The 72089-nt window shown below is 37.6% G+C and overlaps 1 protein-coding gene across 1 annotated transcript; it reads left to right on the top strand.

Moving 5' to 3' along the window:
• The first annotated feature begins 29966 nt into the window (after positions 1 to 29966).
• Positions 29967 to 31194, top strand: LOC149203408 (proton pump-interactor BIP103-like). The gene is made up of 5 exons (XM_089401860.1): positions 29967 to 30119; positions 30220 to 30408; positions 30492 to 30776; positions 30869 to 30973; positions 31063 to 31194. The coding sequence occupies exons 1-5, from the start codon at positions 29967 to 29969 to the stop codon at positions 31192 to 31194; spliced, it is 864 nt and encodes a 287-aa protein (XP_089257986.1).
• Positions 31195 to 72089: the final 40895 nt, after the last annotated feature.

Raw genomic sequence — 72089 nt, 5'->3', positions numbered from 1 at the left:
AGTATGCAGGTAATTTCTGTACAGGGTTAAAACCTACATTTGGTATCAGCGTTGTTTTGGCTTCAAGGGAACGCCCTTGTTGCTGACGGGTTTCACTCGGGCCTGTGGTAGATCTTGTTCAGTGGGAGATCTACGAAGAAGATGCCGAGCAGTGGAAAGATAGAGATTGAGAAATTTAATGGTCAGAGTTTTGAGTTGTGGAAACTCAATATGGAGGATTTGTTGGTGGATAAAGATCAGTGGATCGCGGTAGATCCAGGTACTAAACCAATGGGAGTGTCAGATGAAGAATGGAAGAATTTGGATCGGAAGGCAAAGAGCACAATATGATTGTGTGTCTCAGATTCAGTATTCTTGAATGTATCATGGGAAGCTATGACAAAGGCTTTGTGGAACAAGTTAGGGACTTTGTACTAATCTAAGTCTCTGGTGAATAAACTGTTCCTATGAAAAAAGTTGTATAACATGAGGATGAGAGATGGAGGCTCAGTGACAAAGCATCTGAATGCATTTAATACTGTGGTAAGTTAGTTATTATTTGTTGATTTAAAATTTTAGATGAAGATAAGTGCATCAGTTTGTTGTGTTCTCTACCAGATTTATGGAATAGTCTAGTTATTACAATAGGTAACAATGCAACCGCCTTGCAGTTTGATGAAATAGCCTCATCCTTGCTGACGGAGGATATGAGACAGAAAAATATGGAGAGCGAGAATGGTGATTCCTTGTCTGTATGAGGAGGGTCCTAGAATAGAAAAAAAAATAAGTCATAGAGTGGGAGATCTAAATCTAGAGGAAGATCTAAATCTCCAGGAAATCCTGTAAATTTGGTGTTCTGGAAATGCGGAAAGGAAGGAAACTACAAAAGGGAATGTAAATTTAAAGCTCCTAATAAAGGAAAGAGATCTGATGATGCTCCTTTTTTAGAGGTAAAAACCACGCCAGATGAAGGCGAGGATGTGTACTTGGCTTCTTCAAATTTACATGTAGATCATGAGGCATGGTTGATTGACTCAGGTGCATCCTTTCACTTCACTCCCTATAGAGAGTGGTTCTACGAGTATGAGAAATATGAAGGTGGTGATGTCTTCTTGGGGGATGACAGGAATTCTAGAATCGTTGTTCACAGAAAAATAAAGTTTAAGTTGCAAGGTGGAAGGGTTAGAACACTTCCAGGTGTTCTGCATATTCCTGCATTAGCCAGAAATCTGATTTCTGTAACCAAGTTGGATGATGCAGGTGTAAAAAGAATGTTCGAGAAGGATACCTACAAGATGGTTCGAGGGGCACTGGTATTGAGGCAAGGAGTTCGAATTGGAACTCTATACAAGCTACAAGGTAGCATTGTTGTTGATGGGTGCAACAGTTCTGTGGTTGCTGAAAGTGGAGCAGAAAATCTAGTGGTCTCTAGAGAGAAGACCATGTTGTGGCATCAAAGGCTTGGACATATTGGAGAGAAGGGCCTTCAAATACTTCATGGTAAAGGTATGGTAGAAGGTATGAGTAATAGATCTTTAGATTTTGATTTCTGTGAAAATTGTGTATATGAGAAGCAGAATCGGGTGAGTTTCCCCTCTGGTGGTAAGAGGGCGAAACATATACTAGAACTTGTGCACAGTGATGTGTTTGGACCTATGAAGGTTCCATCACTGTGTAAGTCTATGTACTATGTATCATTTATAGATGACTTCTCAAGGAATACATTGATATATTTCCTTCAGAAGAAATTTGAAGTCTTTGATAGGTTTAAAGAATTCAAGGCTCTAGTGGAAAACCAGACATAGAAGAAGATAAAGGTGTTGAGGACAGATAATGATGGAGGGTTTTGTAGCAAGGAATTTGAAGAATTATGTAAGAAGTGTGGTATAGCACGGTAGAATACTACTCCATACACACCTGAGTAAAATGGAGTTGCGGAAAGAATGAACAAGATGTTGATGGAAAAGGCAAGAAGCATGCTCAGTGGTGCTGGGTTAGGACAAGAATTCTGGGTAGAGGCAATGGAGACAGCATGTTACCTGGTCAACAGATCACCTTCATCAACGTTGGAGGATAAGACTCCATAAGAGATATGGACTGGTAAGAAACCCTCTCTTTCACATCTAAAGGTATTTGGATGTGATGCATATGTACATGTTCCAAAGGAGAAATCGAACCAAGTTGGATAGTAAATCTGAAAAGTGCATCTTTATTGAGTATAAGGATGGTTTAAAGGGTTATAAGCTTTAGAACCCAGTAACAAGGAAGGTTGTGTACAGCCGAGATGTAGTGCTTAGAGAGGTAAAAGATGTTATTTAACATGAAGTCCAACCAAAGGGACCTGAGAAGATAGAGTTTGAGCTTAAGGAGGAAGAATGAGACTCTACAACAGAGGAGGAATCAGAAGATGAAGAGCCAAAAACTCCGGGTGTGAGAAGATCAGTTCGAGAAAGAAGGCAGCCAAAAAGGTATATTCCTTCTGCTTTCTATTCAAATTTTTCTTTATCTATTACTGACGATGATCCCAAAATTGTGAAGGAAGCAGTAGATTCAGAGGATGGAAAACTTTAGAAAGAGGCCATAGTTGATGAAATGGCATCTTTGCACAAAAATGAGGCTTGGGATCTGGTGGAGTTGCCGGCTGGAAGGAAACCCATTGGTAGAAAATGGGTGTTCAAGAAGAAGACAAAATGCAGAAGAAAAGGTGGAGAAACACAAAGCTCGGTTGGTAGAAAAAGGTTATTCCCAAGTGCCAGGAATTGATTTTGGTGATATTTTTTCTCCTGTTGCCAAGGTAACTTCTATTAGATTACTTTTATCTGTTGCTACTACTTTTGATTTTGAGGTAGAACAAATGGATGTGAAGACATCATTCTTCGGGGATCTGGAAGAGGAAATCTACATGAAGCAACCTGAAGGCTTTGTGGTGAAGGGTAAGAAAGAACTAGTATGCAAGTTAAAGAAGTCTCTGTATGGGTTAAAATAGTCACCAAGGATGTGGTATAAGAAATTTGATACATTTATACGAGGACTTGGATTCACCAGAAGCAAAGAAGATCACTGTGTGTATTTTAAATTAATTGGTGACCATGTTATTTATCTGGTCTTGTATGTGGATGATATATTGCTGGTTGGAAATGACAAAGAAATTATCCAGGATTTGAAGACCCAATTGTCCTCCAAATTCGACATGAAATATCTTGGTGCTGCAAATTACGTTTTGGGCATGGAAATTAAAAGAGATCGAACAAAGAGGAAGCTCTGGTTAAACCAGAGGAAGTATGTCTAGACAATTTTGCAGAGGTTTAATATGCAGGATAGTAAACTGGTGAAGGTTCCTATTCATGTAGGTATGTGGTTATTTGTTGAATAGTGTCCCAAGACACAAGAAGAGGAAGAGGATATGTCCCATGTTCCATATGCAAGTGCAGTCAGTAGCCTAATGTATGCAATGATCTGTACTAGACTAGAAATTTCACATGCAATGGGAGTGTTGAGTAGGTTTATGTCAAACCCAAGGAAGGAGCACTGGACAACAATGAAGCGGGTTTTCAGGTATTTGTGTGGCACTAGTGGTTATGGTTTGTGCTACCAAGGAAGACCAGGATTGGACAGAGTGTTGGATATTCGTGGCTTTTTTGATGCAGACTAGGCTGGAGATCTGGATCAGAGAAGATCTACAAGTGGGTATGTGTTTAACCTATTTGGAGGTGCAGTCAGTTGGATGAGTAAGAAACAATTTGTAGTGGCACTATCAACTACAGAGGCAGAATACATGGCAGCCACTCATGCAAGCAAGGAAGCAGTTTGGTTGCAGAGATTGTGTTCAAGTATGGGGTTAGTACAGGGAGCTATAATGATAGACTATGACAGCCAAAGTGTAATTTTCTTGGCAAGGAACCCTGCATATCATTCAAAGACAAAGCACATTGATTTTCAGTATCACTTTGTGAGGGATATGATAGAAGACAAAAAGATGTTGCTGGTAAAGGTGGACACTTTGAAGAATATTGCAGATGCATTGACAAAATTTGTGAACTCTGAGAAGTTCTTTTGGTGTAGAGAAGCAATGGGCATTGCAGGGCTGGATAAATGACTAAGCTCTCTTGTGGCCCCCTATGGAAAGAAAACGATAAGTGGGAGAATGTTGTGTTGTGTTATATTCTTTCCATGACTAGCCCACGTAGTTAACATGGGGGGGTTAGAGGGGGGCTAGATCCTCCCCTTCGTTGCACTGATTGCGTAGTGGGGTGGTCATAGTGGGTTTGAGGGGTGCAGGTAACCCCACTCTATGGAGTCCGAGGCAGTGCCCCGAAAATTTTTGTTTTTGGACCCTATATTAGGTTGGGCAGACCTACCTATGGTTTTGTACATGATTTTTCACACATGGTTTTGGACACGATGGTTTTCGATCCATGGTTTTGGACACGATGGTTTTCGGTCCATGGTATTGGATGCTTCGACATGTATAAATATGTATTGTAACATTGAAAGGAACGTAATGAAAAATCAAGCTGGTAGTACTGGTTTGGGGATCCAGGGGAAAATCCCTGTGTATATGTGTTTTATGTGTTATGCTCTCGCATTGTTTATGTTATGTGTTTTAGAATTCATATGCAGGTAATTTTTGTACAGGGTTAAAACCTACACTGTGGGGGATTTATCTTTTTAAATTCCCCCTGCAATTTTATGTTTGGCCTCTTAGCCGCCCTGTCACCAGCGCTGTTACCATACTCTTCCCCATTACCCATTCGAGCTCCTTCACTTTCTACATGTTCTCTCTGTTGTCGCTATGCCTCTTCCCTATTTCCATTATCTATACTAGGATCTATCTTCCTCTGATTTTGTCTATTCGAGAGACTTTTCATGATCCTTTCTTGTTCCAAACTTAATCTCTCATTATCGCCTTAAATTCGTCATCTTAGCTTGAAACTACTGGACGGTATCTAACAACATACCATTTACATTTGTAGTGCCTTCCCCTAATTGGACCCACATCTCTGGATTGGTCCGAGCTCTTGTTGCAAGTCCCCTATGTCGGGTAGCTCCAAATCCCCTCCTCATTTTGCTTCAGCTACTCCTCACTTCATCTTTGTGAATTATGAACACTTTGGTTATTTTCAATTTCCCACAAGGTCATAGTGCTGCAACCTGTGGCTCTGATACCACTTTAAAGGGAATTCCAAGCGCTCTATGACAAAATTGTCACATACATTAACCAAGCATAAAAAAAATTCTATTAATGTGAACAAGATCAACCCCATGTATATGAAAAGAATATGTGTTAACAAAAATCACACATTGGTGATACCCATTCAGATATTTTCAAAGGTGTAAGTCATGTTTTAATTAATTACACAGTTTATATTTACAAAGATTATTAAGTTCATCGGTGACCGCATTTTTTTAGTCCTCCAACCTTAACCCATCATTATATCTATAGACAATTACACAGTGGAAGATTCTGGAAAGGTTTCCTACCAGAAACTTCTAGTATATGATGGCACGGGTGGATTATTCTTAGTCGTTGATGGTTTTCCTCGATATGATGATTGAGGTTTGTCAGGAAGGGTTAGGGTAACTAACTCCTACCCTGACTACCTTCTGTATGCACCATTTCTCACCTACAAGTTGGGCAGAGTGACCCAATGATTCTGGGCATACCCAACCAGATGTTCACTAAATTTACCCAACCTCCACAGGTAATCACTCGACAAAGACTTTGGGTACTTACATTCTTTTCCGAGAAGGAGTTCATTTAAATCCATTTAAATCTTGACTAAACTCTGCAACTCTTTTACCTTTCAAGGTTACACCAACCTGGCTTGAACCGGATTGCAACCCTTCGGTGTTTTGGTAGGTTTCAGAGAAGGGTCCTTCTCAGCATAAGATCGTTGAACGTTGGTCCTAAGGTAATACCTTTGTTGCAAGGAAACCCATAGTTTGATTATTTTCCTTGAATGTTTTCAGGTTTTTGTTCTAATATTACTAGTAAAATTGAATAGGTTGAACTCCATCGCCCATAATGTTTTTTGGCTTCACAAACCAAGTTTTCAGGCTCACCCATGAACCCAACAAAATTTTTCAGGTATGCCTTTGGTTAACTTCATGGTTTCTGTCATGTGCCTTCTCTTCGGCCTTCGAGACCAAGCCCCAAATTTTGTCTCTTTGCAGGTACCCACGACGGATTCCATGCAATGAATATTTCCTAATAGAGTCTGAGAGACCATATCCCGTGGATTTTCTATTAGGGTTTTTACTGTTTCTCCATTTTTGGTCGGTTCTAAATTAATTATGAATTAGGGAGACCCATGTGAGGATTCCCATTTCTTTTCAAACTTATACAGTCTTTAAAGCTATTGTTGATGGACTTAATACTGTTATATGTATATATTGTCATTTTTATGATTATAACTAAATCTTGTTGCCCAAACTCTAGTTTCGAGGGTCTCAGCGAGCTAGACTAGTGCTCGAGCATGATGTAGTTTGTCTTTCACTATGAAATTTCTGAAACAATGAACCTCAGTTTTTAGGAAATTGTAAATATTATTTACCAAATAGCTTTCGGCCGATTGCACGTTTTATTATGGATTTATGTATTTCATCTCCAATTCGAATACTTGTATTTTTTAAATGTTATGTATTATGTTTCTTTTGTTTGTTACATACACAGTGTTAAAGGTATTTTTCCACCTGATTTTATTGTCAAGTCTGGTTAATAGTTTTCACTGCTTGCTTCTAGAGGGGTACTAGAATTGGTTGTCGGTTCCTTTACCATGGTCGGGTATCAAACCTCTCTAGGACCACCAACAACCCTTTATCAGTATTCCTTATAATCAAATTATTATAAGAAATCTAACACATAGATTATGTATGTGGTTATTCCTTAGGAAAATTAGTAATAATGGTTTCTTTTTCTTTATTTATCACTGTCTTGGTCATGTCCTATTAAATTTTCAGCCTTCTTTAAGGTTAGTCATAAAAATGAGGCTAATCTTGATTACCTCTTAGGCCCCCACTCCTGTTGTCCGGTTATGGCTTAGTCTCAAGGATAACATACAATCACATATATGCTCATTCTATTCATTAAATATAAACAAAAGAAAATTGTGCACGCATGCAATATTTTACGTAACTTTCACTATGTTCACTAAATATAAACAAAATAGCACTGTGTGTGCATGCAATATTTTCGATAACTTTCCAAGGACTCCTTCACTTAATATTTTTACAATTTGCAAACCAATCATATTAACATAAAGGGGTAAAGTTTACATAAATCCCTGTGTGTGCATGCAATATTTTCGATAACTTTCCAAGGACTCCTTCACTTAATATTTTTACAATTTGCAAACCAATCATATTAACATAAAGGGGTAAAGTTTACATAAATCCACTATTGTGCAATTACAGGTTTCTTTTCTTTCCACATATTCATTTTTGACATTGTAATGAAAATAATAAGATTAATTAAACCAACTACTTGTCATTGACATAATACAGATAAGTATACACATTTACTAGTAATCATTTATCTGATTCATAGCCTTCCAATAATTCAATCGGGCTGAGTTGATCCACCCAACCATGAAAAGGGAAATTACGTCCACTTCTACACCCCGAGCTTCCACTTTAGAGCAGTATGCATAGCCTTATAAGAATCCAACAATAGACATAAGGACCATTGTCTAGTCTAATACCATCTGATTCTCTGTCTGTTCAAGGTTTTCGCCTAGCCCAAGTCTAGCTCAAAGTTCCCTCTAAGAAGCGTCATGCCAACACAAGAAACTAGTTATTTCTTTTCTGTCCCCCAAAACTCCAAGAAAGAAAAACCCCTCTCTTTTGAGAAATTTCTCTTTTATCCAAAAAAGAAAAATAAAAAATAAAAATAACGACTCTCTCTAATATTTTGAATTCATTACAGGTCAACGCTCTTGAACTCCAACCTTTTTTATTTTATTCACATAACATTTATGTAAAATTAAGTAATTCACAAGGCCCACTAAGCTTCCGGAGCCGACTTACTCATTGTCTCATGTAATTAATAAAAATAAAGAAAAACTAATACGAAGGGGTGTTACATTGAAATTTTTGCTATATTCATTATATGCCACCATAAAAAATTTCTCAATAAAAAAATAAATCTTTATTATATTTTTTATTTACATAATATATGGGATTTCTTAACAACGTAGTGATGTTAATAATGTTGACTTTTTACTTTGTTAGTTGTATATCACCATTAATTTTGAACATCACCATTGAAATAATTTAAAGAAACGGTTCCAAAATTTCAAAATAAAAAAAAATTGTATTTGTATGTGAAACGGTGCTAAGAAAACATAATTTTTTATTATGTTTTTTTATTTACGTAAATAAAAATTAATATTCTTCATTATTATTTTTTTCATAAAAACTTTTTATTTAAATATTTTCTTTCTAAAACAAAATATAATATATGTAAATTTATTCGTTAAGTAATCAATTTTGCTATTTGTTATTTTGTTATACTCGTTATATGTTATTTTTTTCCGGTAAAAAATATCCTCCAAAACATCTAGATAGTTAAAAGAAATAGTTTAAAATTTTTATTATAAAAAATTATACAATAAAAATTATAATATCTTTCCAATCATGGATAATCAAAAGAGTAAAAATTTTATTTAAATAAAAATTATAATTATAATTTTTAGGATAAGAATGAAAAATTAGATTTATCATTAGTTATAAATAGCCGAGATGCATCATGTCCCAAAAATATCCGTTGAAAAAAAATCATAACAATTAAAAAAAGAACATAAAATGTCTAACCAAATAGATAAAAAAATAACTAAATCACATATTTCTATTAACAAATCACAATAATAAAATATAAATAAAAAATAAAATTGAAACATCACAAAGACCAAGATAAGTAAAAAGGATAAAGATATTAGCAAATGATTAAAACAAGACCTCATCAAAAATGAATAAATAAAAGAAATAAAACAAAAATAGAAATATAAAAGGTTTAAAAATGAAAAAATATAAATTGAGATATCAAGAAGAAAGGGCTGGAACCCAACTCTTACGCAATTTCCAATCATCATTCCTATTGAGATTCGTCGCATGCTTTTCAATTTTAATGGCCTCACGTAACTTCCTATGATGGATGTGATTTATTCTAGCGATGACGTGAGACTCCTCAATGTAGACATGGTGCATGGTTTTCTCCGCATGCTCAGTTATAGCTGAGGAGTAGGAATGATTGTGTCTAATGTCTGCAACATGCTCTTAAGTATGAAGCTTAATGGAACGGCCAGTTTCCCCAATGTAGGGAATCCAACAAGAGCACGAGATTAAATAAACTCGTTTCATCTATTTAGGGTCAACTAGGTCCTTAAGGGACTTGAGAGATATTTTGATGGTACTAAGGGGGTTAAAAGGGGTTAGCTCTACCTGTGACTTGCTCCATGCCCAAATCCGGTCATAACTCTACTAGAACCTCATGTGCTGGATCCCCCTATTATGGTGATTAGTTGGGTAGCTAATCCAACCATAGAATATCCTGCACAAGAACACATGCATCTCATATTGTCATGACTATAATCACATCCCATTGTCAATCACATCTATCTCCCCTCAAGTATCTATCCATTATCTAAAAGAGGACTCATTGACATGAGCAGAAGACAATGAGCCTCGTCCCCATGCTAAGTCTAGAAAGAGGGAGGGGATGGGAAGGTTGAAGGCCTTCCATCCTCCTTCTCCAACACCTCAATCCATCTATTAGGATACGCCTCTTCCAGTCTCTACATGTATGCTTCCCGACTCTCCTACTAATGAGTTTTCGGATTCACATCCATGTTGTCCTCCACTGCCTCTAGTCTACCTGTCAAGTCCAAAACACTATCAGAAAATGATCTCATAATCTCTTCCTTCTCTATGAGTTTTTCCTCCACACGTTTCAACCTCTCATAGACCTCTTCATCTTGCTTGATGTCCTCCACATTTATCCTTGTCAATTTACATCCTCTTGTCATAACAACCATAGTAGGTACCCCCAATGGTTCATCCTCCCGTCCATCATAAATATATAGCTTCTTCATATGTGGCACCATCACAACTTCATATTGCTTCATAAATTCTATCCCCAGAACTTCCTCATGGTCATCCATCCATACCACAGTGAAGTCGATCTTCCTAGACCACTCACCAATGCGTACCACCATATTCTCTGCAATGCTAATAACTTTGTATGGTGGAGAGTTCACTGCCTCAAGAAGATCTTAGGTTGGCACAAATTTCAACCCAAATTTCCTTGCAGCCTCCTCTCTAATGAAGTTATGGGTTTCACCGTTGTCCATGATAGTGAGCAATGTGCCTTGCCCAACCCTCATGTCCACATACTGCAACGTTCTACATGTATGCTGCCCTCGTACAACGTTGTCCACGACCTATGTCCACCCTGTTGGAACTTTCCACAAATTGTGTGCCATCCGCACACTTGACTATTGTCGTGCTACCACTACCCATGACCCATCGACTCCTTACAGGTCCCACGATCCTTGGATTCACCCAGTGGTCTACTCATTCATCATAACTTGGCCTCGGGCATAGTCGTGTCTCCTGAATGCATTTTCTAGTAGCAGTCTATCTGACCATTCTGCCTACTGTATTATTCTAAATGCACCTGTCCTGACCGCTCGCTCGCATATTCATGCAATGGCCTCTACGACGTTCCACCAAAACAGTCTGCCCATGGTCTGCCTAATCTGCAACTCACCCGACCTGACCTTCACCGAACCTACGGAACCCCAAAACAGACCCGTTCGGAAATACTGAGTCCTGCGGTCATGCCACACTGCTGCATGTACACCTCGTATCCCTTGCACTTTCTTGCACTATTTTTTGTGTTTGTTTGTGTGATGGTTCGATGATGATACCACTCAAGCATCCACGCCATACTTATACGATTATCTCCCAAATGTTTTTCCAAGAGACTCGTCGGTTCATGTCCACCTATGAGTCGGCCCTCCCATGCATTGCCCGCTTGACTTGTCCACTCCACATGACACACCCATTCATAAAATATTCTGCCCAAGCCGACCATACATCTGCTACACATCTTTGTCTAGTAGACCAGTTTCACCGCCGGCGGCGACTCGGCCACCCAGGTGCTTGCCCACCCTAGGCATCCGACTCATGTCACCCATGTCGCCTCCTTACTTTGGTTGAAAGTCTAGTCAAGTGGGTGCCCTCCCATCATGGTGTGCTCGATACATGCATTTTCCCATCCATTGTGCTTAACTGATCACTACACCCATGTGTGCCTTTAACTGGCCATGAGGTTGCACATAACCGAATGTCCACCTAAAAGTCGCCTTGCACTGAATGCCAACACTTGATTCACCTTTAATCGAACATGAGCATCTGTCGCACATCTTGGGTGTGCCATGACGCCTTTAATCGAGTGCATCAGTTTTTCGACTCTCTTGGGCACTAGGCAACTCGAGGCCATGACACAATGTATGCCATCATCACATATTTGAAACTAAAAAAAAATTAGCCACAAATCTCCAATAATATTATTGAAGGAGATGGACCTAAAAATGTAGGATAGAAGTTATAGGTGAATTAAAAATATAATTTTATTTTTTTTAAATAAAATAATTTAAAATTTTCTAAAAGAATAAATCAAGCACATTAGTTAGAGCCTAGGCCATGGCAGTGTCCAAAAATTCCATTTGGTGAGCTTTGAGGTGTTAACACGGATGGTAGAAGTTGGAGGATGGGATACTAAAGATTCACATTTCAATGTGGCTCTTCTCGTTAAAGATTTGTGGAGGACTTTAAACAATGACGAAATTTGGCAACAATTTATTAGAGCTAAATATAAAAAATGAACAGGTGGTAAGTTGGATCACCGTAGGGGTAAGGAGTATGATGAAGATAAAACATAGGTTTTTGGGAAAATTGAGGTTGGAGGTAGGCTCAAGGTCAAGGGTAGAGATCGGATTTTCTTCCATACAAGGTATGACAGATATAACTCATCCCTCTATTTAGTCGCTGAGTTTATTGCATAATAATGGTCTTTCTTATTTGAATCAAATTTATGTGGTGCACAATCCCATTTTGGATTGAATGCATGGTTAGGGGTGGGGAAAATTGGCCTCTCAGGTCCTTTAAGAGAGGAATGGGATTAGTATAAGCTATAGTTGTCTCTTGTAGGAATCGTTTTGTCAGAGCATGAGTATAGGTAGAGCTAGGATGCAAATATATTTAAAGAACAAATCTGACTCACAGACATTTATTCACGTATTTGCATGGATAAAAATTCGGATAATAGAGAGTTATGTTTCCAAGAGGCATGGAAATGGGACATCCCACTCAAATTGAAGTGCTTTATGTGGTTGGTTGTCCACAATAAGGCCTTAACATGGGAAAATTGACTAACAAAAGGTTTCTATGGCCTTGGGTGTTGCGAACTATGTAGGGTACAACTAGAAGGCTCAAGGCATCTCTTTCTCACCTGCTCATTTGTGGGCTAAGTTTGGTTTAGGGTTTTTCAGATGTTAAAGGTTTATGCCACTTGGGGCAGGTCTTCAATGGGAGATTGTCTCACAATATGGTTTAAGGATTTTAAGGAGCACAAAGGGTTTCCTTTCTACATTATGTGGGGCATATGAAGGGCAAGGAATGCTTGGATTTTTTATCAAATCAAGACTATCATAAGGAGAACGCGCCTTATGGTGGTGGCCTATTACATTGAGATAGGCCTAAGAGGGAAATGATATCTAGAAGAAGTTGTTTTTTAAGGATATATGGTCAAAATTTCTAGTGGATCTCTTTGATGGAGCATCATTAGAGCATGTGCTAGTGGGGTGCTTATAGTTTTGAAGTCCGGGCACTTTTTTCACTTTTATAGGTCTAATGGAGATGGTACTAATAACAGAGTGAAGCTCCTTGCTCTGTGGGGAGTCATCTTTTGCATCAACTCGCTTGAAATAGAGGAGATTGATATCCTTGGAGATTCTAAAGTCATCATTGATTGGGGCTTAAGGAGACTTGTCTTTCTACATCCATCACTATCTAATTAGATGAAAAGTATCATATTAATGATCGTGACATTCAACAAGTTCTCCTTCTATCATGTATATAGAGAACAAAATCAGTCAGGTAAAAGATGGCCTGTAAAAATAAGGGTGTAGCATGGAGTCGGGGAAGATCAAGTTCTAAGAGTTTGAAAATGACAACATACAGCGGTCACCAATCATTCAAATATAAGAGGCATTTTTTTTTTAAGTTTTGAATGAAAATGTGTATGCAATAATATGAAACATAATATCTTTTTTTTTAAGTAATTTAGCCTCCTGGAAGAACTGAGATACATGTTTTAAATTAAAAAGCACTCATGGATATTGTTAAAGACAACAGTCATATCACCAAGAAAATAGTGGATAGGCCTCTGTTCCAAAAGAATGGGACAATATATTTTTCTACCAGAGTAATTGTAACTACCTTTTTTCTAATGAAAGTATGTATGTTTTTTTTCTTAAAAAAAAAAATATAATCTCACGGCTTTTGCTGGATCAAGACCGACACGTCTGGTGACGTTTGTGTACGTCGTTTCACAGTTTTACTAGTTTTCAATATTTAATACAACAAATCTTCAACCAACATTTCCAAACAATTGTTTCGGATTTGAGAAAATACAACATCAGTAAAGCCAGGGTGTTTCGAAAAATTTTGCTTGGATTTGAGCGAATAAAACACCATCAGAGGCAGGGCATTTCTGCTTACTTAGTACCTTCGTCCAATTAAATTTTGGGTTTCTGTTGGACAACATTGTTTGAATCCAACGATGAAGTTGAACACCTTGTCCTTCTTTGCCATATCAGGTAGTTCTAAGACCACACTTGCAAATTTCCATTGATATGCTTGCAGACTCCCTCTTTTCTCAATGTACTTAATCTTCTTCCTTGCATCCCAAGTCTCATCTTGTGGGATAAAGTGAGTTTGCAACGCTTCCTTCATTTCTTCCCAAGTAGAGATGTCCTTAGCATCACCATGAGCAATCTGGTCTACTTTCCTTCTCCACCACATCTTGGCATCCTTTGTAAGGAATTGAGAAACTACCTTCACCTTGGCCTCTTCATTAGAAAGCCCCAAGCATTCCAAGTATTGCTCCATATCCCATAAAACATTTCCAAGTGTCTTCGCGCTTCTCACCCTATCATAAGAATCAGGTTCCTTGATTTTGGTGTGGGCAGCTCCTCCAATTAGTCGCTGCTCAGCTGCATTCTTCAAGATAACAATCTCATTGAGAGCCTCATCAAGACACTTTCACAACTTCGTGATCTCTTCGAATACTTTATCCTTCACAACTTCAAAGTTCTTGACTTCACTCGTAGTTTTCCCATACTACCATTCAAGATACTCATATCGTACCTTGAGGTTCTCATGGTCCTCTTCCCGATTCATGAAATTATCTCTAAGTTCAACATTCTCAACTTCCAATGCACTTATCTTCATAGTTGTCTCATCCATATGATCCAACATCTTGTTCATGAAAACTGTCTCCGGACTCATGCTAGATTCACCTGTCACCTGTGGTTCTTCTACATTGTCTACCATCATCATTTACCTTGAACGTGTCACAACCATACACTTCAACATTTAGCTTGGTCCTAACCCTTACCAAATCCCTAATGTCGCACTGTGACCAACTACACAATGCCCAACTTCAATACCAATTGCAACCACTACTTGTCATATTCCTGCCTCTTTGTCAAAGCCCCTTTCTGCAAAATGGGCTCTGATACCAACTGTCATGCCCCTATGCCAATGATGTCTTCCAACCACACATAGGTGGGTGCAACACTGCCGAATTTTTTTGTTTCTATACTACTTGAATTCAAGGGCTATGCCTACTCAACACTTAACAAATTTTTGACTAAGTGTTATCATGCAGCGGAAATCATTTCATTTATCTTTCATTAGTTAATCTTCACATGCAGCGGAAATAAATATAACTCAATAATGAACACACATATCATAAGGGAGGGGCAACTCCCAAATATAAGTTTTTCTAATCAATTATAGTTCAACAACATACAATTTACAAACTTTTCAATTTTCACAACCTTCACGTAGTCTGTGCATGTTCTGCCTGTATGTTGCCCTACACATGACCTATGTCCACCCTGCCAGAATTCTTCACAACTCGTGTGCCATCCGCACACTTGCCTGTTGTCGTGCTACCTCTTCCCATGGTCCACCGACTCCTTGCAGGTCCCATGACCCTTGGATTCACCTAGTGGTCTACTCATTCATCGCAACTTGGCCTCGAGCATAGTCATGTCTCCTAAACGTGTTTTCTGGTAGCGGTCTGTCCGACCATTTGGTCCGTTGTACTATTTTGAACACACCTATCCTGACTGCCTACCTGCACAATTGTGCAATGACCCTCTACAATGTTACACCAACACAATCTGCCCACGGTTTGCCTGACCTGCAACTTGCCTGACCCGATCTTCACCCAACCTATGGAACCCAAAAACACACCTGTTCGGAAATACTAAGTCTTGCAGTCGTGCCACACCTCTACATGTATGCCTCATCTCCCTTGCAGTTTATCACACTATTTTTTGTGTTTTCTTGTGTGATGGTTTGATGATGATCCCACTCAAACATCCCATGCCATAATTATACAATTCTCTCCCCAATGTTTTTCCAAGAGACTCGTCGGTTCATGTCCACCTGCGAGTCAGCCTACCCATGCGTCGTCCTCTCGACTTGTACACTCCACATGACACACCCATTCATAAAATATTCTGCCCGATCCAACCATACATCCGATACACATCTTTTCCCAGCCGAGCAGTCGCACTTCCTAGCGACTCAGCCACCCAGGCACTTGCCCACCCCGGGCATCTGACTCATGTCACCCATGTCACCTCCTTATTTTGGTCACAAGTCTAGTCGAGTGGGCACCCACCCATCACGGTGCGGCCACTACATGCGCTTGCCCATCCATCACACTTAACTGATCGCTACACCCAATGCATGCCTTTAACTAGCAGTGAGGTGGCACATAACCGAACATCCACCTCAAAGTCACTTTGAACCGAACGCCAACATCAGAGTCGCCTTTAACCGAACACGAGTGTCCATCACACACATTGGGCATGCCCGTACACCTTTAATCGAGGGTGTTGATTTTTCAACTCTCTTGGGCACTGGGCAACTTGAGGCCCTGACACAATGTATGCCATCATCACTTATTTGAAACTGAATTTTTTTTAGCCACAAATCACCAATAGGATTGTTGAAGTAGATGGACCTAAAAATGTAGGATAGAAGTTATAGGTGAATTAAAAAATATAACTTGATTTTATTTTTAATAAATTAATTTAAAATAGAATAAATAAAGCACATTAGTTAGAGCCTAGGCCATGGCGGTGTTCAAAAATTCCATTTGGTCAAATTTGAGGTGTTAACAAGGATGGTAGAAGTTGAAGGATGGGATACTAAAGATCCACATTTCAATGCGGATCTTCTCGTTAAAGATTTGTGGAGGACATTAAACAGTGATGGAATTTGGCAACAATTTATTAGAGCTAAATATCTCAAAAATGAACAAGTGGTAAGTTGGATCAACGTAGGGGCAAGGAGTATGATGAAGATAACACATAGGTTTTTAGGCAATTTGAGGTCGGAGGTAGGCTCAAGGTCAAGGGTAGAGATCAGATTTGCTTCCATACAAGGTATGATAGATATAACTCAACCGTCTATTCAATTGCTGAGTTTATTGCATAATAATGGTCTCTCTTATTTGAATCAAATTTATGTGGTGCACAATCCCATTTTGGATTGAATGCATGGTTAGGGGTGGGGAAAATTGGCCTCTCAGGTCCTTTAAGAGAGGAATGGGATTAGTATAAGCTATAGTTTTCTCTTGTAGGAATCATTTTTTCAGACCATGAGTATAGCTAGAGCTAGGATGGAAATATATTTAAAGAACAAATCTGTTTCAGAGACATTTATTAACGTATTTGCATGGATACAAATTCGGATAACAGAGAGTTATGTTTCCAAAAGGCATGGAAATGGGACATTCAAATCAAATTGAAGTGATTTATATGGTTGGTTGTCCACAATAAGCCCTTAACATGGGAAAATTGACTAAGAAGAGTTTTCTATGGCCTTGGGTCTTGTTGAACCTTGAAAATGTCATTCATTTCCATTACACTTTCACTATTATGTCCATTATATCACCTCCATTTCACCTCCATTTCACTACTATGTCACCACATTCATCCCACTTTCATTATCATTGGGCCACCTTTATGTTTTTCCAATATTTATTATTTCTAAGCCTTTTAAGTGAATTTGTGGTTAAACATTAGAAAATAATGTGCATATGCTTATACCTAACAAATGGGTTGAGATTGTTGACATGTGTAGGTTGAAAGGAGACTTCTAGAAGACCCTTATGTGGCACTCTAAGGCCAAATTCGAATTTGGTTGGAAAGAATCATGGGATCATGAGGATATGTGTCACATCTCCTAATTGTATTGTAACTCTAAAAAGACATGTGTCTTATCAGTTCCTATTTTGATTAGGACTCTAGAGGTAGAGGGAGAGATTCATGGACTCTCATTAATGAGATGGCTCTCATCTTTTTGTATAAATAGGAGATCTCTCTCCTTCATTAGTTAGCCTTTTTGGTCTTTCCTTTAGTCTTTTCTTAGTCCTTTTATCTTGTTAGTCCCATGGCTTTTGAAAGCTTTGGAGAGCTTTGTTGTACTTTGCACTTTTGAAGAAATTGAATAAAGCTTTGATGTTCTCAACATGGAAGGAGATGTGAAGTAGATGTCATGGAGCATATTAGGATGTAAGTAGAGTAGATTTCATTTTGTAAATATTGCTTTGTAGAATGTAAGGTAGATTAGATTTTTCATTCATGCAATTTTAATTCATGCAAGTGTGTTTAATTTTGCTTTGATTTCATGACTAATGGCATATGTGATCATCTTGTCTATGTTGCTGACCTTTATTTTTCTAGTTTGATTTTCATTAGTATCATTTCTTTAACTTGCACTTTACTTTCTGCTCTTAGATATCAAGTTGTTCATCTATTGATGGTTCTTTTTCCATAATCAAATAACTTTATTGGAGCCAAAATATCACTTAGTACAGCTTGGTTTAGTTTGCTTTAAGACTCACATTGTTGACTTGTTCATAACTGTTATCACATGATAAATCTAGCTGAAAGGCAAAAAGGTTAAGAAAAGGTTAAAGTAGTGTGATTTGTCTCCTCTATGTAGTGTCACTTAGATTTCACATTTCATTTTCATTTTAAATCAGCAACAGAGATACTGGGCCGATGTCATTTAGTCCTTTATTTGATGTTTTTATTTTCCTTTAAGCATTTGATTTCATAGGTGGAAGGGGGCCCCTGCCTTGTATAGTTGTTACTTTAATTTCTTGTATTTCTTTTTCTGATTTTCATGTATATTAATGTACAGTTTGAATTACTGCATTTTATTTTCTTTTTAACATGTATATTATTGTACATAAATTGCTTTCAAGTTGATTGTAGATTAGTGATGCACATAGCCTTTTAATGAACTAATGACGTGATAGAATCATCTTGTCCTTTTGCTGAAGCAGCAAGGATACTGGGTCTCATAGTCATTCTCTCATTATTTGATTATTGCATTTTATTTTGATTGAACTAGTTGTATATTTACACTTTTGTTTAAATACTAACTCCATCAATAACATGTTTTAAGTTCTTTTGAAGTGCTAAGTTTTGGAAGTTACTATTAAGGACATAGGCCTTGTCTTGAAATCTTTATCCATACTTGTCCTTTAAAAGTATTCTTAAGACCTTAGAAAACCAACAAGAACAAAACCCCAAAAACAACATAAACTATAAAACAATGAAGTAAGAGAAAGGTTAACTAAGCACATATAGTGCACCACACTTCATCAGTTTATGATACCCGGATTGATAATTTATGTAGAGCAATTTAAGACATTAAATTGACTAGACAGGTCTTGCGAACTATGTAGGGTACAATTAGAAGGCTCGAGGCATCTCTTTATCACCTGCTCATTTGCTGCCTAAGTTTGGTTTAGGGCTTTTTAGATGTTAAAGGTTTATGGCACTTGGGACAGGTCTTCAATGGGAGATTGTCTCACAATATGGTTTAAGGATTTTAAGGAGCACAAAGGGTTTCCTTTCTACATTATGTGGGGCATATGAAGGGCAAGGAATGCTTGGATTTTTTATCAAATCAAGCTTGTCATAAGGAGAACGTGCCTTATGGTGGTTTCCTATTACATGGAGATAGGCTTAAGAGGGAAAAAATATCTAGAAGAAGTTGTCTTTTTAAGGATATATGGTCAAAAATTTCTAGTGGGTCTTTTTGATGGAGCATCATGAAAGTGTGTGCTAGTGGGGTGATTATAGTTTTGAAGTCCTGGCACTTTTTTGCACTTTTGTTGGTCTAGTGGAGATGGTACTAATAGTAGAGCAAAGCTCCTTGCTCTGTGGGGAGTCATCTTTTGCACCAACTCGCTTGAAATAGAGGAGATTGATATCCTTGGAGATTCTAAAGTCATTATTGATTGGGGCTTAAGAAGATTTTTCTTTCTGCATCCACCACTATCTAATTATATGAAAAGGATCATATTGATGATCATGACATTCAAGAATATATCCTTCTATCATGTATATAGAGAACAAAATCAATCAGGTAAAAGAAGGATTGTAAAAAGAAGGGTGTAGCATGGAGCTGGGGAAGATCAAGTTCTCAGAGTTTGAAAATGACAACATACAATGATCACCAATCATTCAAACATAAGAGGCATTTTTTTTTTTAAGTTTTCAATGAAAATGTTTATGTAATAATATGAAACAATATCTTTTTTGAAGTAATTTAGCCTCCGAGAAGAACTGGGATACATGTTTTAAACTAAAAAGAACTCATGGATATTGTTAAAGACAACAATCATATCACGAAGAAAATAGTAGATAGGCCTCTGTTCCAAAAGAATGGGACAATATATTTTTCTACCAAAGTAATTGTAACTACCTTTTTTCTAATGAAAGTATGTATGCTTTTTTCCTTAAAAAAGAAAGAATATAAGCTCACAGCTCTTGCTGAATCAGGACCGACACGTCCTGTTACGTTTGTGTACGTCATTTCGAAGTTTTGCTAGTTTTCAATATTTAATACAACAAATCTTCAACCAACGTTTCCAAACCATTGTTCCGGATTTGAGAAAATACAACATCAGTAAAGCCAGGGTGGTTCGAAACGATTTTGTTTGGATTTGAGTGGATACAACACCATTAGAGGCGGGGCGTTTCTTCTTACTTGGTACCTTCATCCAATTAAAGTTTGGGTTTCTGTTGAACAACGTTGTTTCAATCCAACAATGAAGTTGAACACCTTGTCCTTCTCTGCCATTTCAGGTAGTTCTAAGACCACACTTGCAAATTCCCATTGATATGCTTGTAGTCTCCCTTTTTTCTCAGTGTACTTAATCTTTGTCCTTGCATCCCAAGTCTCATCTTGTGGGCTAAAGTGAGTTTGTAACGCTTCCTTCATTTCTTCCCAAGTAGAGATGTCCTCAGCGTAACCATGAGCAATCTGGTCTACTTTCCTTCTCCACCACATCTTGGCATCCTTTGTAAAGAATTGAGAAGCTACCTTCACCAGGGCCTCTTCATTAGAAATCCCCAAGCATTCCAAGTATTGCTCCATATCCCATAAAACGTTTCCAAGTGTCTTCGCACTTCTCACTCCATCATAAGAATCAAGTTCCTTGATTTTGGTGTGGGTAGCTCCTCCAAATGGTCCCTACTCAACTACCTCCTTCGAGATAGCAATCTCATTGAGAGCCTCATCAAGACACTTTTGCAGCTTCATGATCTCTTCTAATCCTTGATCCTTCACAACTTCAAAGTTCTTGACTTCACTCGTAGTTTCCCCATACTACCATTCAAGATACTCATATCGTACCTTGAGGTTCTCATGGTCCTCTTCCTGATTCGTGAAATTATCTCTAAGTTCAACATTCTCAGCTTCCAATTTACTTATCTTCAAATTTGTCTCATCCATATGATCCAACATCTTGTTCATGAAAACTGTCTCGGGACTCATGCCAGATTCACTTGTCACCTGTGGTTCTTCTACATTGTTTGCAATCAGCTTTGCCCTTGAACGTGTCACAAACATACACTTCAACATTTAGCTTGGTCCTAACCCCTACCAAATCCCTAATGTCGTACTATGACCAACTACATAATGCCCAACTTCAATACCAACTGCACCCATTGCCTGTCATATCCTAGCCTCTTTGTCAAAGCCCCTTTCTGCAAAATGAGTTCTCATACCAACTTTCACGCCCCTACGCCAACGATGTCTTCCAACCACACATAGGTGGGTGCAACACTGCCAAATTTTTTTGTTTCACTACTACTTGAATTCAAGGGCTACGCCTACTCAACACTCAACAAATTTTTCATTAAGTGTTATCATGCAGCGGAAATCATTTCATTTATCTTTCATTAATTAATCTTCACATGCAGCAAAAATAAATATAACTCAACAATGTACACACATATCATAAGGGAGAGGCAACTCCCAAATATAAGTTTTGCCAATAAATTATAATTTAGCAATGTACAATTTACAAAATTTATAATTTTCACAACCTTCGTGTAGTCTGTGCATGTTTTGCATGTATGTTGCCTTGTACACGACCTGTGTCCACCCTTCCAGAATTCATCACAAATCGTGTGCCATCTGCACACTTGCCTATTGTTGTGCTACCCCTACCCATGGTCCACCGACTCCTTACAGGTCCCCCGTCCCTTAGATTCACCTAGTGGTCTACTCATTCATCGCAACTTCGCCCCGGGCATAGTCATGTCTCCTAAATGTGTTTTCCGGTAGCGGTCTGTTCGACCATTCGGTCTGTTGTACTATTTTGAACACACCTGTCCTGACTGCCCGCTCGCACAATCATGCAACTACCCTCTACGATGTTCCATCAACACATGCTACCCATGGTCTCCCTGACCTTGCAACACACCCGACTCGACCTTCACCACACCTACGGAACCAAAAAACACACCCGTTCGAACATACTGAGTCTTGTGGTCGTGCCACACCTCTACATGTATGCCTCATCTCCCTTTCACTTTCTCGCACTATTTTTTTTGTTTTCTTGTGTGATGGTTTGATGATGATCCCACTTAAACATCCCATGCCATAATTATACGGTTCTCTCCCCAATGTTTTTCCAAGAGATTCGTCGGTTCATGTCCACCTGTGAGTCGGCCTACCCATGCGTCGCCCTCTCGACTTGTACACTCCACATGAGACACCCATTCATAAAACATTATGTCCAATCCAACCATTCATCCACTACACATCTTTTCCCAGCCGAGTAGTCACACTGCCTAGCGACTTAGCCACCCAGGCGCTTGGCCACCCCGGGCATCTGACTCATGTCACCCATGTCACCTCCTTACTTTGGTCGCAAGTCTAGTTGAGTGGGCACCTGTCCATCATGGTGCGCCCACTACATGCACTTTCCCATCCATCACGCTTAACTGCTCACAACACCCAATGTGCGCCTTTAACTGGTGGCGAGGTCTCACATAAGCGAAAATCCACCTCCAAGTCACCTTGAACCGAACGCCAACATCAGAGTCACCTTTAACCAAACACGAGTGTCTGTCACACATATTAGGCACGCCCATACACCTTTAACCAAGGGCGTCTATTTTTCAACTCTCTTAGGCACTGGGCAACTTGAGGCCCTAACACAATGTATTCCATCATCACTTATTTGAAACTGAATTTTTCTTAGCACAAATCACCAATAAGATTGTTGAAGGAGATGGACTGAAAATGTAGGATAGAAGTTATAGGTGAATTAAAAAATATAACTTGATTTTTTTAAATAAATTAATTTAAAATTGAATAAATAAAGCACATTAGTTAGAGCCTAGGCCATGGCAGTGTTCAAAAATTCCATTTGGTCAAATTTGAGGTGTTAACAAGGATGGTAGAAGTTGGAGGATGGGATACTAATGATCCACATTTCAATGTGGCTCTTCTCGTTAAATATTTGTGGAGGACATTAAACAGTGATGGAATTTGGCAACAATTTATTAGAGCTAAATATCTAAAAAATGAACAGGTGGTAAGTTGGATCAACGTAGGGGCAAGGAGTATGATGAAGATAAAACATAGGTTTTTGGGCAATTTGAGGTCAGAGGTAGGCTCAAGATCGAGGGTAGAGATCGGATTTGCTTCCATACAAGGTATGGAAAACATAACTCATCCGTCTATTCAATCGCTGACTTTATTGCATAATAATGGTCTTTCTTATTTGAATCAAATTTATGTGGAGCACAATCCCATTTTGGATTGAATGCATGGTTAGGGGCGGGGAAAATTGGCCTCTCAGGTCCTTTAAGAGAGGAATGGGATTAGTATAAGCTGTAGTTGTCTCTTGTAGGAATAATTTTGTCAGAGCATGAGTATAGGTAGAGCTAGGATGGAAATATATTTAAAGAACAAATCTGAGTTACAGACATTTATTCATGTATTTGCATGGAAACAAATTTGGATAGTAGAGAGTTATGTTTCCAAAAGTCATGGAAATGGGACATCCCACTCAAATTGAAGTGCTTTATATGGTTGCTTGTCCACAATAAGGCCTTAACATGGGAAAATTGACTAAGAAGAGGTTTCTATGGCCTTGGGTGTTGTGAACTATGTAGGGTACAACTAGAAGGCTCAAGGCATCTCTTTCTCACCTGCTCATTTGCGGCCTATGTTTGGTTTAGGGTTTTTCAGATGTTAAAGGTTTATGCCACTTGGGACAGGTCTTCAATGGGAGATTGCTTCACAATATGGTTTAAGGATTTTAAGGAGCACAAAGGGTTTCCTTTCTACATTATGTGGGGCATATGAAGGGCAAGGAATGCTTGGATTTTTTATCAAATCAAGCCTGTCATAAGGAGAACATGCCTTATGGTGGTGGCCTATTACATGGAGATAGGCCTAAGAGAGAAATGATATCTAGAAGAAGTTTTCTTTTTAAGGATATATGGTCAAAATTTGTAATGGGTCTCTTTCATGGAGCATCATTAAAGTGTGTGCTAGTGGGGTGCTTATAGTTTGAAGTCTAGGTACCTTTTTCACTTTTGTTGGTCTAGTGGAGATGGTACTAATAATAGAGCAAAGCTCCTTTCTCTGTGGGGAGTCATATTTTGCACTAACTCACTTGAAATAGAGGGGATTGATATCCTTGGAGATTCTAAAGTCATCATTGATTAGGGCTTAAGGAGATTTGTCTTTCTGCATCCATCACTATCTAATTAGATGAAAAGGATCATATTGATGATCATGACATTCAAGAAGATCTCCTTCTATCATTTATATAGAGAACAAAATCAATTAGGTAAAAGATGGCCTATAAAAAGAAGGGTGTAGCATGGAGCTAGGGAAGATCAAGTTCTCGTTTAAAAATGACAACATACAATGGTCACCAATCATTCAAATATAAGAGGCATTGTTTTTTTAAGTTTTGAATGAAAATGTGTATGTAATAATATGAAACATAATATATTTTTTGAAGTAATTTAGCCTCCCGAAAGAACTGAGATACATGTTTTAAATTAAAAAGCACTCATGGATATTGTTACAGACAACAGTCATACCATGAAGAAAATAGTGGATCGGCCTCTGTTCCAAAAGAATGGGACAATATATTTTTCTACCAAAGTAATTGTAACTACCTTTTTTCTAATGAAAGTATTTATGTTTTTTTCTTTAAAAAAAATATGATCTCACGGCTCTTACTAAATCAGGACCAACACGTCTTGTGATGTTTGTGTATGTCGTTTCACAGTTTTTCTAGTTTTCAATATTTAATACAACAAATCTTCAACCAACATTTCCAAACCATTGTTTCGGATTTGAGAAAATACAACATCAGTAAAGCCAGGGCATTTTGAAACGATTTTATTTGGATTTGAGCTAATACAACACCTCCGAGGCAGGGCGTTTATGCTTACTTGGTACCTTCATGCAATTAAAGTTTGGGTTTTTGCTGCACAACGTTGTTTCAATCCAACAATGAAGTTGAACACCTTGTCCTTCTCTGCCATATCAGGTAGTTCTAAGACCACACTTGAAAATTCCCATTGATATGCCTACAGACTCCCTTTTTTCTCAGTGTACTTAATCTTCGTCCTTGCATCCCAAGTCTCATCTTGTGGGCTAAAGTGAGTTTGTAATGCTTCCTTCATTTCTTCCCAAGTAGAGATGTCCTCAACATAACCATGAGCAACCTAGTCTACTTTCATTCTCCACCACATCTTGGCATCCTTTGTAAAGAATTGAGAAGCTACCTTCACCTTGGCCTCTTCATTAGAAATTCCCAAGCATTCCAAGTATTGCTCCATATCCCATAAAACGTTTCCATGTGTCTTCGTGCTTCTCACTCCATCATAAGAATCAGGTTCTTTGATTCTGGTGTGGGTAGTTCCTCGAATTGGTCCCCACTCAACTGCCTTCTTCAAGATAGCAATCTCATTGAGAGCCACGTCAAGACACTTTTGCAGCTTCATGATCTCTTCTAATCCTTGATCCTTCACAACTTCAAAGTTCTTGACTTCATTCCTAGTTTCCCCATACTACCATTCAAGATACTCATATCGTACCTTGAGGTTCTCGTGTTCCTCTTCCTGATTCATGAAATTATCTCTAAGTTCAACATTCTTAGATTCCAATGCACTTAGCTTCAAAGTTGTCTCATCCATAGGATCCAACATCTTGTTCATGAAAACTGTGTCAAAACTCATGCTAGATTCACCTGTCAGCTGTGGTTCTTCTACATTGTCTACCATCATCATTTACCTTGAACATGTCACAACCATACACTTCAAGGTTTAGCTTGGTCCTAACCATTGGCAAATCCCTAATGTCACATTATGACCAACTACACAATGCCCAACTTCAATACCAACTGCAACCATTGCCTATCATATTCCAGCCTCTTTGTCAAAGGCTCTTTTTGCAAAATGGGCTCTGATACCAACTGTCATGCCCCTATGCCAACGATGTCTTCCAACCACACATAGGTGGGTGCAACATTGCCGAAATTTTTTGTTTCACTACTACTTGAATTCACGGGCTACACCTACTCAACACTTAATTTTTTTTTCACTAAGTGTTATCATGCAATGAAAATCGTTTCATTATCTTTCATTAGTTAATCTTCACATGCAGCGGAAATAAATATAACTCAGCAATGTACACACATATCATAAGGGAGGCGAAACTCCCAAATATAAGTCTTCCCAATCAATTATAATTTAGTAATGTACAATTTACAAACTTTAAAATTATCACAACCTTCATGTAGTCCATCCATGTTCTGTTTGTATGCTACCCTGTCCAAGACCTATGTCTACCCTGTCGGAATTCTGCATTAATTGTGTGCCATTCGCACACTTCACTATTGTCATGCTACCTCTACCCATGGCCCACTGACTCCTTATAGGTCCTATGACCCTTGAATTCACCCAGTGGTCTACTCATTCATCACAACTCGGCCCAGGGCATAGTCGTGTGTGTTGAATGCATTTTCTAGTAGCCGTCTGTTTGACCATTCAACCCATTGTACTATTTTGAATACACCTGTCCTGACCGCCCGCCCGCACAATTGTGTAATGACCCTCGATGATGTTTCACCAACATAGTCTGCCCACGGTCCACTTGACCTGCAACTTGCTCGACCCAACCTTCACCCAACCTACGGAACCCCAAAACACACCCGTTCGACAATACTGAGTCCTACGGTCGTGCCACACCTTTGCATGTACGCCTCATCTCCCTTGCACTTGCTTGCACTATTTTTTTTGTTTTCTTGTGTGATGGTTCGATGATGATCCCACTCAAACATCCCACACCATACTGATGTAGTTCTCTCCCTAATGTTTTTCCAAGAGACTCGTTGGTTCATGTGCACCTACATGTCGGCCTGCCTATGCGTTGCTCGCTAGACTTGTTCGCGCCACATGACACACCCATTCATAAAATATTATACTCGAGTCGACCATACATCTGCTACACGTCTTTGCCTAGCTGACCAATCGCACTACTCGACGACTCAACTACCTAGGTGCTTGCCCACCCTAGGCGTCTAACTCATGTCACCCATGTCACCTCCTTACTTTGGTCACAAATCTAGTTGAGTGGGCGTTCACCCGTCATGGTGTGCCCGCTACATGCGCTTGCCCATCCATCACGCTTAACTGATCGCTACACCCATGTGCGCCTTTAACTGGCGGTGAGGTCGCACATAACCGAATGTCCACTTCGAAGTCGCCTTCAATCGAATGCCAACACCAGAGTCACCTTTAACCGAGCACGAGCATCTGTCACACATCTTGGGTGTACCCGCACGCCTGTAACTGAGGGCATCAGTTTTTTTACTCTCTTGGGCACTAGGCAACTCGAGGCCCTGGTACAATGTATGCCATCATCACTTATTTGAAACTGAAATTTTTTTAGCCACAAATCACCAATAAGATTGTTGAAGGAGATGGAGATAAAAATGTAGGATAGAAATTATAGGTGAATTAAAAAATATAACTTGATGTTTTTTTTAAATAAATTAATTTAAAATAGAATAAATCAAGCACATTAGTTAGATCCTAGGCCATGGCAGTGTCCAAAAATTCCATTTGGTCAGCTTTGAAGTGTTAACAAGGCTGGTATAAGCTGGAGGATGGGATACTAAAGATCCACATTTCAATGTGGCTCTTCTCGCTAAAGATTTGTGGAGGGCATTAAATGGTGATGGAATTTGGCAACAATTTATTAGAGCTAAATATCTCAAAAATGAATAGGTGGTAAGTTGGATCAACGTAGGGGCAAGGAGTATGATGAAGATAAAACATTAGTTCTCTGGCAATTTGAGGTCGGAGGTAGGCTCAAGGTCGAGGGTCGAGATCAGATTTGCATCCATAAAAGGTATGATAGATATAACTCATCGTTCAATTCCATTGCTGAGTTTATTGCACAATAGTGGTCTATTTTATTTGAATCAAATTTCTGTGGTGCACAATCCCATTTTGGATTTGAATGCATGATTAGGGGCAAGGAAAATTGGCCTCTAAGGTCCTTTAAGAGAGGAATGGGATCAATATAAGCTATAATTGTCTCTTGTAGGAATCATTTTGTTAGAGCATGAGCATAGGTAGAGCTAGGATGGAAATATATTTAAAGAACAAATCTTAGTCAAAGACATTTATTCACGTATTTGCATGGATATGAATTTGGATAACATAGAGTTATGGTTCCAAAAGGCATGGAAATGGGAGATCCTGCTCAAATTGAAGTGTTGTATATGGCTGGTTGTCCACAATAAGGCCTTAACGTGAGAAAATTGACTAAGAAGAGGTTTCTATGGCCTTGGGTGTTGCGAACTATGTAGGGTACAACTAGAAGGCTCAAGGCATCTCTTTCTCACATGCTCATTTGCTGCCTAAGTTTGGTTTAGGGTTTTTCAGATGTTAAAGGTTTATGCCACTTGGGACATGTCTTCAATGGGAGATTGTCTCACAATATGGTTTAAGGATTTTAAGTAGCATAGAGGGTTTCCTTTCTACATTATGTGGGGCATATGGAGGGCAAGGAATGCTTGGATTTTTTAATCAGATCAAGCCTCACATAAGGAGAATGTGCCTTATGGTGGTGGCCTACTACATGGAGATTACATGGAGATAGGCCTAAGAGGAAAACGATCTCTAGAAGAAGTTGTCTGTTTAAGGATATAAGGTCAAAATTCCTAGTGGGTCTCTTTGATGGAGCATTATCTTTCAAAGCGTGTGCTAGTGGGGTGCTTATAGTTTTGAAGTCCGGGCACTTTTTTCACTTTTGTTGGTCTAGTGGCACTGGTACTAATAACACAACGAAGCCCCTTGCTCTGTGGGGAGTCATCTTTTGCACCAAGTGACTTGAAATAAAGGAGATTGACATCCTTGGAGATTCTAAAGTCATCATTAAATTGGGCTTAAGGAGATTTGTCTTTTTGCATCCATCACTATCTAATTAGATGAAAAGGATCATATTGATGATCATGACATTCAAAGATATCTCCTTCTATCATGTATATAAAGAATGAAATCGATCAATCGATCGATGGCTTGTAAAAAGAAAGGTGTAGTATGGAGCTAGGGAAGATCAAGTTATTAGAGTTTGAAAATTACAACATACAACCGTCACCAATCATTCAAATATAAGAGGTATTTTTTTTTTTTAAGTTTTGAATGAAAATGTGTATGTAATAATATAAAACATAATATCTTTTTTGAAATAATTTAGCGGTCCCACAAGAACTGAGATACATGTTTTAAATTAAAAAGCACTCATGGATATTGTTAAAGACAACAGTCATATCACGAAGAAAATAGTGGATAGGCCTCTGTCCCAAAAGAAGGAGACAGTCTATATTTTTCTACCAAAGTAATTGTAACTATATGACGAAGAAAATAGTGGATAGGCCTCTGTCCCAAAAGAAGGGGACAGTCTATATTTTTCTACCAAAGTAATTGTAACTATTTTTTTAATGAAAGTATGTATTTTTTTTTTTTTTCAAAAAAAAAAATAATCTCACGAACCGACACGTCTTGTAACGTTTGGGTATGTCGTTTCGCGGTTTTGGTTAGGTTTCAATATTTAATACAACAAATCTTCCATCAAACTTATCCAAAACGTTGTTCGGGATTTGAGCAAATACCACATCAGTAAAGGCAGGGCGTTTCGAAACGAGTTTTGTTTGGATTTGAGCGAATACAACACCATCAGAGACAGGGCGTTTCTGCTTACTTGGTACCTTCGTCGATTTAAAGTTGGGCTTCAGCTTGACAACATTGTATTAGTTATAAAAAAACGAGATGGCCGCGGAATCAAGCTCCTACCAACCACAGGAATTTTACTTTGTTGCATACCCATTTTTGGAGTTGTCTGAGTCGAAAGAGGCCGAGAGAGAGTATGCACAATATCGTAAAAAACGCTCTCAGATAATTGAAACTATAAGAGCCAAAAGGGTAAAATTATTAACTAATTCTCTGTAATTCTATATCGTGATATGTAAACAAACTTTTTGTTATTGATATACTCAACTATAACTATATGGGCTTGTTGCAGGCAGAGCGAAAGGAAGTTCTGGAGAAAATAAAGCCTCTGGTCGATGAAGAAAAAGAGATCAGGGAACGGTGCAACGAAATAAGTAAAAGATTATCAGAGTTGAATTTCAATTTCAAGAATGTAAGAGTGCCAAAAGATGGCGGCGATAACCAGAGTCTTCCCTCATCTGAACCCGAGATTGATCTAGCGGTATGGCACCTTGTTGTTTGCTGCGCAATATCACGTTGAAGTTTGATTCTACTAGACAGTTTGATTATTTTTTTTTGGTGCAGGTTAGAAAACTAGAGGCACAATTTAAGGGAGGGCGCAATACGCGAATAGAAGAGAACCACCTGCTGAAACAGATAAAAGATCTGGAGAAATCAAGAGGACAAGTTTTGAGCGTTGAAGATTGGAATTTGAAGAGGAGATTGAAAGATATTTGGAATGAGAAGAAAGCGTTGCGGGACATTGAGTCAGAAATCCACTCTCTGGAGAAAGATCTCCATCATTATAAATCTTGCATGGACCACCTTTCTCCATCTCTCGATCGACTACGCACTCATCGATATCAGAAAGTAAGTTTCAAACTATATCATTCGAATTTAATATTACAATTTAATTGAATAGAAGTCATTAATTTATATTCCAATGGCTTCCTTTCCTGCAGAATGAGCTTTCTTTTCAACTGCGGGCTGCAAGGGATGATGCGATATTTGATTTCTACAGGGACAATCACAACGCTTCTGACCTGGAGAACAGGTCAAGACTTGAGGTATTTCCTTGTTTGTATTTTGGGTTTCTTCTACACCTTCTGACTTGTAAATAAAACAGAAACTAAATTGCATATTCATTTCCTTACAGGTTGAAAAATTCATGAAAATGTGGAATGAAAGTAAAGAGTTTAGGGAAGAATATGAACAAAGAAAGTTGATGGCTCGTAATCAACAATATCCCTCCGATGGGAATGCCACAAATAGCAACAGATCTGAATAATTACTAATTTTTTAATTATATCATTTTTGAAATAATTTCCTAACTATGTTCGCTGTGAGCTTCTTGCTCATTTTATAGTTTATCTTTATATTCTAGCCTATCTTTCTTGATCTTGGGTGGTGCATTAACTATGGACTTCTTCTCATTCTCTTGTCGGTGCATTACTTTGAGATATTAATACTTCTTTGAAAATAATGTTCTTTCAATATAGAATATTTCTAGCCATGGTATTTTAGAATATTTTTAGCCATGGTATCTTAATATTTTTAGTAAATGAAATTACTTAGTATAGTTTAGTCACATGAGCATAACTTTCATAACCAAAAACACATATGCAAAAGTGAGGGATTCTTACTTATTTTGAATCTCATATTTGTGTTATCTAATAGAGCTAATGTGTAGGACCTATTTATCAACATTGGGTGCAAGTTAATGATGGTCCATCATAATGAGGTAGTAGCAATGCAAACATAGAAAAATAAATGTGTTAACTTAGAGAGAGAAAGGTAGAGAGCAAGTGAGAGGAAGGGGTGGTGGGATGGTGATAGGGATGGGTGAGAGAGAACAAAGAGACAAAGAGAGAGGAAGAGGTGGTGGGGTGGTGATAGGGATGTGGGAGAGAGAACAAAGGGACAAAGAGAGAGGAAGAGGTGGTGGGATGGTGGTAAGGATGGGGGAGAGAGGAAGAGGTGGTGGGATGGTGATAATGGGAAATTACATCCATTGCGCATTACATCCATTGGGCATGGAATTTTCCTATTTTTTTGCATATCAATTAAACATGCATTGTATCAAGACCATGTGACAGTCTTTGTTGGTAATGTGTTTCCTCATGTGTTGAACTTCTTTTTCTAATTTTCCATGTTATTTTACACATTTGAAATTATGACTTTATGATCCTCTCATAGATTTTAGACTTTAGACTTTTAAAAAATTCACTTTTAGGTTCAAAGACTCCTTTATGACATGAAACTTTAAAATGGGGGATGACAACCTATGACACAAACAAATATTTTCCCAAAGAAACCTTTATGCTATGACACCTAATGATTCATAGGCTAAAATTTACAAACAAAGCTCCAAAATGGAATAGTAAGATAAGAAAACATTGTGATTCCTATATTATAGGACCTTAACACCCCTCTCCTCCATTATCCCTCTCTCTGACTTCCCCAATATTTTCCTTACTTTCCCTCTTTACATTTATATCTTACTCTCTCTATCTCTACCCCTTCACTCTCTACATTTCATCCCTATTCTATCTCTCTATCACTCCTTATTTTGATATCTCTCTCTCTCTCTCTTTGTATTTCCATTTGACCATTATTAATTCACTCCCTTTATCTCTTCCCCACCTCTCCACCCCCCTTTCTTCTCTCCATTCCTCTCTCTCACTTTATCCCTCCCATTCTCTCTCGCCTACCCTCTCCCTCCCCCCATCTCTCTCTCACTCTATATCCCACCACATACACACTCTCTTTATATATTTCGTGCTCACTCACAAGTCTAGCACTTTGAAATCCACACATCCATGCAATAGGAAAAGTAAATGTTCTTAGAAACCTACACATCTTGTCCACTCAATGCAAGTAATTGGAACCTTTATGCAAGCCATAATTGACGGGGGATCAATGGAGGGTACAATGGCCACCAAAATTCAATTTATGTATTGTTGCTTCCCATAATTTTTACCTATAGGGTAAAATAATTAACCTAAAAATGGTCAATATGGTACCTTTGCAAAACAGGAGAAAAGCAATTGGGCCTTGAATGGTATGTTATCAACTCATAACCAAAGTGTTGGGTAGCCTTTAAGTGAGTGCACTAACATACCTTGGATTTTACCTCCTAGTGACAGGACATCACTTCTCCCATCAATTATTTTCCATTTGGTGATGAAGTATTTTTTAAGCTCCCTACTCATGGCTAAGACATAATAGGATCTCATATTCTAATTTATTATAATCAATGGAAACAAATTATTTTCGTTTTCTATGCTCTAAAACATGTTTTATAGTCAAAGAATTCAATGGTTTTAGCATCTTCCTATTATGCAGGGTGACCAAATTATTTGTTGGAAGTAAGTGCATTGTTGAATGAAAGAAACTCTTTTATGTAGGAGGAAATATCATATCAATATGTAACATGGGAATATCCTAATTAGTAATAAAGGGAGATGTGTTTGTCAGATTAGTTAAATTTTTTCCTAAAGAGGATTGTTTTAGATCATTTCCTTCCTAGTGGAATATTTTTATCAAAAGAGAAGAATGTTGAATTTTTTCCCACAAGACATTCCATGCTATTTTACATGGATACAAAGGTTTATTTCTTTCATGAGGTAATTGACCAATGTAACCCACAATAATGATGAATCTACCACTAAAAGGATTAGATTTTTTAGTCTATATTTAGTTATACAAAATGTTAGTGAAATGATAGCTATGAGACAGTAGTTGGTTAATATCCTTTTGGGCTTACCTTCCCTAGCTTCGTGGAACAGTGAAATCAAATCCCCTGACCTTATAGCTAGGGTTCAATCGGCTTCCTTACCTTATTAGCACAGTTGGGTTTACCTTGATATAGAAAAGATAGGAGAAAATATAGGAGTGTAATTTGGTTCATGAGGCAATGGTAAAGTTTATGATGAAATTCCTTGCCTCCCGGAGGGAACAAGCGGCTTTGCACGTTTGAGTTGTAATTAGGTTAATGAGTCCATTTATGTTTGTATGGAAATGATGAAACCTAAACCTTTATATTGTCTCCTGGGACTGCAAAAATAAAGAAAGCTACATGCCTTGAGTGTTGGACACCCCCTTGGGCACCCTATTGTATCTGGTTCACTTGGATAAGTGTCCACCACACGAATTATTGGTAAATATGTGTACACGAGAGTGATAGAAATGAAAATAGTAGCCCTTTCTTATGACGGGGCCTTATCTTCTCATCTCAGCTACTGTACCTGGCGAGTGAGTCCTAAGCAATTGAGTGAGTCTTCGAAGCCATCTCGAAGTACCAACCGAGCATTAGTCCTGCCCTCACCCTCTTAATTATAAGATATGGGTAAAAGCCTTTTCTATTACGATATAATTGCCCTCCTATCAATCACCAAAGTTGATCTATGCAGAGCATGATCTCATGCGACATTTTCTTGTTGAAGGGTTTGTTTTTTAGCTAAGTTTTATTATGCTCACCACTATCGCCATTGCAGTTACAGCTATGGGAGCCCCATCACCCCTACAGGCAGCTGACGCAAATCGGTTGTGACAGTTATGGAAGAATTAATAAATTATTTGGCAGATCCATTGGAGGACGTGCCTATCTGGACACAACCACATTCTTCTTCAGTTGGTTTTTTTCCTTTGACAGTGAACTTTCCGAAGCCATCAATGCTTTGCTCTCCATCTCTGGCACCAAGGTCTCCTTTCTAACCCTCTCGGAAGATGCCCCGTCTTTGTCGGACCTCATCTCCCAGCCCTTCTCACCTTCCTCGCTTAGTTTCGTGGACCTCCCACCAAAACCTAGTGATCAAAACCTCTCGGAGGTCCTGGTTTCGAATCCACCATTGACTGATTCATGCAACCTGTTATGTTCCTATACCAATAGGTGTCATAATTTTTGAATGGATGAGGTCAAAACTATAATATGTACACACCTTTGCTTTCTGAAAATGTTTTCCATATTTGTAAAAAATCAAAAAATTAAAAAATGTAAAGAGGGTATGTCCTAAAAGAAAAATCAAAAGACAAAAAGAATGAAAAAAGGTCAAAAAAAATGAAAAATTAACCCCAAGGAATAGGAAAGACCATGAAAGTGTGCAAGTCCAAATGCCACTACTATTTTATTTTGTGTGCAATAATGATTGTGTGCAACTTGTTATTTATGCCACAATACATGGTAACCAAATAGTTTAATCTTGCTTATTCCATGTTTTCAATTGCATGCTTAGAGATAGAGAATAAAATGTGACCAAACTGTTTAATTTGGGTAGATAAGTAGATAGGTAGAGTAAATAAAAAAATCGCTCAACAATTTAATCTAAGCCCTTGGATGTAATAAGGATAGATTTAGATAGATTTCTATTTTAAAATAAAAGAAAAGTTTGATAAAGGTTTGCCAGTACAAGTGCACCCTAATAAAGAGTAGAAAAAATGGTAGGATGTGTAGATAGGTAAATAGGTGAAAGGTTGCAAAATTATGGTGATTTATTGGATAAAATCATGTCATTTACTTATATCATCAAATTTCTTAAGGCATGGATGACAATGGTACAGTTACAAAGTCAATTGACTAATTTCCCCATTCATTTTACCTTTTCACTAATTTCCCACAAGCAAAAATCAAAGTACTTAAAACCTTAAGTTAAAGGGGCTCAGAGCATTTCTCTGACTTCTAGAGGGACCGGACCCTCGGCCCAATAAATTATAAGGTTTAAGTACTACAAACCCTTTACAAGCATTCACTCCCTCCATAATTCATCCATTTCAATGAAAAATCCCTTTTCTTAAGGTGAAATTACCATTTACCTAGGAAAGTAATAAAACTTACCTAAAACCCCCTTTGTGTACATGAAAACCCATAAAAAAGAATTAAGCCTAAGTTATAATGTGTAAATTTAAATGCATGAACAAATGTGTCAAGACATTATACTTAGCACAATTTGTTCCCATTTTCATTTCGTATTAACTTTAACTTTTATTATATTTAACTCCCGGAAAATAAACCCTTTTCCCGTATATTTAATTAAAATCCCTAATGTAAATATCCCACCCCGATGGTTTGGAATATAAATCATATTAAGTAAATAAATTAGATGCATTAATTAGTCAATTTGCAACTAATTAAGAGCCATAACCCTCTGCCATTACAAAACGGGATTAATTGATCAAACTGTGATTAATTAATAACCTTCCTCAAATCAATTCACCCCCGACGTCATTAAGCCACCCTAACCTGCAATTAAGATCATGTTGGGCCCCTCCATTAAACTCCCCAACCAAATCACATCCCGATCACCATACGATCTGACCCCTTCAGATCTAATGGTCGTCGCTCATATCGGGGGGCCTCCGATGTCGACCTTTCCCCGCCTGGTGTGAGTGGTTTTACTATTCACCCCTCTGCTACGTGTCGCCCGATGAATGGCATCAGGCGGACCTCTCCCAATACTGCCAAGTCCCCAAAAATGGTGCGATAGATTCTGCTTACCGCCTCCTCTCACTGCCTTCACTACATGACAAAACGTCACCTTCGTCTGTTGGTGCCAACTGTCGCTTTTCCATTATACCTGCCAAAATCATTGACTTTGTAGATAAACCAAAAATACTCATTATTTTTGTTTTTTTACCAAGAAAGAAACCTTTTGTTCTCCATGCAAACTCAGAGTACATTTGAACTGTCAACCCGCTACCAACTGTTAACCTCCCGAGGCCCCTGAACTCCAAATTACCATTGCAAACTCATGCGCTCCCTGCAAATAGTGCACTAGTACCATTAATCCATTCAGACAACCGAAACCAGGTATTTACCCTATTTTCGACTGAGAAACCATGTTTTCGTGCCAAACCTAAGCTAAATTGCTTTAAAAATTAATTAATTTGGTAAGTTAAGTTGTTTGTTAGTCCTTAGATACTCTGTGGTAATCCAATTTTTCCATATTTCCCTGAAATTCTTTGCCCCTGCCCTTGAAATCCACAAGAACCAAGGATGGACACCCCAATTTCTTTGAATGTCATGCCAGTTACCACTCCCCATAGAGATTTATACCATCTTCCCCTGGCTGACAAAGATTTTCAGATTAAAGACCTCATCTTTGAAGAATCCCCTTTGAAATTGCATTGTAGACACCAAGATAACTACTTGAACCATGCAGATAAGATAGGCCTTTGGGAATCAAACCTACCCAAATATCAATTCCCCAGTGTTCATGTCTTCGCGGAGATTATCCACTACTGTCATACAAACTATGACCTTATCATGAAAGATGTAATGTCCCCAGATCAGAAATTCCTATTCACTATCACTGCAGAATCTACCTCCCCATGAGATTATTTTCTCTAGAGTACTATAGACAAATAATCAATTCAGATGAGGTACATTTTGTTAGAACCAAGAAAAAGGCCCAATTAAGAATAAAATATCATCTTGGCCCTTTCATTTGTAATAATAGAGAAGCAGGAAAGGAGGCAGATGAAATCTTCCAAAGGTTGAAATTAAAACAGACTTTCATATGGATCTATGATCCCCACATCTTTATTTGTAATAGGAGATAGAAAAATAAGCTATCTCCTTACATCCACCATAAGATCCTAGAAATTGAATAGTATGCCAATCGAACTGAATGGGTGGAAAACACATTAGTAGATCAAGATAGTACAGAGGTTGTTGTTGACAGTGTATTGATGGATTTAGATAGGAGGCTTGATGAAGATTTATTTGTACAGGTGCTTGGAGAAACTCCATCTCAAAGGCAGTCACAGGAACACAGTGGATAGGCTTCGGAGCAAGCAGGGCCATCATGCCAACCAGGATCATCAGAGTAGGTAGAAGATTCAGAGCTACCTAAGATTTCAGAGGAGCTCAATAAAACAGAACAAAATATGAGCAATCCCCCCATTTTGTAGACTCCTCTAAATGAGGAGAAAAATCAAAAAAGAGACAGGGAGGAGGTCACTCCTTCCACCATACCTGTTAATCAAAGCTATGTTAAGAGGCAAAGGTTAATCCCATTTTCTGAACAGGAATACACCGAGGAAGCAGCAGGCAACATAGTGACAGAAAGAACTGATAGTGTGCATACTATCCCTTCAGGAGGTACACCATCTACCTCACAGTTCCAGGTATTAGAAAGACAACAGATCACATAGGTATCTTCCTTTAGGGCTCTTTCTGGTTAGAGCCAGGATATGAAAGAAAAGTACAAAGAAATCAAGGCAAGGAGCGAAAAACTAAAGGCTCAAACCTATGTTCATTATCTCAGATTGGCTCCAATGAACCAAACAAGGCTGATGTTAGCCTTTGATATAAAGGAAGGAAAGATGCAGATGGACTTTATTAAGCCAACTATTCAACAACCAAAATCAATGGCTGACTATTTGAAAATTGATTTTGAAGTTTTGGCAAAGGATATTCATCCTATTGACCAAATAGAGCTGCATAAAAAAATAGGTGAAATGGTCTACCCTACATTAACCAACAAAGCAATCACAACTCATCCACTGCAGAACTCACTGAATAACACATCTACACCACTTCAATTGGAAAAGGCCTCTTCCCAAGCCAAAGACACCAGAATAAAGACTTTGGAAGACTTGGTCATAGAGCTAGGACATGATCCCAAGGATGTCAAAGAAGCAGAGCAATTAATAAAGAAGAAAAATGATGACATAGTTGCACTGAAGAAGCAGCTCAAGATTCCTCCTCTTCACCATCCTCAAACTACTAAAGTTTTACGAAAACAGAAGGAGGAAGAACTTATGGACCTGGTCCTTAAGTTGAATGATCAATTAAAGGAAACTGAGAAAGAATTAGAGAAGTTGATGTAGTCCAAGCAGAGTGAGTTGACCACCACTCAGACTGTAATACCTACAGTTTCCATAGTAGTACCCTCCACCCTGGCAGCTTCCTTGGCACCAACGATTCCAATAGTAACAACATTGCCAGTAGCAGGTACTACTTCAGCCACAGGTACATCGATAGAAAAGACAGATGAATTGGTTAATGCTAGGGAACAAATGAGCATCTAGGCCACAGAACTCAAGAGACTCAGAGAGCAAGTGATAAGCCTAGAAACTAGTTGTTCACTCGAAGAAATACAACACAAAGAAGAAACTCGGAAAAACCAAAGGATGGTAGAAAGAATAAGAATCCTTGAAAATGATTTGACTCTAGAAAAGCCATTGGGAGACATCAAGGATATACTATGGACCAATATCATTGATTCCATCAATGATATTTGGTCTTCCATTCAAGTTATTTTTGGGCAAATTGAATTAGTCAAAATAGCCATGGAATCCATACAAAAGACAAAGGAAGAATTGGGAGACAAGCCTGAGGAAGCAAATCAATTGATAGATTTTTTGAACAGTAGAAACAGGTACCAGCTGGATGAATTAGAGATTCAAGACAGAACAAGAACTATTATTGAGATAAAGAAGGTTCTTACTAAAAGGAACCTGATGCTTAATTTGTAGAAAAGATGTCAAAGCATTAAGGCAGACATTGACAACTTCAAGTTAAAATATGACATTTTGAAAGAAAAAGGACTTCCTAGTCCTCTGGTCATACATGACAAATTAATGACACAGGAAGATTACATTGAAAAATTGAGTAAACAGTCTAGGAGCCAAGCTAGTTCTGCGGGAGTAAAAGCATTTCCTACAGGAAAAGTACTTTATGATGTCCTGGAGAATCTATGCTATATAGAACATGAAGTGAAGCACTTGTTCACTAGCAAACCAAATTTTGCCAAATATACAGAAGCTGATGAAGTCCACAGGAAAATGATAAGAATAAAATTACCAGATAGTGAATGGTGGACCAGTTTGATTGATTTACTATAAGTTACTATAGTAAATCTGTAAGGTAAAAGGGTAACTACCAAGTAAAACAGGTCAAAGAAGATCAAAGAAAAATAGGTAAAGAGTATCAGTAGGTCAAAGATGAAAGTAATTCCAGCAGATAGCTACAAGGAAAACTGCAAGAGCCAAAACCGAGCAACAACAGCCAACACATTCACCAATAAAGGGACAGCAAGCAAACAATTTTCCATCTGTCTCTATCTTTGTGTTGAAGATATTTTTTGTTTCCTAGAATAATTCTCATATAGTTATGAGATATTTTGTATCAAATTTTGTATAAATACTTCACAAGTTAAAGTAATTAGGGTGGATTAAATAGCATTTCTGGAGACATTTTTTTTAAGCTAAGGAGCTATTGTACTTAAGACTAGATTGGTTTACTTGATTATGAAATAAAGTTGAGGACATTTCACTCGATTCTTGTGGGCAATTGGAATAAATACGTATCATTTTCTCATGTTTAAATCTCGTTTTCTCTTTATGTCATGAATTATTCATATGTGTTTCTTAAATATTAAAAGCAAACAAGGAATGATATCATCAGAATTAGCTTAAGTGCTCTCTATTTTAACTGTTCACTTCATTTATGTTTTCTACTAAATTGCATTGGTCTAGGGATTCTTAATTCCCCCTTATATCTATATTATATCCCCCTTTTGGCACATAGTACAAGATTCTTCATTTCCCTTTGCTACTGGCCATCCTTCCTTTCTTCATCCAAATCCCTGTTAAGGATTCTTCATTGCCCTTGGCCCTGGTTAGGACTTTCCATTCATTGAAACCTTTAGATTTATTCTTGTTGTTGGTGAGGCTTCTATGATCCATAATATTTGAAAGAATAACTTCGGCGAAAATCACTTGTAGACAGAAATTTGTCGACGCGTTTCGAACCAACTAGTGTGATTCATCGTCATGATTTGTGTTAGCCTGCCCTATGAACTCTTACCTCAATGATAAATCAAATCCAGTTAAGCCTTTCTTGATTGACTCCATAGCCCAATGGCCTAAGTATTTTCTCTGCCCATTTGTCTTCTTAATTCCACCACCCAATCAAAATAAACAACCCTGAACATTAAGAACTAGCCTGAAATCTTATTTAAACAAAGTTAAATCTGAAAGAGAGAGCCCTCTCTAGACTTAGGTTGGCTAGAACATAGGTCTAAAAGATTGGTTTGTGGTTGCCTCAGGCCATTCCTTCTTTGATAACTTCTAAGGAAAAAACCTGAGTGATAGCATAGTGGTGACCATACTGGGGATTAAAAACCCTCAGTTTCAATAAACCTTTGAGGAATTCAATTTTTTATTCATAAGCATCTTAAAGGGTTATTAGAAGTTATTTCCAAAAGTTCATAAAAATTTAAAACAATCACAAAAATCTCGAAATCTAGATTCAAGGAGAACTCATTATACTAGGGCCAACCCTGATCCAAATCCTTCCCTTGTATTTGAAAATCCCAACCTTATTCCGAAGATAATCAAATGACAAGAAAGTTTGGTAAGACCTAGACTTGTTTTTAGATCCAATTCATGCCTTGCTTAGTGGTTATTCCTTGAAGACATCCCTTTTGATGATTATTTTGGTCTCTCTCTGTTTAGAACCACGTCTGATAATGAACTGCTGTACCTAGTCCCAGATCCAGAATTCATCAGAGAACTTGAAATCCAACGAGCCAACTTGTCAATTGATCAAAATATATTGAACTCCCCTCAGTCATCCCTTAACACTGATAGACACCCTGAACTTTCTGAAACAACTTCCACATCTTTTAGCTCACCATTATTTCCCCATACCTCTGAAGATCAGCACTCATCTCCATTCATACCTTCGCTCCCTCATCAGCCCATCACTGCCCCTCAAACAACTATTACCCATGTTACTCCAACTCCCCTTGTTGTCCCAAATCCTCCAGTTACCCCAACTCCTGTTCTCAATCCTGTACAACTTAGAGCTATGGCCCTCAGATATGCCCCCCTTGTGATGCCTACTCCTCAAGGTGCCTTACCAGCAGATTATCAGAGTAAAATCACCTCATTCAATGGCACTGGAACATACACAGTACAACCCACACTAAGAAAATGACGGGTTATTTTGAATTGCATGAGATTGACATAGGAGATGTCCAAATGAGAATCTTTGTCCAAAGTTTAGCTAGAGAAGTGAGAACATGGTTTAGATCTTTGCCCCCTCAAAGCATAGATAGTTTAGAAGTCCTTTACCAACAATTCTTAAATAGGTGGGAGAAAAAGAAGAATCCCCTTCAAATTCTATCTAAATATGAAAACTTTAAAAGGGGACCAAACGAAATTGTTCAGGACTACTGTACCAGGTTTAACAACGTGTATAATGCAATCCCACTTGACCTTAGGCCACCTGGTTTAGCCCTAATTAAATTTTCAGACGGATTAGACACAGATATGGATTTTCAACTTAGAGAAAGGAATCCCCCCACACTTGAAGATATGTAAAGTGTAGCTGTTAGCGTAGAAGCTAATTTTCTATCCAAAAGGGCTAGAGTTAGAAACGAGAGAAGAACACCTTTGAAAGATGAAACTTCACCCTTTGATCAGAAAATGGATGCTTTAGCTAAAGGAATGGAAAGGTTGATGGATAGAATAGAATTCATTGAAAGGAAACCTCACTGGGATAACCAACAAGCTAATCCAATAAGGAATCCAAACTTTAGGAAAAACCAAAACCAAAACACTAGTAAAAATGGACCTAATTAGAACATTAGGCCACCTTTCCAAGAAAATTATGCTGAGACTTCCCACCAAGAAGACCCTGAGATCGATACTCAAATCAACCTTATGGGCTTAGATAATGAAGAAACTGTTTTTCTAACTCAGGATGATCAAGAATTATACATGCTTCAACAGTTACAGACCCAAATAGGAGAATCTTTCGACTATAAGCAAGGGTATGACTCTGCTATTTTTGAAGTTCATAAGCAATACAACTTAAGAAGCAAGAAAAACATTGATGTTCCTGATCAGAATAAAAAAGCAATACCTAACCAGCCTAAGAAAGTAAAAGCTACAAATCAGAATCCTCAGGTTACAAAAACCTTACAAATCCTTTCTAGACCACATCAAAATCCTCCTAGTCCCACCATTGAAGATGTAATAGATAACCAGCCTTCTAATGAGTAGCCTTCCACTTCAGTCCCCCTCAAAGGAACAGTGGAACAACCCCCAGAAATCATATTAGAAAATCCAATTGAAAACAATCCTAACAATGAAAAAGAAAAGCATACTACTCAGAACTTTGGCTCTAAAATTCCAAATATTCAAACAGATAAATCCCCTATACCTTTCAATTTGGGAGCAGAGGTGGCCAAACTCAAAATTTCAGTGCCTCTGACAGAATTTGTTAAACATGAAACTTACAGATCTCAAATTAGTAGTTAAACATGAAACCTACAGATCTCAAATTAGTAAATCTTTAAACTTCCGTGAGAATGAAGACTGTGAATCTTTTTTATGACCAACTTGAGTTAATTTTTGGACCAGATGTTAATGGGAAGCCAGTTGAAGGAGGGATACCACCCTTTTACACCAGCCTTAACATTCACAATAAAATCCTACATAATTCCATGCTTGACTCTGGGGCCTCACATAATCTTATGCCTAAGTCTATAATGGAAAAGCTAAACTTGGATATCACTAGGCCTTATAAGGATCTCTTTTCCTTTGATTCAAGCCAAGTTAAATGCTTAGGTCTCATAAAATATTTGTGTGTCTCCCTAGTTCAATACCTTGCCAAGCCCATACTTATGGACATAGTTGTTGCTGATATACCCCCTAAGTATGGTATGTTGTTGTCTAGATCTTGGGGTGCCAAACTCCAGGGGTCTCTACAACTGGACATGTCCTATGCTACCATATCAGTCTTTGGACACCCCAAGAAGCTGTATAGAGAGACTTTGATGAAGTATGTAGTGAGTTCCCAGCAGAGACCTCATAATTTTCCCATATATTCAGTACATTCTGATATTGATTCCTTCATACTTTACAACAATGAAAATAATCAAGAAGACACTTCAAGTAATATAACAGCAGAACCAAAAGAAATTGCAATATCAAAAGAAAATCAAAATGTCCAAATTCATGAGATCTCAAATAAAAAATATGACCTAGATACCTCAGTCAAGAAAGATTCCACTACCCCAGATGAAAATTATGAGCATGAAATCCTATGGCATCTGGAGTTTAATGGGTCAGTAAACAAACAAGGTGCAGGAGTAGGTGTATGTATTTATAACTTAGAAAATGATCATGTAGAAGGCTATGCCTACAGATTGAACTTTAAATGTACAAACAACATGGCTGAATATGAAGCACTTCTGTTAGGTCTGAAGCTAGTCAAAAGGTTAGGGGCCATAAGAGTCTCCATTATGGGAGATTCTGAGTTGGTAACCAAACAAATTAAAGCTGTTTATATGACTAAGGATCCTAGGCTAGGATTTCATAGAGGAATGGTGATAGTAATACTAAATACCTTTTTAAAAACCAAACTTGTTGTTATTCCAAGGAAACACAACATGCAAGCTCACAACTTAGCCAAGTTTGCTAGTACTTGTAAGTTTCCCTTTCAAGCCAACCATTAGATATCGATTGCTCTGATAAAGTAGAAATTAACAAACTAGAAGATGATCAGATAGACAGATTTTACCCTACAAAGTTTACTAAAGTAGATATTCGAAACCTCAAATAGATAGAAATTGATGAAGTCATTGATGAAGAAACTGAAGTCATAAACCTTAAAGATAATTTTCTACCAAAAGGATTAACTCCTTTGGAGGACTTATTCGATTCAAACGATATTCCCAAAAAGCCTAAAATGGAATCCTTGAAATCAAACATTGAGGAATGAAATATAGGATCTGAAGAAAATCCCAAATTGATAAAACTTTCAAAATCATTACCTCCCAATGAAAAACTAAAATATATAGAACTCCTGAAGGAATTCCAGGATGTTTTCTCCTGGAGTTATGAGGACCTAAAATCCTTTGGTACTAGCATAATACAACACACTATTCCATTAAAATAAGATCAAAATCCCTTTAGACAGAAACTTAGAAGAATCAATCCTATTTTGTTGCCTTCTATTGAAAAGGAGATCAAAAGAATGTACGAAGCTGAAATTATTGCACCTATCAAGTTCTCAGACTGGGTTTCCAATTTGGTACCCACAAGAAAGAAAACTGGTGAAATTAGGTTGTGTGTTGACCTTAGGAATTTGAATAAGGTTTCACTTAAGGATAACTATCTTCTTCTGAAAATGGATCACATACTACAGAGGGTAGTAGGTTCCTCCAGAATCTCACTGCTAGATGGGTTCTATGGTTATAACCAAATCCTAGTCAACCCAGATGATCAAGAAAAGACTGCATTCACAACTCCATGGGGCACTTTCATGTATGTGAAAATGCCATTTGGATTGAAAAATGCAGGGGCCACCTTTCAAAGAGTAATGGATATAGCCTTTGCTAAGGAAATCCATGATTTCCTGGTAATATACCTTGACGACCTCACAGTTTTCTCTAAATTAGAGCTACAACACCTGGATCATCTTAGGCAGGTCTTTATTAAATGTAGGAAATATGGAATTTCTCTGAATCCTAAAAAATCTTTATTTGGGTTGGAAGAAGGGAAATTGTTAGGCCACATTATCTCCAAAGATGGTATCAGGACTGTCCCAACAAGAATTGAAGCTATTTTGCAGATACCACATCCCAAGAACATCAAAGAACTTCAAGCATTTTTCGATAAAATAAACTTTTTGAGGAGATTTATCTCTAATTTAGCTGAATTAATTAGATTACTAAGTAACATGTTAAAGAAAGATTTGACTATTAAATGGACTCTAGAGGCTGAAAAGTCATTTGAAGATATAAAGCTAGAATTAACACAAATTTCAGTCCTCATCAGTCCAATGTTTGATAGGGAATTTATCATATTTTCTTTTGCTTCAAAACACGCCATTGTTGCAGTCCTTTTGTAGAAAAATAATCAGGGTTTTGAATAGCCAATAACCTTCTTTAGTGAAGCACTGAGAGATGCACCTTTAAAGTATAACATAATGGAGAAACAAGCTTTTGATTTAGTTAAAGCAATTAAATATTTCAGAGTTTATATTTTGTACTCACATATAGTAGCTTATGTCCCCAATGCTATAGTCAAGGACATTCTAACACAAAATGGACCTGATGGAAAGAGAGGAAAATGGATAGCTAAAATATTAGAGTATGATTTGGAAATTAAACCTACCAAATTGATCAAATGCCATGGTTTGGATAAGCTAATGGTTGAATCAAACTATCAGGCCCTAGACATAAACATCATTGCAGAACTGGATAACGAAGTGGAGATGGCGACTCCACATATTAGCCAAGCCTTTACAGACTCACCATTGTATGTTGACATAATATATGTTCTACAAAACCTTCAAGCTCCTCCATAGCTATCCAGGACTAAAAGTAGGTTCTTAAAGATGAAATCTTTGAAGTTTTTCATAATTGATAATGCTTTATTTTGGAAAAATCATGAAGGAATCTTTCTAAATTGTTTGTTAAAGGAGGAATCTAATAAAATTTTGCAAGAGTTTCATGCAGGTGACTGTGGGGGACATCTCTATTGGAAGAAAACAACTGATAAGATCTTGAGGGATGGTTTTTACTGGCCCACTCTGTTTTCTGATGTGAAAAAATTTGTAACCTCATGCCAGAAATGTCAAATTTTTGAAGGGAAAAGAAAACTACTACCATTACCTTTGAAACCTATATCTACTGAAACACTTTTTCAACAATGGGGTCTTAACTTCATTGGTGAAATTCATCTCCCTTCCTCTGCCCAACATAGATGGATCTTAACTACCACAGATTATTCTACAAAGTGGATAGAAGCAATACCCTCAAGACAAGCCACTAGTACTATCATAATAGGTTTTCTCGAGACCAACATTTTGTCCAGATTCGGTTGCCCAACTAAAATCATCACAGACAATGATGCAACCTTTAAATAAAAAAGGATGATTGACTTTCACAACAAATATCACATAACCCTTAGTCATTCCACAGCCTACTATCCCTAAGGAAATAGACTTGCAGAGTCTTCCAATAAAAGCTTAGTAAACATCATCAAAAAACTATTGGAAGACAATAAGAAGACCTGGCATAAAAAACTAGTGAATGATTTGTAGGCAGACAGACTGACCACAAAGAAATCTATTGGCACTAGTCCATATTAGCTAGTCTATGGAATGGAGGTTGTCTTCCCATCTTCTTTGGGAACTCCAGTGATGAAATTACTCCAAGAAGCACAGGTCGAGCCCAATGACATTCAAAGAAGGATCAACCAGACTATTCATTTGCAACAAACCAGAGAACAAGTCTACATCAAGTCCCAAGTTGTGTAGGAGAAAATCAAGAAAGCATTTGACAAAAGAATGAAAGCAGAAGATTTCTATCTAGGAGACAAAGTACTGAAATGGGACTCAAGAAGGGAAGTTAAAGGGAAACACGGAAATTTTGACTTCCTGTGGAAAGGTCCTTACATTATTTATGCTTTCAGAGGTAATAATGCTTATTTTTTCAAATAATTGGATGGTGCAGAAGTAGAAGGAGGACAAGTTAATGGTCGAATGCTAAAGCACTACATAGATCCCAGTTACTGATTCCACTAATCACTTGTACATACTATATCCTTCATAAAGTTCAGTGTGGATTGGATGGTAAACTTTGGAGTTGAAGCTCGAAGAGAAGTCCCTAAGCTTTAAAGTTTACTCTCAATAAATATCAATGAAGCAAAAAAGTAAAAAGGAAAGTTGCAGAGTAAAACCATAGAAATTCAGAAGGCCATTGATCTACTAGTTCTTGACATTTCACCAGGAATTGCCATCCCTAACTGGAGCCACTATTATGTTCCTATACCAATAGGTGTCATAATTTTTGAATGGATGAGGTCAAAACTGTAATATGTACATACCTTTGCTTTCTGCAAATGTTTTCCATATTTGTAAAAAATCAGAAAATTAAAAAAAGTAAAGAGGGTATGTCCTAAAAGAAAAATCAAAGGACAAAAAGAATAAAAAAAGGTAAAAAAAAGGAAAAATGAACCCTAAGGAAAAGGAAAGACCATGAAAGTGTGCAAGTCCAAATGCCACTACAATTTTACTTTTTGTGCAATAATGATTGTGTGCAACTTGTTATTTATGCCACAATCCATGGTAACCAAACAGTTTAATCTTGGTTATTCCATGTTTTCAATTTCATGCTTAGAGATAGAGAATAAAATTTGACCAAACTATTTAATCTTGGCAGATAAGTAGATAGGTAGAGTAAATAAAAAAGGAGCTCAACAGTTTAATCTGAGCCCTTGGATGTAATAAGGATAGATTTATATAAATTTATATTGTAAAAGAAAAGAAAAGTTTGATAAGGGTTTGCCAGTTCAAGTGCACCCTAATAAAAAGTAGAAAAAATGGTAGGATGTGTAGATGGGTAAGTAGGTGAAAGGTTGCAGAATTATGGTGATTTATTGGATAAAATAATGTCATTTTCTTACATCATCAAATTTCTTAAAGCATGGATGACAATGGGATAGTTACAAATTCAATTGATTAATTTCTCTATTCATTTTACCTTTTCACTAATTTCCCACAAGCAAAAATCGAAGTACCTAAAACCTTAAGTTAAAGGGGCTCAGAGCATTTCTCTGACTTCTGGAGGGACCAGACCCTCGGCCCAATAAATTATAAGGTTTAAGTACTACAAACCCTTTACAAGTATTCACTCCCTCCATAATTCATCCATTTCAACTAAAAATCCCTTTTCCTAAGGTGAAATTACCATTTACCTAGGAAAAGTAATAAACCTTACCTAAAACCCCCTTTGTGTACATGAAAACCCATAAAAAAGCATTAAGCCTAAGTTATAATGTGTAAATTTAAATGCATGAACAAATGTGTCAAGACATTATACTCAGCGCAATTTGTTCCCATTTCCATTTCATATTAACTTTATCTCTTATTATATTTAACTCCCGAAAATAAACCCTTTCCTGTATATTTAATTAAAATCCCTAATGTTAAATATCCTATCCCGATGGTTTGGAATATAAAGCATATTAAGTAAATAAATTAGATGGATTAATTAGTCGATTTGCGACTAATTAAGAGCCATAACCCTTTGCCATTACAAAAAGGGATTAATTGATCAAACTGTGATTAATTAATAACCTTCCTCCAATCAGTGCACCCCCGATGTCATTAAGCTGCCCTAACCCGCAATTAAAATCTTGTCAGGCCCCTCCATTAAACTCCTCGACCTAATCACATCCTGATCACCGTACGATCCGACCCCTTCAGATCTAACAGTTTTCGCTCATATCGAGCAGCCTCCGCTGCTGACTTTTACCCACTTGATGTGAGTGGTTTGACTATTCACCCGTCTGCTATGTCTCACCCGATGAATGGGATCGGGTAGACCTCTCCCAATATCACCAAGTCCCCAAAAATGGTGCGATAGATTCCACTTACCGCCTCCGCTTACTACCTTCGCTACATGACAAAATGTCACCTCCATCATTTGGCGCCAACTGTCACTTTTCCATTATACTCGCCAAAATCATTGACTTTGCAGATAAACCAAAAATACTCATTATTTTTGTTTTTTACTAAGAAAGAAACCTTTTGTTCTCCATACAAACTCAGAGTACGTTCTAACTGTCAACTTGCTACCAACCGTCAACCTCCCGAAGTGGCTGAACTCCAGATTACCATTGTGGACCCGTACGCTCCCTGCGAACAGTGCACCAGTACCATTAATCCATTTAGACAACCAAAACTAGGTATTTACCCTATTTTCGACTGAGAAACCCTGTTTTCGTGCCAAACATGAGCTAAATTGCTTTAAAAATTAAGTAATTTGGTAATTTAAGCTATCTGATAGTCTTGAGATACTCTGTGGTAATCCAATTTTTCCATATTTCCCTAAAATTCTTTGCCCTCGTCCTTGAAATCCACAAGAACCAAGGAGGGATGCCCCAATTGCTTTGAATGTCATGCCAGTTACTACTCCCCACAGAGATTTAGACCATCTTCCCCTGGCTGACAAAGATTTTCAGATTAAAGACCTCATCTTTGAAGAATCCCCTTTGAAATTGCATTGCAGACACCGAGATAACTACTTGAACCATGCAGATAAGATAGGCCTTTGGGAATCAAACCTACCCAAATATCAATTACCCAGTGTTCATGTCTTCCTAGAGATTATCCACTATTGTCATGCAAACTATGACCCTATCATGGAAGCTGTAATGTCCCCAAATTAGAAAGTCCTATTCAGTATCACTACAGAATCCATAAATGAGATGTTACAGTTACAACTTGGTGAAAACCTCGCCCCCCTTACCATTGTTGACTTGCTTGACATATTCTCCAAGCTATCTAGTTCCAAAAGTACTCAAGTCCTCTAGAATTTCATTGCTGAAGAAAAATACATGCCAAAAGACCCCCCTCTTTACATGTCATCCTCTTTTTTGGTCTAGGCAAAGATATCACATCAATAATATCATGCATTTTAGGTTTTACCACTAGTGAATATGTAGATGATATCATTTTTTCCTACATGTTTATTTTTACCCCTGGCCAGCCTCCTGCAGTCAAATTTGATTATGCAAAATTCATCTCAGATAAGATGCATGATCAGTTTCTGAGATTGGAAAATGAAAGAGTGTTCAAATATTCATCAGTCATATACCATTTATTTCTTTACTATCAGACTGATAAGTTTCCCTTCTCTGTCCAAAAACTAGATACTAAAGGAAACCCCAGATCAGTAATATTTTGGACTTCTTTGATTCACAAATTTGATGCTCAGTACTCTTATAATGAATTCATAGACCTCTTTGTACATCCAGTAGTAGCCATGTTGCTAGGAAACCCTCCTCCCAGAATCAGTGCAGACATCAGGAGAATCCTGCAATTTTCAAAGCAATACAAAGTAGGGGATTGGTACTTGTACCAAAACCATACAGAAATCAGAATCTATGGATGTGAGTTACCACCTTACAAAATGCCAAAGTACCTCCCCATGAGATTATTTTCTCTAGAGTACTATAGACAAATAATCAACTCAGATGAGGTGCATTTTGTTAGAACCAAGAAAAAGGCCCAATTAAAAATAAAAGATCATCTTGGCCCTTTCATTTGTAACAATGGAGAAGCAGGAAAGGAGGCAGATGATATCTTCCAAAGGTTGAAATTAAAACAAAGTTTCATATGGATCTATGATCCCCACAAATTTATTTGTAATAGGAGACAGAAAAATAAGCTATCTCCTTACATCCACCATAGGATCCCGGAAATTGAAAAATATGCCAATCGAACTGAATGGGTGGAAAACACATTAGTAGATCACGATAGTACAGAGGTTGCCATTCACAATGTATTGATGGATTTAGATAGGAGGCTTGATGAAGATTTATTTGTGCAGGTGCCTGGAGAAACTCCATCTCAAAGGTAGTCACAGGAACATAGTGGATAGGCTTCGGAGCAAGCAGGGCCATCAGGCCAACTAGGATCATCAGAGCAGGCAGAAGATCCAGAGCTACCTGAGATTTCAAAGGAGCTCAATCAAACAGAACAAAATATGAGCAATCCCCTCATTTTGTAGACTCCTTTAAATGAGGAGAAAAATCCAAAAAGAGATAGGTAGGAGACCACTCCTTCCACCATACCTGTTAATCAAACCTATGTTAAGATGCAAAGGTTAAACCCATTTTCTGAACAGGAATACATTGAGGAAATAGCAGGCAACAGAGTGACAGAAAGAACTGATAGTGTGCATACTATCCCTTCAGGAGGTACACCATCTACCTCACAGTTCCAGGTATTAGAAACACAACAGAGCACGAAGGTATCTTCCTTCAGGGCTCCTTCTGGTCAGAGCCAGGATATCAAAGAAAAGTACAAAAAAATCAAGGCAAGGAATGAAAAACTAAAGGCTCAAACCTATGCTCACTGTCTCAGATTGGCTCCAACGAACCAAACAAGTCTGATGTTAGCCTTTGACATAAAGGAAGGTAAGATGCAGATGAGCTTTCTTAAGCCAACTGTCCAACAACAAAAATCAATGGCTGACTATTTGAAAACTGATTTTGAAGTTTTGGCAAAGGATATTCATCCTATTGACCAAATAGAGTTGCATAAACAAACAGGTGAAATGGTCTACTCTACATTGGCCAACAAAGTAATCACAGCTCATCCACGTAGAACTCATTGAATAACACATCTGCATAGCTTCAATTGGAAAATACCTCTTCCTAGGCCAAAGAAACTAGAATAAAGACTTTGGAAGACTTGGTCATAGAGCTGGGAGATGATCCCAAGGATGTCAAAGCAACCGAGCAATTAATAAAGAAGAAAAATGATGACATAGCTGCACTGAAGAAGTAGCTCAAGATTCCTCCTCTTCACCAACCTCAAACTGCTGAAGTTTTAGAAAAACAGAAGGACGAAGAACTTATGGACCTGGTCCTTAAGCTGAATGATCAATTAAAGGAAACTGAGAAAGAATTAGAGAAGTTGATGTAGTCCAAGCAGAGTGAGTTGGCCACCTCTCCTTAGACTGCAATACCTACAGTTTCCATAGCAGTACCCTCCACCCTTGAAGCTTCCTTGGCACCAAGGGACATCGATAGAAAATACAGATGAATTGGTTAATGCTATGGAACAAATGAGCATCTAGGCCACAGAACTCAAGAGACTCAGAGAGAAAATGACAAGCCTAGAAACTAGTTGTTCACTTGCAGAAATACAACACAAAGAAGAAACTCAGAAAAACCAAAGGATGGTAGAAAGAATAAGAATCCTTGAAAATGATTTCACTCTAGAAAAGCCATTGGGAGACATCAAGGATATACTGTGGACCAATATCATTGATTCCATCAATGATACTTGGTCTTCCATTCAAGTTACTTTTGAGCAAATTGAATTAGTCCAAATAGCCATGGAAGCCATATAAAAGACAAAGGAAGAATTGGGAGACAAGCCTGAGGAAGCAAGTCAGTTGATAGATTTTTTGAACAGTAGAAACAGTTACCAGCTGGATGAATTAGAGATTCAAGACAGAACAACAACTATTATTGAGATAAAGAAGGTTCTTACTAAAAGGAACCTAATGCTTAGTTTGGAGAAAAGATGTCAAAACATTCAAGCAGACATTGACAACTTCTTGTTAAAATATGACATTTTGAAAGAAAAAGGACTTCCTAGTCCTCTGGTCATACATGACAAATTAATGACACAGGAAGATTACATTGAAAAATTGAGTAAACAATCCAGGAGCCAAGCTAGTTCTTCGAGAGTAAAAGCATTGCCTAGAGGAAAAGTACTTTATGATGGCCTAGAGAATCTATTCTATATAGAACATGAAGTGAAGCACTTGTTCACCAGCAAAGCAAATTTTGCCAAATATACAGAAGCTGATGAAGTCTACAGGAAAATGATCAGAATAAAATTACCAGATACTGAATGGTGGACCAGTTTGACTGATTTACTATAAGTTACTATAGTAAATCTGTAAGGTAAAAGGGTAACTGACAAGTAAAACAGGTGAAAGAAGATCAAAGCAAAATAGGTAAAGAGTATCAGTAGGTCAAAGATGAAAGTAATTCTAGCACATAACTACAAGGCCAACTACAAGAGCCAAAATCGAGCAACAACAGCATGCATATTCACCAATAAAGGGACAGCAAGTAAACAGTTTTCCATCTGTCTCTATCTTCGCGTTGAAGATATTTTTTGTTTCCTAGAATAATTCTCATATAGTTATGAGATATTTTGTATCAAATTTTGTATAAATACTTCACAAGTTGAAGTAATTAGGGTGGATTAAAAAGCATTTCTGGAGACATTTTTTTTTAAGCTAAGGAGCTATTGTACTCAAGATTGGACAGGTTTACTGGATTATGAAATAAAGTTGAGGACATTTCACTCGATTCTTGTGCACAATTGGAACAAATAAGTATCATTTTCTCATGTTTAAATCTCGTTTTCTCTTTATGTCATGAATTATTCATATGTGTTTCTTATAAAATCTTAAAAGCAAACAAGGAATGATATCATCAGAATTAGCTTAAGTGCTCTCTATTTGAATTGTTTGCTTTATTTATGTTTTCTACTAAACTGCCTAGGTATGGGGATTCTTAATTTCCCCCTTATTTCTGTAGTTTATCGCCCTTTTGGCTCATATTACAAGATTCTTCATTGCCCTTTGCTACTGGCCATCCTTCTTTTCTTCATCCCAATCCTGGTTAACGATTCTTCATTGCCCTTGGCCCTGGTTAGGACTTTCCATTCATTGAAACCTTCAGATTTATTCTTGCTGTTTTAGCCTACCCTGTGAACTCTTACCTCAGTGATAAATCAAATCCAATTATGCCTTTCTTGATTAACTCCATAGCTCAATGGCCTAAGTATTTTCTCTGCCCATTTGTCTTCTTAATTCCACCACCCAATCAAAATAAACAACCCCGACCATTAAGAACTAGCCTAAAATCTTATTTAAACAAAGTTAAATATGAAAGAGAGAACCCTCTCCGGACTTAGGTTGGCTAGAACCTAGGTCTAAAAGATTGGTTTGTGGTTACCTTGGGCCATTCCTTCTTTGATAACTTCTAAGGAAAAAACCTGAGTGATAACACAACCTTTCGGTGGACCACCTCTTGGCTTCAAAAACTCATGTGTCTACCCCAATCACTTTGTCGACCTCAACCACTCCTCCATTAGGTAACCTCACAGGGATTTCCCCCATTTCCGACATTTTTTCCACTGTGCCATTGACGGCTCTACCTGGATCTAGGGTTCCCCCACACTCGACGGCAACGTAGTAGCACACCAAAGTATAACACACTGAAGTAGAGCACACCAAAGCAGAGAGAACAAGGGCATCTAGGAAGAAGAAGTGCCTCAAGTGAAAAGTCTGTGAGGTCTTCCTCAAACTGACTAAGGACACGCAGCTGCGTGACTCCATGAATACAACTAAGAAGATTTTAAGTGGGTCGAGTCTGAGGCAGACATTACAGTGTAGAGAGGCTACAACAATGGGAATTTGAGGTTTGGGGCCATCGCCTGAACATCCCTCCTTTCGTATAGACCTTTGTAAAAGGCTGGTTTGCTCTATGTTTTGAAAGGTTGGAACACGCTAATTCGGTGCTCTCCACGATATGGCATATTTATCAAGCGTCAGTTATTCTGTGAAGATGGACTCCCCTGTTCGGTCCAGAACAAGAACGGGTGGATGCTGGCCCCCTTTGGGTCTGCCTCCCTGGTTTACCATTACATTTCTGGATGTAAGATGTTCTTAGGTGCATTGGAAATGCCCTAGGTACCTTCTTAACATTTGATAAATCCTACCAGACCATTGGGTGTGTGGCATACGTAAGAATATTGGTGCATATGGATACTACGGATGGTCTTCTAGAGCCTATCAACATTAGGTGGAGGAATTCCAACAGGAAACAGACTCTTGACTATGAGGGAGTCCCTTTTAGGTGCAGGAGATGCCACAAAGTTGGGCATTTATTCAAGGACTGCCCTCTCAATGGGCAAGCAAACAGGAAGGCACCTGGAAAGGAACCACCGGTTCAGGCATTGCCAAAGCATGGGGAACAACCCCAACATGCTGATTCAGAAGTCCAGGCGGAACCTTCAGCCAAGGAAGCAGCCCCCTCATAGCCTATCCTGAAAAAGCAAGGCAGACCTCCACATAGACCACCTTCTCCTCCACACACTAAATCCAAGGTGGTTTTCGGGGATGCAAACACTTCGGGTAAGCACATTTCCACATCTGTTTCCTCACATTTAATCTCTTATGTTCTTGATTTTATTATTTCAACCCCTGGCATTGGTTTGGGATCAACTGCCCTCCCCTCGTCCTGTATCCCTTTGTCCTGCACTCTTGGTTCCCCCCTTTCCTCTTTCTCCCCCACCCCTCCCACCCTTTTTGCATCTCTTTTGCTTCCTCCACTTGCATCTGTCTCTGGTCTCCCCTCAAGTATCTGACCAGATCTAAGACTAAGCATCATGCATCGAACCACGTCGAGCTCGACCTCATCCCTTCCCCTCTTCTGCTTAAGATCCTATGTGGTCGACCTTCCTCTCTTACGAAAGCACAAAGCCTGGATGGAGATGAGATTGCATCCAGTAGACAGGCTACCATCCTTGGGGTACTTAGAGCAAGAGATGCCCCCATAGCGCCCACCCCATGAAGATTGTCGCATTTAACAGTAGAGGGTTAGCTAGGCCCGATAAAAAATTAGCACTTTGTCGGTTACTTGTGGCCGACCCTTTATATATCATATTCTTACAGGAAACTCTTGGACTTGTTGATTCCATATCTCACACCCTTGGAACAATGCTACCTAGATGGGCGTTTACTTGTCTTGATGCCCATGGCAGACCTGGGGGTATAGTAATGGGATACAATTCCCACTCCGTAAACTACTCAACTGTTGGGGAGGGTCTCGGCACATCAGAGCAGATATACACTTAGCAAATCTGGGTATGGATTTTCGAATCTTTAGCATTTATGGACCGTGTCACCACAGGCCCGATTTATGGGACAAATTACTGGGATTTGACATTTTACAAATGGAAAATATAATTCTGGGTGGAGATCTTAACTTCTCAATTGGCCACTCTGAATCTTGGGGTCATCGAGCACAAAGAGATCCTCTTTCGGAATACTTTGAAACTACTTTAGAATCCCACCATCTGATAGACATCCCCTCTGCAAAGATCCAAGCAATCTGGAGGAAAAATAGGACAAGGGATGATAGCCTAGATCGCAGACTAGATCGCTTTCTAGTCAAGGAGAATTTATTGGAATATGGCTACAATATTAGATAATGGGTGGGACTAGGAGGTATCTCCAATCACCTACCAATATACATGGAAATAAATGGGGATCAGGCTAAACCCAAAGGTCCATATAAATTTTGCTCAGCTTGGCTGAAGGAAGCCTCTTACATTTGTATGGTCATAGACTTTTGGATGTCCAACCCACCTAGGGCTGGGGGGAACATTATAAATGGTTTCGTGCACAATCTCTCATAGCTAAAGAAGCTGTCCAAAATTTGGGCACACAATAAAAGAATCTTGGATGATCAATCCCTGAGGCAGATCAAAGCTGACATAGCAACATTTGAAAATAATCATGGGTGGATATATAGATCAAATGAACACAAGGATAGGATCTTCTCACTTTACACAGCCAGAGGAAAAATTCTTAAGGACCGCGAAGAAGTCTGGAGATTGAGAAGTAGGGTGATTTGGATGCTAGAAGGGGATGATAATATTAAGTTCTATAAAAAAATATGCCAATGGGAGGAAGGCTATTAACACAATTTGGAAGCTAAAGGATCATCATGGCCATTCTGTCAACACCTTCCCACATCTGGCATCATTGGCAACCTCATATTTCAAAAAAATCTATAGTGCGCCTCAGGAAGTAAACCTGGCTGAAATTATTCAAGTGGCATAGCTCTTCCCACGATTTTTGGATCAAAAGGAGGAAAGGAAACTGATAAAGGAAGTCTCCCTGGGAGAGTTGGAAGCCACTCTCATGTGGTTCAAAAAATACAGAAGCCCTAGGCCAGATGGATGGACAATTGAGTTCTTCCTGGCTTTCTTTGAGACTCTTGGCACTGACCTCCTAAAAGTCATAGAGGATACCAGGATAAATGGCAAGCTGGCTGCTTCTCTCACCTCTACTTTTATTGTGCTCATCCCTAAATTAGATAACCCGACCTCATATGATGAATATAGGCCTATTTCACTGTGTAACTGCATATACAAGATCATAGCAAAGATTATTACAAATTGGATGAGGCCCATACTTTCCAAGCATATTTCACGTGAACAATTTGCATTCCTACAAGATCCTTAAAGTTGACCTCTCAAAGGCTTTCGACAGAGTAAACTGGTTATATATTAGAATGTTGTTAACTCATCTCGGATTCCCATTCATGTTTATTAAATGGATCATGAGCTGCATTACTAACATACCCTTCAGTGTCCTGGTTAATGGAGGCACATCTCCCTTATTTTATTCAGAAAGAGGTCTTCGACAGGGCTGCCCACTATCACCATTACTCTTTCTCCTAGTAATGGAAGGACTCAGTAGACTTATCAAAGAAGAACATAGAAGGGGCAGACTATAGGGAATTAAAATCACTGAAGACTGTATTCTCACACATCTACTTTTTTTGGATGATGTCTTGATTTTTCTAAATGGATGCATTGGGGATTTGTCAATCATGAAAGCTACTTTCTCATTATTTCAAGTGGCTACATGGATGACTATGAATGATTCGAAATCTACTCTGACAGTGGCAGGATGCACAAAACATGAGACCCATTTTTCATTGCAAAGATTTCGTTTTACCCCCCTGAGACTGGAGGAGGGTCTAAAATACCTGGGATACAAGCTAAAACCCTTGGGTTACAAAATTGCTGACTGGACTTGGCTCATTGCTAAAATGGAGAAGAGACTTAACACCTGGTACTTCAAATATCTTTCCAGGGCTGGCAGACTTATGCTCATAAAAATCATTCTAGAGGCCACTCCAATCTACTGGATGTCACTGGCTTGGATCACCAAAGGCATCCTAGCTAGGATACAAGCTCTTTGTTGCAGATTCCTTTGGAAGGGCATTCAACTGAGAAAGATTTTCGCCTAGGTAAAATGGGATGCTCTAAGTCTACCAAAAAATGGGGGGGGCTGGGGCATTAAGAAGATAGAGGACTTCTCCTCCACTCTAGCTGCAAAACTCAGATGGCAGCTCATTACTTCATCTAGTTTCTAGACTAAGGTGACTATCTCTAAATACATTGCCCCGTTACAGATTATGGACTAGATCAGAAGGCCCCAAAGACTCACTACAGGGATATCGATCATATGGAAGGCTGTGATTAAAGCACTGGATCCCATCAGAGTTGGTCTTACCTCGAAAATTCAATTAGGTTCGGTAGTAAGGGTGGGAATTGGCCCTTCGATTGGTTGTGGGAATATGCATAGGCTACCAAATGATCTCATAAATCATCTTCATGTAGCAAAAATATCCCATCTGAACCATATTGCGGATGCCAACCATACTACCTTCCTCCAATAGGCTTGGAAATCGGCCCATGGGCTGAACATTCCAAATCAATGGATTTAGTATTGGAACGACTATATTCAGGCTCTTAGTTAAGCTCATATCCAAATAACCGAGGGAGAAGATGAGATTATCTGGGCTTTCTCCAAATCTGGTAGATATACTCGTAAGGAAGGATATCTTGTTATGACCAAGGACCACAAACCACATGCACCCAAAGCTTGGTGGAAAAGTCTTTGGAAGCTCAAAGCCCCACCAAGAAGTAGTCTGCTCATGTGGACCATTCTAAGAAACAAAATACCCACGCGAGACAACCTCCTCAAGCGATCACAACATGGCCCATTCTGGTGTTGTCTCTGCAAATGCTGCAATGAATCTGTCTCACATTTATTTTTGCAATGTTCTACGGCAAAGAATCTCTAGAATACTATTTTACCTTCAACTGCTCCTCACAATACTTGGAAGGGCACATTTATCCTTGAGGCATGGATGAACTGGTGCACATCTGCCTCCCCTACCAGGCTAGATAATATCCCTCTTCTTGTTTGTTGGGCCCTTTGGATCGCCTAGAATAGACTCACCTTTTGGAATAACTCCCCTCACCGGCCCTCCATTGCTGCCCACGTGCTGGATGATTACTCCCTCATCCCCTCCACCGCGCAACATTATACCTGAGACGATTGATTATCAAAGGTTGTGGGCTTACTTTGACGACACTACACAGGAGAATGGGTGTGGCGGGGGCGCCATCATTCATATTAATGCACATCACCCATACAATATTATTATGGGATTTGGCAAAGGCACTAATAACTATGCCAAATTATCCACAGCAAAATTCCTCATTCAATTTGCGTTGGAGAAAAACTGTATAGATCTACACATATTTGGGGATTCAAAAGTTGTTTTTGATTGGCTAAATAAATCTTCTAGATGCAATGCTTATACTTTGAGTCATATTTTGGACGAGGCACTGAGATTGATTACATCATTTGACTCTTTTACATGCCATCATATTTACATGGAGTGGAACATAGCTGCTGACAGGCTATCCAAAGAGGCTGTGAACAGGGATCCAGACAACTGGTTGATCCGGGAACAGTATGATGGTGCACATTACCAATTTTACCATCAGCCATTTATGGATATAGCTGTATAAATTTAAATTTCTGGTGATCTCACAAGAAGAACAGACTTCATATATATGTCATCTATAAATATTCATAGTTTCTTTTTTGACATTTTATCTACACTCACAAAGTGCCAGGTTAATATATAGAACCCCTATTCAGTATATTTACATCCATTGATACCTCCCTACTTGGACACAAGGTATCAATGTTTCGATCACATATGTCCCTGAAAATAATTTTGTTGAAGATAGGCAGTGCCTCTCTATTTGAATATGCTTAAATGCTTTTACAAAATGTAATTTCCTTTTAATAGAAATTACGATTTTTCCTATGGGAAAAAAAAAGAAAATATACACATCAACGTTTAGTTGAACCTGCAACCAAATGGGTGATATAGATTAATGAGGGAAGTTCCACCCATATTTAGGTGATTGATAAGACAAATATATTTACTGAGACACCCCCAAGCCTATGTTATGATTTAATATAAGTGGCGTCCTCCTCCCATTTGTTATTTGTTCTGCAGATTTCAATTTTAGTAATAGATAATGGAATTCATAGATATAGATTGAGCCTTGCACATCTACTTGTGATCTCGTAGATTGATACTCCTTCCTCTTTTACTCATGTATTTTTGCACTCATATTTGACCCCTCCCATCCTCATAGCATGCAAAAAACATCCCACTAATAGTTATTTATTGGTTAGGACTTGTTCCACCATTGAGCCATATCCCCTATCTACTAGGTGGCCCTTGTAATATATTGCTTGTTCCCTATCTAAATTTATTTTTAGTGAATCAGAGTTCTTGGAATTTCCATTTGTACTTCATCACTTTTCCTCAATCAAGCATAATCCCATTTCTAAAATCACAATCCATACTCATTAATGTCACTCAGCAACCTGTATTTGTTTATTTATTATTATTGAAACCAATTGTGTGCAATAGATATTACAATGTCTCCCACCTATTCAACTACCTTAATTTAAAATAATGGTTCACAATAATTTAAAAAATGAAAGTTTCAAGGCATTACATTTCTCCCCCCTAACATTCAACATTGTCCTTTTTTTATTTTAGACTTGAGCCTAAAACAAATATGTATATCCTACCCTAAGTGCATCCTCCATCTCCTAGGTAGCCTCTTCAGAGCTATAATGCTTCCACAATACCTTAACTTCCATGATGACTCAATTATAGAGATTGGTCTGCCTTCAATTAAGAATGCACAAGGGCTCTATTAGAAAATCCCCCTTGGGCTCCACCTTCACAAAATTCCAATTGTTGACATGAGACATATAACACATACTTTTTGTAAAAGAGAAACATGAAAAACATTCGAACTCTTATGTTTTCTAGCAATAACAGTTGGTAGGCTACTAGGCCTACTCAGCCCAATACTTCGAATGCCCCATAGTATCTTGCTACTATCCTGGTGCAACTTCTTAGTCTGATTTTGCTTATTTTTAGCTTAACTCTTAGTTATACATGGTTTCCTACTTTGAATTCCAAAGTCATATTTTTTTTCATAACTTTGTTTGTTGTCATGTGCGACCTTCAAATGTTGCCTTGCCTTTTGTACAACCTGTTCTAATTCCTTGAGCATGTCAAGGCCTAACATCACTTGATCCACTAGATTGTCTAGAGTTATCGATTTTCTACATTTCCTGCCATACAACACTTCAAAGTGGCTCATTTTTAAGGATGACTAATACTAGTTATTGTATGCAATTTCAACCAGATGTAGGTATTCTCCCATTTCTTAGGCATATCCATAACGTAAATCCTAAGAATATCCTTTATAATTAGGTTTGTACTATTTGTTTCCAGATGACAAGTGGGCTTGAAACTGATTTGACTCCCAAGGTCCTCAAAAAAACCCTTCTAAAAATTTCCTATGAATTTAGATTCTCTATCTGGCGCCACAATCCTTGGGATTTTATGTAATCTAAATATCTCCTTCCTAAAAATGTCTTCTATATTAGAAGATTATAGATGGAATTTACAAGGATGAAATGGGATGCTTTAGTTAGTTTTTTGACCACAACCATCATCGAGTCATATTTCCTACTTGTTTTAGGGATTCTGGTAATGAAATCCATAATGATGGTTTCCCATTTCAATTCAGGAATAGGTATGGGTTGAAACAACTTTTCGGGATTCTAGTGTTCGACTTTAAATATTTGGCACTACATGCATATTTCTATATATTTTGTTATCTCATTTTTCAAGTTTTTCTTGTAATACTCCTTTTTACTTCTATAAGCATTTTTTGGTAGCCTTGGTGTTTGGATTATGGAACTCGCCAAGAAAAACTTTCTTCAAATTTTCTAAATATAGTACACAAATTCTATTTTTTTTTAATTTCATCAGCCTTTATTTATTGCATGCCCAACCTTTATTTAGCATTTTTGTTTCTAGTAGATATGTTTCATACCAACTTGTGGATGTGGCATGTAGTAGGCTTATTCTTCTGTTAAGAGAATCTACAACATTAATTTTTTTGCATTTTATGTGTTTTATTTCGAAATCATACTCACCAATAAAGGCCAACCATCTTGCTTGTCTACCATTTAGATTAGGTTGATCAAACAAGTACATTAGGTTGGCGTTGTCATTCACTAGCACAAATCATCTCCTAATGAGATAATGCCACCACATTTTAAGGGCGTGTATAATTTCTTCCAACTCTAGATCATAAGTGCTATAATTTTATTTAAGTTTCTTTAAAATTACGAGACTCATAACAAATCACGTGTCGTTCTGGTGACAAAAAACCCCCTAATTCATCATTAAAGGCAATAGTGCACACAGTGAAATCTTGATATGGGTCTACAATTTTTAAGATGAGGGAAGTCGTAAGCAAGTGTCTAAGTGTGTCAAAAATTTCCTGACATGTAGTGGTCTAGTTAAACTAGCACCCTTTTTCCTATAATGACATTATAGTAGATGTGATTTCTGAGAATCCTTATAAAAATCTCTTGTAGTACTCAGATATCCCCATGAAGGAAATAATGTCTACTACATCCTTAGGAACTTTCTAGTCTAGAATAGATTTCACCTTTTTAGGGTATATTGTATCTTCTGCTCATAAAATTAAAATTTGTTGAATTTTTCATATAATTGACGCTCTCTCAATGTTTTCATCACTATCCTTAATTTCCATTCTAGTTCCCCTTGGGTGGGCATTTTGTCCTTCTAACTCATGTCCAACTTACGTGCATCTATCATCACTTGAATATCTCATTGGATCTCCTATTACCACCTTATTTCTCCACTTGCTCCAATGCGAACTATTTTGTGGGATTTGATTAGAACTTCCATCATGCTATGATTTTGTTCATGAAATTTTGAATTTATTATTACATCCTTCTCTAATTTCTTTTGGGATTGGATGACTAGTGTGATCTCTCATTTATCCCTTTCTTTTCTCATCCCATTTCTTCTTGGAAAATTTCCAAGTGAATTTGGGTGTTCTATGCTCCACCTATGCATTAATTTTATGGATATCATGGATTCCTTTAGTTGTGTACCTTTTTCTTTGATTGTAAATTGAATTATCCAAAGCATGGAAGTCAACTTTTGAAGTGTGGTGAGATCCATATATAGTCTCTTCATAATATCTTCCAATGAATTCTTTCCTTTTCGGGCTACTGTTTTGTAATCCTTATCATACATGATTTAGGCTAACAAATATTGCTTCTCTTAATGGAGCCTACTATTTTCTTGTTGTGCCTCATTTATATTCCTTTCTAACTCCTTCACCTTATCCATTAGGTGCTTAATGTTTCTTTCAATGACAACAAAGAAATTTGATCCTATTGAAGCAATGTCTAGAGTATTTTCCATGGCGTTAGATATTATGTTCCATTCAATGATTACTGATATTAATTTTTCCAGTTCTCAAGCTAAATATCTACATCTTTCTTGGACATTCCTACTGGATCTATGGTGAAATTGGAAGATGGAAAGACCTAGGACTTTATTTCCTTCGCCTATTGAGATACCCATATCTATGAGTGGCAAGTGGCCTCCTTTGAGTGGAATTAAAATAGGGGTCAAAGGGTCAACAACCCTGGTATCATATCTATGGTAAAATTGATATCGCATTTAGGCAGTAGGCCCAAGATTTCTTCGAGAAATATGTCCCTAAATTCCCCAAGGATGGAAAAGTCTTCAAGACTGGCTTTGTGATATTCTATTGTTCTATAAATAAATTGTACAACATAAATTCTACAACCTTTCCTACCAAACTTCTTCATTTGTATAGCTAAAATATTCCTTAAAGTTATGGTCCTAGGTATTAATTTAAATTCCTTTGCATTCCCCCCGTAATCCACAAAATCTAAATTCTTATCTAAGTACTTTAGAATTACCTTGTGCTTCGTCAACCAATCCATGTTGATCAACACATCATATGATCCCAATGGTAGGGCATTCAAGCTTGTAACAACTTGTAATCCATTCATATCTAAGGCACAATCTGAGGCTAATTATATGACTTTCCTTTTTTCTCGGTGGCTAGTTGCACTAGCCATGCATGTCCATGTTTTGTTTTTCTTAATTGAAAAATGTATTCCACCTTAGGTGACACATAACTCTAACTAGATCCTGGGTCTATAAGTGTTGTAATAGGTTTAGCATTTATCTTATTGCTTATTTCGAACATTGAGGGTTGATTTTCTCTTTGGTGGTCATCTAAGGTTGCGCTAATTCCTGGCACATCTAGGGACAAATCATTGGCTATGGATGTTTCTTGGATATTTTTTATGGAGGATCTATCATCCTATTTTCTATGTGGGCAGTTTCAGGCCAAATGGGGTTCTCCACACTTCCACCATTTTAGGGGTTCCTTAATAAAATTTCCCTTCCCATTTCTAAAGCCTTATGACTAGGTGAACTTTGGAACAAGTTTAAATGGTGTAGTGGCATTTATACTATGATTATTTCTTTGAAAATTTTTGGCTTTAGAGTGAAATTGTAGGGATTTGAAACCATTTCATTTGAAATATGATCTCTCCTTTTTCTTCATACACCATTGTTTATATGGCTCTATATTTTGACTAAATTATTGATGGCACATTTTTGCTTTCCTTATAGCTTTTTCCATTGTTTTTTGGTTGTCGAATTTGATTTGGTTTCGGTATGATCAAAGTAAGTATCTTAAGTAACTTTGCAACTTTTCCTTCTCTCTAAAGGTAGGGAACGCACCTCAACAACCTTAGAAATTTAGTGTTGAAGTTAGCTATTTTCATACTTCACAACTTCAGATCATGGAACTCCTTGGATATGTTATCAAAGTATCTCTCATGTAAATATTGTTTCTTAAAGACCTTTTCGGTGTTTCAGTGTTTTTCCACTAAATAGTGGCTTTGTCATTTAGTTGGGAAGTAGCCATCCTGTACTTCATATTGTTGGATTAATGATAAAATTAGAAATATTTACTCATATTCATCAAACACACTTCTTATTTTTCTTCAATGTCTCCTTCAAAATAGTGATCTCAATTTCTTAAATTCCCCTTGGAGTTCTTCTACTTAGTTCCCTTTTACTGAAAGAGTTTTCTTATTTTGTTCACTACTATTTGATGATTTCGAGCTGACATTATTTTAGTAAGCTTCATTTAATGATTCAGTTTAGCTCAAGTGGTTCCTTTCTTTTTGAATCTTCTTTATGTTATTCTATAATTATTTATTTAGTGTTGTAATTTTCCCCATTAATTTTTAGTTCTATTTTATCATTAAGGCCTTTTCAAAAAACTACATTAATTTTTTCTACTCTTTTTGCATTTTTGTTGATAACAAAGGTAGGCCCAAGTCCAGGCCTAGGTTGTTTTTGTCATATCCTCATGATGATGATGATGATCATCATCATCATCATTGTCATCGTCATTATCATCATCATCACCATTGTAGTAGTCATCATTGCCATCATCATTTTTATTGTCATCCTCATCATCCTCATCATCCTTGTAATTGTCGTCATCATCATCATTGTTGTGAGTGTCCTTTTCATTGTCGTCATCATTATCATTTTCATCATCATCAGCATGATTCGTCATAGTTGTCATTGTTTTTTTTTGTTTCCACTGCCACGACCCCCACTCAAATTCAAACTGTTAATGAGTAACATAAAAAATCCTTAAAATTTAATCCTAATTTAAATTTGATAATTTAATATTCGTTAAAATTTCGTATTAAATATTAAAATTGTTTTAGCTAATTATATTTATTAAAAAATAATTATATATTATTTTTAGAGTGAACCACATTTAATCATCTTTATCTATACAAAGCTCTCTTACTCCAAATGAACTTTCCTAAATCCCTTACAGTGAAAGATGGCAAGCAAATGGACTTTTTCTATCATGCATGGATTACGGGTCTGAAAGATGGCCAACAAATGCAATTTAGCTATCATGCATGGATAAGGGGGGGTCTGAAGAGGCTTTCTACTTAAATCACTCTGCTTATCTAGAGATAGAGAGGGAAGAAGAGAGACGGAATAGAAAAAGAGATTGTAGCATAAAAACTACGCTGAAGCATGGAGGACTGATAGCTTGTAAGCTTGAATGTTAAAATACACAGAAGGTATTTAAAAACAATAATTTATTATTATATAAAATGTATAAGATGATTTGAATGTACAATGAGGACCCTGCTTTTATACCTTAGCAAGAGACCTTTCGTGAATGGACATGTCTTTTAGACATGCCTTTTCATTTAATTTAATGACTAATTAACCTAAATAATATTTAATTATTTAATATTTATATTTATTTTATTTAGCTAATTGTTATGAATTATATTCAGAACATAGCCTTTCCCTTCAGAAGCTTTGTCCTCAAAGCTTTAATACTGGGGTTTTCTTCACTTAGTCACTATCGATGTATACAACTTGGTCATTGATTCGTCATGTAGCTTATCAACACTATTTCCTTGGAATTTATTATTATTATTATTTTATATATATATATATATATATATATATATATATATATATATATATAATATATATATTTTTTTATATATATATAAATAATATTTTTATTTATATATATATATATATATATATATATTCTCTCGTAATAATAATAATTTAATTAATTAAAATATATTAATTAATTAAATTATAATTATAACATATATATAATATATAATCATGTGATATATAAATAATTATATATATAAATATTTTTATATAACTATGTTATATATAAATAATTATATCATATATAATTATATTAGCACTATTTCCTTGGATATATTTTTTTATATATATATATATATATATATATATATATATATATATGTATGAACCAAAACGTCCAATGACATGATCGAAGGGTTATGCCTCTTGGCAGTATAGTATATATAAACGATTTTTTTGTCGGGTAACAGAAAGAATGCGAACTGGAACATTGAGGCAGCGTCATGTGGGTTTCTTTTTCTTCCGAAATTATAGTTTTTTTTTTCTTTTTCTGATCATTACATTTAGCAATAGGGAACTTTGGAGGATGGTTTGTATTAGATTCTATTGATAATTCGAGCTTGCGTTTATTTTCTTCTTCCTTAGGTGTAGCAGATTTGACTTGCTTTTCTTCGGGCTTTGTAAGCAACGATTCATTATATTTACCTGTACTTGGGAGTTTTGGAGGGCCCTTTGGATTAAATTTTGCTGATAATTCAACGGTCGCAGCCTTCTTCCAGGCATTAAGTAATTTAGACGCTACAATATGGATATTTTCTCAGGGATGCTTTGTGAGAATCCGAAATCATTTGCCAAGCTGAGTAGTGAGAACAAATTGGCTAGTTATTGGGAAAGCATTAAGGGATTTTAGGGCATCCACACAGCGTTTCTCATCAGATTTTTTGTATTCGTCTGTAGAGGCTTTGTCAGCGGCTTTCTTCGCTTTCTCGAAGATTTCCACCAACTCCTCCTCCATAGCATTTGAAGCCATTCCTACTACTTGTATGTACCCACTTTTAATTCCAACACCCAATATTCGTATGCGCTCTTGCTTGTCCTTCCTTGCAGCTTTATGATCCTCTGTAACAGCTGTTTGGTCAATTTAGTGTGTTCTAAATTGCTGATTAAAATGTCAATCCGGGATTTGTAAACTGACGAAGTGAAGTGTACTATATGTACAAGATAACCATTTTCTTAGCCTTTTTGTCGTTTTTGAGTTTTTTAGTTTGTTTTAGGATTTATCTTTTATGGATTCCCTAGTGTATGTGATGGCAAAAATGAAAGTTAAGTATGGATGGTAATGGTGATTTCTACAGTGATTTTCCAAACTTAAAAGTGTTCAAAAAGAAAGCTCTAAACTAACTGTAATGAAATCAATTCTTAAGAGGAAGTAAATGTATCAAACAGTGAACTAATGACAATGGCCCAGTATCCTTGTTGTTGTATGAAAAAGAAAGTAAAAACTGAACTTATAGCAACTAAAAGACTGAAAGCAAAGCAACTAATTCACACTACTTAAACCCTTCTGATCCTTTACCCTTCAACTCAATCTGCCTTATGGGAAGCAATCATGAACAAGTTAAGCAATATGACATCTAAATTGCAGGAAATTAAATTGCATAAAGGAAACTAATCACACTACTTCAACTCTTCTGATCCTTTACCCTTCAACTCAATCTGCCTTATGGGAAGCAATCATGAACAAGTTAAGCAATATGATATCTAAATTGCAGGAAATTAAATTGCATAAAGGAAACTAATCACACTACTTCAACTCTTATGATCCTTTACCCTTCAACTCAATGTGCCTTATGGGAAGCAATCATGAACAAGTTAAGCAATATGATATCTAAATTGCAAGAAAGCAAACTAAATCACACCACAATAAGTAATATTCTGATTCCTTACTAATAGAGTCACTTGACTATAGAAAGAAACCATAAACAAATGAGTAGTATGATGTCTAAGTAGCAGAAAAATAAATAAGCAAAACACAAATTGAAAAATGACAGTTCTGGAATTAAACTTCAGAAAATGAAAATTAGCAGGAAGGACAAGATGATCTCATATGTCAGTAGTTATCTAAAAAAAATATGTAAATCTGCCCGGGCTACCTACAACAAAACTTGTAAAAGAAGCACTGATCAGCTAACAGTTAGAAAAGAAACATAAAGGAAATATAGACAACAATGATCATTAGAATAGCACACTATATATACAAGCAATGATTGAAAGAAAACAGTAAATGAAAGCAAGTAGAAACTATACAAGGCTCTGGTGTACAGGGGCCCTCTGCAACCTCGGCCAGTCAATCACTTAGTCACAAATCCGATTCAAAAAAACTATCTTCTCATGTATTCAAAATAAAATGCAGTACAGTGGGTGACAACAGTTGAAATTACAATATGAAAGCTAATCCTTCAGCGTATATCAACGCGTTATTTATAAGAAAAAGATGTTGCAACTAATTCCTAGATTTATGCTGCTAAAAGACACGTAAATCCCTTGAGCCGAGATCTAGCGTGGTGGTCATGAATTCATGGAGTGGTGGCTGCTTGGTTTAGTTCACGGGCTGCTCTCCAGGTGTGCCAATACCTCCGAAAACTAAGGATCGTGCCCTGCAAACCTTCACGTGGGTAAAACAGAGCCGTGCCACCGCGAAATTCTTCATTTGGCCCTTCCTTTGACCATCGTTGACCGTGACTGTTTATGAATGATTTGGCTGATTTGAGGGGACACACCCCATGTACACGTCACATGCAGCTTACCCATGTGGCTGGTTTCTCCATTGGACACCTGTAGCATAGCCTCTAACAAAATGGCTGCAGAAACTTGGGCTGGTTGCAGAAAGTGAAAAGTTTCCGTAGCTACTTGAACCAAAAATCTAAATCAAACAACAGTCATAAGCATAGTTAGGAAACCATTCCATAAGTTCTTTTTTAAACTATTATGCAACGATTTGACAGCTTGGTGGATGAAGTAAATGGAAAAAGAAGGCTGAAAGGGTATATAGGGAAATGCAGGTTTGGGACTCAACATACCCCCACTGTGAAGGTGTTGCATGTCCTCATGCAACCAAAATTTAGTCACCCCTTTCTAATCCATATGTTCTGATGCTTCTGCTAGGACATCTAGCCCTCTTTTCTTCTTCTTTGGTGCTACCACCATTCTTGGTTTCCTTATTAGACACCTAAACTTGAGATTAATCAATGCTCTGCTCAACTTTTTGCACTTTTTCTTCAGCTTCTTGTTTTTCTTTTGCCATAGTCCTAAATGGAGCATAGTGTTATCATGGATAATCTTATCTACCTTGCTCTGCTCTTTGAGTGCTTCATTTTCCTGCTTGATATGCCTATTTAGGACTTCTAATTCAAATACCTCCTGTTTCAAGGACTGAACTTGTGCATCTAGTGGCAGAGTGGTGCTTGGACCTGCAGCTGATTTTTCTAATGATTCCAAGTAGTCATATACTTCCTGTTGATTGGGGTCTACTTCAGGTGTCTTTCTTGGACTGAGTTCAAAATCTGGTGGAGGAGGAGGACTGCTCTCCAACTTTGGCCGAGAAGGGCTTTCATCATGTGTAGGACTGATTTCAATGCTTGGTTGAGGATGAGGTGGAATACGGTCAGATGGAGTTTTCTCAGGTGTCTCTCCACCTAAGTCAATGAAGTGGGGCCATTTTATTTGCATTTTACTCCCTTTTCCTCTTAACCTTGTGCTTCTCCTTAAGTATGGTGGACTAGTGCTCTTTTCTTGTATACTCTGTTTTCCTTTTGCCTTTTTCTTTGCTATAGCAGCAGCCTGAAGATGTACTAATCTTTCTGACAGTGGTTGATAATCCTCCTCTATGGATTGCTCAGGGGATGGATAGAATTATTGGATGGTTCTTTTGCCTTTTTCTTTCTTCTGTTTCTTTTCTTTAGCTTTATCTTCTTCTTCTTTTTGGTCAGCTTCTTGAGTTTCTATAGTAGGGGAGTCTTGGACTGTAGTGTTCTTTTCTCTCCTCCTACTTTTCCTTGGTGTCCTCGGTGTGCTACTTTCAGAGGCCTCGGATGGCTCTTGGAAGTAGTTTCTTATCAAAAATTTCTCCCATGTATCTTTGGTTTTCCTTAAGTGGTCTTCAATAAGAATTTTTATAAGTCCATGATGGTATAGATGAGGGTCTATATTGCCTATGTGTTTTTGGACTGTAATGCTCATTTTCTTCAAACTCAAGAGCAAGAAATAAGGCAAATTAAGAGCCTGATTTTCTAAGAAATTCATCAGTAGTCTAGCATGGTACATATACATCGAACCGAAGCGTCCTTCACAGGTGACAAATTTTTGGATAACTAATAGTAGGCTATCCCATTCTTCCTTTAATGCATGAACAGGGATTCCTTTAGTAAACACGGTAGTGTCCATACCTGGGTTTCTTAGCATGATTCTCCATGCCTGTTCATCCACACTTTTATTTTTGAACCATCTTTCACCCTCCTAAGGTAAGCCTGTAGCAGCTGCTACCGTTGTTTCGGTCACTGTAAGCTTCAAATCTCCAATCTCCACTTTCTGACCATCAAATGACCATGCAAAAGACTTGGTTACTTCTTTGTTATAGCCTTTAAACCTTTGAATGAACCGTAACCACTTAGCTTTCTTCAGTAAATCCTTGGCCTGAGGGTAACCTTCTAAGTATTTTGGTCCTTCTAGCTCTGCCCTGAGTAGTTTTCCCATTTCTTTCCCTGTTTCGAATTTCGGCTGAGGATACAATGTTTAACAGAGGACAGTAGCTCGATTGGAGGGTTTATGGTAAAAGGTAATGGTTGCAATCGATAACAGGTGACGGGAATGCTTCGGATTATAGGCAGAACAGAGAATAGACAGTGGTGAACGGGTTTACAAACTGAAGTGCGTGTATATGAAAGGAAGGTCTTAAATGAAATGGAAGTGACCAGTAGTGGAGGCGAGATATTTTTGAATTAACGGCTGTGTATGGGAGATCACACATTTTTAATAGATAGCTGCGGAAAATACGGTGAAGAAGATCCGTAAGGAGATTGGTCACATCTCATGTGC

This window comes from Pinus tabuliformis, chromosome 2_1 (assembly GCF_031772625.1).
Source record: "Pinus tabuliformis cultivar Carrire ecotype Pingquan chromosome 2_1, CPIR1, whole genome shotgun sequence".
Taxonomy (NCBI): domain Eukaryota; kingdom Viridiplantae; phylum Streptophyta; class Pinopsida; order Pinales; family Pinaceae; genus Pinus; species Pinus tabuliformis.
The sequence above is the reverse complement of the archived record's forward strand: the minus strand, read 5'-3'. Positions and strand labels throughout refer to the sequence as shown.

Bases quoted from the DNA above. Each gene is read 5' to 3' on its own strand.
- LOC149203408 (XM_089401860.1), top strand. From the start codon at position 29,967: ATGGCCGCGGAATCAAGCTCCTACCAACCACAGGAATTTTACTTTGTT. The intron at 30,120-30,219 runs GTAAAATTATTA...GGCTTGTTGCAG, and splicing joins AAACTATAAGAGCCAAAAGG to GCAGAGCGAAAGGAAGTTCT. The intron at 30,777-30,868 runs GTAAGTTTCAAA...CCTTTCCTGCAG, and splicing joins GCACTCATCGATATCAGAAA to AATGAGCTTTCTTTTCAACT.